The 72,089-nt window shown below is 42.7% G+C and overlaps 1 protein-coding gene across 1 annotated transcript; it reads right to left on the reverse strand.

Annotated features, from left to right (window-relative positions):
* Positions 1–14,239: 14,239 nt before the first annotated feature.
* Positions 14,240–59,181, reverse strand: LOC138178770 (netrin receptor UNC5C). Its single transcript, XM_069110990.1, has 12 exons — positions 58,682–59,181; positions 43,395–43,597; positions 27,904–28,317; positions 26,563–26,844; positions 25,923–26,090; positions 25,043–25,075; positions 24,392–24,556; positions 23,804–23,845; positions 18,878–19,015; positions 17,795–18,292; positions 16,372–17,329; positions 14,240–15,433 (listed from the first exon to the last, which is right to left on the reverse strand). The coding sequence occupies exons 2-12, from the start codon at positions 43,474–43,476 to the stop codon at positions 15,262–15,264; spliced, it is 2,952 nt and encodes a 983-aa protein (XP_068967091.1). The 5' UTR covers positions 43,477–43,597; positions 58,682–59,181; the 3' UTR covers positions 14,240–15,261.
* Positions 59,182–72,089: the final 12,908 nt, after the last annotated feature.

The raw sequence follows: 72,089 nt of genomic DNA on the forward strand, positions 1-72,089 counted from the left end.
TCCAACGAAAATCACTCGTCGTCAAGGACTAGGCTGCTGCTTTCGTTGGATCAATGGGTTTTTTAGGCGGAAAGGAGGAGGCAGGTCGATAAGAATGTTTATTTATGAAACATCTTTCGGAAACTTGGACATATAGATAGATATCGTGGTAAAAAGGAGAGTAAATTTAATTTCCTAACTAGTTTCATTAGGCATCCACGAAGTTATCAAGCAACTCTACTGAATTAGATCCCTCGAGGACGGAATCTGAATCTAATTTAAATTTTCACGAGTTCACTGAATTTCCACTTACCAACAGCGTCGAGGCTGTATCTCTGGAGGTATTTATCGATCTTTTAGGGCTTTAGGAACATTGAACGATAACACTTAGAGAATTCTCTGCAGATTAATTAATCCTCAATTGATATTATTGAAACATAGCTGATCTGTAACAGCTGAAGTGAAATTACTTAATTTTAAATACTTTTCTTCTCGTGCACAATGCTTTTTTATATTCTACAATTTTTTTTATCACATAAACTACAAAATCACACTAAAAGTTAAATGCTTTAAAATTAATCAACCTGTAATTCAACGATACCATTCAATCTAACCGAGTAAGCTATATTTAAATCAGAGAACATACAATCATCATTAACCTAATCAATTTCTCAGTTTTCGACCTAAACTTTTATCCGACCATCGTATTAATCAGAAAGCGAGCGTCAAATCGCGTACACTTTAGAACCGGTCGCCGGTTACACGTAATCCGAACGCGGCGTGGAAAGGAGGCTTTAATGTTAATCCGTGAAAATTCATAATTGCACGTTGCTCGATAACGCGGTCGTTTCGCAAGCGGCTGCGTGCTCCGCGATCGGGTCCAGCGATCTATCGATATCTCGCGATTAAACGATTACAGAGATTGATATCTCAATTGGCGGGTAACGATTTCTGTGTTATTACGACCGTTTCCGCGCGAGGAGATATCTGCACGGTTAGTGGCCAGCGGAAATTTCACTTGTCATCGGTGCCACGTAGGTTCGTGCTCGTTGCCAAGCGAACTGAAATTCTCTGACTTAATCGAAACAACATGGACGACAATTTTAATCGATGAGAAAGCGTCGTTGCTAATGATACACTTGCTAAATATACATTACAAATTATCAGGCATCGAAATCTTCAATTTTTCTTGATACGCAACTTTTTCATCTCACACTTTCTCTTGGTGTTATGGTTCTTTTTTAGGATAAGATTTTAAATGCCGTGTGTTGGGAGATGGGAGCGTGGTTGTCAGTTTAATGGGATTAGTCATGGATTAGATAGAATGTCTAGAATTGTTTGCGTTGTGTTCTTATATGGGATATAAAGTCGAGACTAGTATTTGAGTTAATGGAGTCGAGTATGAAGAAGATAATTTATGTGACATTAAGTCTGCTACGGTCTCCAAATTTTTATTTCCCAACCTCTCGTTTGGTTAATCAGAAAGACTTTTACTGTTTAAAGAAAAACTTCTGCGTCAAATCGAAATGGGTGGGATGAGAAGAGGGTTAAAACACACATTAACAACGATTCTTCTAGATTTTCCTGATACTTAAAAAACTACTCAGCTATATAGAAAAATATGAGACGGCTGAGCATTATCCAAAAAAACATATCCGAGATAAAAGTAGCTCCTCCTAATTCTATCTTATTTATTTCAACCCTTGTAGATAAAATCACTATTGGAAACATTCTCAATGATCTACTTCAGGAACCAATTTATTTTTCCAAAATCCTAGGATCGTTTTTAATTTCTCATAGAAAATCCTAAGAATTGCGAAATAACTCACGTGAAATAATTCTTCATTCTCAGCAGATCTAAAAAGACAGATGTTCTCCCAATAGCTTCACACGTTTCATTCCATTCTATTTATCGTATCAGCCTTCCCTTAACCAGTTTCCCTCTCCTAACGAAAAAATTCCAAGCGGATCAAGCTCAGAGACATCAAACGAACATCGAGGGGTTTAGAACTTTTAAGTTCTCGGTAATCTCGTTGGTGGACCATTGCAATTGGTTATTAGGCATGTGCGTCTCTCACGAAAATCCGCACCCTCGGCGGCGCGACCGGCTAACAGAAAATTATCGCGACCGCGTATCGTTCCCGGAGGGGCCCGGTCGAAACTCACCCCTGGCCGACTTCGCCGCATTATGTATACGAGAGGCCGGCAGTGGCGCACACGAGGGGATTCCTCGCGGTATTCGTTACTAATGGGCGTTCTATTTAGCGGCGCCCCCGGCTCTCCAGGGACGTGTCACGCGTCACTGGGCTCCCGTGCTACATTGCTTCTGACGCCGCCGGACGTCAAAGAGTCGCCAGAAGTCAGAGAACCTCGTTCGTTTCGAACGCCCTATGTATCTTTTGTATCAAAGGTCTTTTCTCTGTCTGTGGTCTGTACATAGAATCAAAATGTAAAAGTTCTGTCCACAGCTTTCCAAATTTGCTATGGATATAGGGGGATAACAAATAGTTTAAAAAAGATAGGGATAGACTTAAAATCTTCAAAATTGCGCTCCATTTTCGAAATGGATATGAACAGCAGGATATCAGTTTTTTTCTATTCTTTGGTTGAATTACGTAGAACACTCTGTACGTATTTCTTTTGAAACGTAGAACCTTTACATAGTATTATAATACTTGGGAAGCGGTAAAGTATAAGTTCATTTTCGTTTTGCGACTTTTATGTCAATTGACGGCTAAAAAGAGGTATTTTAATGTGGAATAGTCGAAGAATTGAATTTTAAAATTGCTCTTCCATAAAAGACAGGAGATGTGACTTATCATGCTCGTTACCTGTGGTCCTCGTACTATCTTAACTCAACTTAAAGGATCTTGTGGGATAATGAAATTTCGGAAGGATTTTTTACTGGAATTCGCAAATCATTGAAAATTCATGTAGGTGTCAGTGGTTCGCAGCACCGTGACAGAACATTTCCTGATCTGCTGTTTGGCCCGTCTCGACGTCCGTTAACGGGTGCACGCGAGCGTGTACGGTACGGATTCCATAGGACGACACTTTTCCGGATCCACGGGGAAGGGAGCCGGTATGTGCCCCTCGATCAACGTCAATCAGCCGTTAAACAATGACGCGCCGCGCAAAGAGGATTTTATTGTATTGCGGAGAGAGCAAAGTTCCAGGCACAATGCGGCCATCCCCTGTCCTCCGCGTGCTATGCCGTCAAGTCACCCTCGAATATATTCTCCACCCTGAAGGCCATCTCCCTCCTATTTTTTGTCTCTTCCTCTATTTCTGCAAAACTGGATGCGCTTTTTCCCAACACGTTCTTTTCTCTTCTTCTGCTTCTTTTGTCTCGTCGTCGCGTTGACAACTTAGCGTAAAAGCATTTAGAGACAGTGATACGCGTGTCAGTTGCAGATTCTCTTTTGAAATGATAAAAGACACGTGTGAAAATTATCAAGAGAATACACAAAGCAGATAGGAGGAATTTTTGAAAACATATAGATGAGTGCAACGACAAGGGCGAGTGAAATATCGAGGGGAGGAGCAACTAGAATGAGGGATGCGTACTTACACGCGAGCTGGGGTTAAGCGAGATGCTGGCGTTTAAAGGGGGCGAGCGCGTTTGTTAGAGCGAAATGGATCTTGATACGGCGACGTGTCGATGCTACCAACAAAGGAGGACCGTTGCGAGGGTATTAAAACGCGTTCGGGCACGACACCATGGCCAGTTGTCTTCCTCCCATTACCGAGGGTAAGTTACTGTAGCAATTGGCGCGAGCAGACGCGGGGATTAAACATCGAGATAAATGTATTATAATTTAAAAGAAAATCACCTGGTACCAGGTTTGTACATAAATTTCTCCATTGTAATGTAGGAGTAACAGAGTCGTTGAAAGCAATCGCTAAAGAACAATTGACTGCTATTATTTTAAACGAAACACCCATCTTTCTTTAAATATGTTGTAGAAATTTGTTGATTAATCAAAATTATTTTAATCGATTTTCCTAACGCTAAACCGATTCTATGGTAGAGCTTGTGCTATTTGAGAACTGTTGAAAAATATCAAGGAGAAAGATCTGAAACACATGGAATCTTGGCCACCATAATGATTAAACCCACATCACTAAACGCTTAAATTCCAAAAGCACTAAAATTTCGAGAAAACGTCGACCCACGTCTTTCACTGCGAGTCTAATTCGACGTTCGAATCCCCGTAGAATCTAGGGAAGAACGAAATTTTCGAAAGCACGTCGATCCTATTCCCCTGTACGTTCCCCCATTCGTTAGGTCGGACAGGTCGAAGTCCGTAGGTTCACGAGCGGATCGTTAAATTCCTTGGTAGCCAGAGGATAATCACGGCTCGACTTGGCGTAGCTCGTTTATTTCTTGCTCTCGATCATTGCCGCTCGATGCGAACGCGAGCTTGAAAGAAGCACGACAAACATTTTTATTAATCCGGCCGTGCCGGCATCCCATTACCTCCGCCGCTCATACATATGAATAACTCAACCGACTAAACAATGTATCGCGCGGAGAAAAACGACGAAGCCGCACCGCGAGGAAATCAAGAAAGAAGATGAAAAAGGAGAGCGTGCAATCGTCTATCAAGCGTTTTCAGGATCTTATCGGAACCGGCCTTAAGCATACGATATGATACCCGCCTATGCTGCTTCACGAACGCGACTTCCCCCTTCTTCGCCTTTCTCGTTGGGGTTACAGGAACGAGCATTCATTCGAGTGACACGAACGCGCGCGTAGGTATATACAGAGAGAACCGAAGACTCTAAAGTCTAAAGTGAGTCACCAAATTCGCGTGGGCAAAAGCAGCTGGCAAGTTTGAGAACGAGTATCCGTCTTGCTCTTTATCTACTGCCTTCAGGGCCGGTCTGACAATGCTTGGAACACCGGATACATATGTATGTCCGGGGGAGGAGTACGGAGGAGTTCTCCCGTGTTCTTCAACCAGGAACGAAGATGGATAAGAGGGACCGACGAGTTGGACGAAATCGTTCGATCACGAAACCCGGTGAAATTCGAGCGATACACTTTACAGACCACTCGGAGAAGAGTATAGGATCGTTAGGAGATCGGAGAGATCCGCCTTTCGTTTTGGGGGCCCTATATTCTTCAGGATCCTTGGAATGGTTGCTGGGGACTCGCGTAGGTGGTGGATGGTATAAAGTTTGGTTCCTTGGATCGTGTTTAAAGGGGACGGTGTTGGAATTAATGGCGTGTAAGTGGAGCAGATAGTGGATCTTGTATGTTATCCGGATCGAGATTTTCAAATGATTTAGATTCGTTCAGTGTTGCATTACGTTAACATATGATGATCGATGACGCGATACTAACGTCATATAAATGCTAACTATTAGTATAGAATATAAATATTTATCTATATATTTCTTTAATGATTTATTACATCGGATTTTAATCTTTACAAATGGAGAGACTGTTTTGCAGTGTGTACAAGCACGCTAGCGAATATTTTGGAAATTTATCGACGCTAAATTTACTTTCGTAACTAGCCGGTCGTAACGTTAACGTTAACGTGCCCATATAACAGGGAATCTGAAAAGATTTGTCAATGTACGCCGGGTCATATTCACGTAGATATCGAGCAGCGTTTCCCAAGATGGTCTCGTTAATCATGGACGATCACGCTTCCCCACGGGAGAATTCTGGCCGACGATTAGGAGATTCTTGCCGGGCAGCGGCCGTTTGTCAAGAAAATGAACGGAACTAGAAAGCTTGACGTTCTGTTTACCCGGCTGTACGCTCTGTTGCGGCTACCAGTGGCCTGTCTCCGTCGTAATATACGAACGAACGGGAGAAGAAAATTGAAGAAACGCCGCGGGCTCTTGCACGAGTACCGCGTACGAGCAACGGATTGAACAAGAACGAGACGACGACGGAGTGGGTCTACAGCCCGTCTTTTGTTGGACGGTAGCGAACAGTCGTCGTGAAATCGATTTCATATACAATGGCTGCTCCATTCGTGATGTAATAAGACGCCGCGTGTACCCTCGTTCGATATCGTGCTCTTTCGATCCTCGACGATTGTAAATAGCGTTGTAGTGTGCCGGTGGATTCGAGGAAGAGCACGCACATGTCGCTCGAAAGTATTACTCGGCAGCTCGTCAAGACGTTGGGTGTCTCTCCGGCTACTGGGAGTGGTAATCTCCTGTTCCTCGTATTTACACGTATCCTCCTGCCAGTCGGGGATTTACCGAATGCGACGCTTTCCGTGTACAGCTAAGCCGAAGATCGCGTCAAGCGTTTCTCATTCGGATGGAGAGTGGTCGAGGGACTCGTTCGAACCGGGACCAGTCCCTGTAATACCGTGAAACGGTTCATGAAGCCGAGATTATGTTTCGTGAATAAGGTGTATGCAGTTGATTGGATGTCTGTATTGTTGCTGTTGATAGCGAAGATTTATTAAATTTGTCGATGTGTATCTTTATTGCGTCATTCGAAGTACTTACGTGGTAGGATGAAGATGACGTGAGAGATCATTGTTAAGAACTTCGTACGATTCAAGCTGTTTAAATCCAATTTTAAGAAGTACACAATTTAACGTACTTCTATGGCTTTACATATGAACACCTTTTTTTATCATACGATCCATATTTGGAGTACTAACCAGATAAACATAATATACGATAATGCTACTTTATATTTGATACGTCCTTTTAATTTAACAACGAATGAAAAAGTAGCCGTTCAAGAATTTTCTGAAATATAGTTCAAGACTAGATCAGCAACGAAAGAACATTCCAAGAAGCAATATATGTATGTACTATAGCAGAATCGAAGTCGAAGAATAGTTACTCGATCGAGACTGGTTCGAGTAGTTCACCCATAGATATCAAGTAGCAATCCGGAAGACCGGCGCCGAATAGGTTACGGTGCAGGAACTTACGATGCCAACCTGTAGTAACACCATGCCATCCAGCAGAAACGATGCAACTTAGAAATTGTACCAAGTGTCTCGAGTTCTATAAGACAGTTCTCTATACATACGAAATATACCTCCGGAAGGTTGGCGCCGCGTCGCACGGGTTACGGTACATTCGCTCGTAATGCCAACTTGTCGCACTTGCCGACCATCCAGCAGTCTTAACGGAATTCGTACGTTAATATTTCACACGATCAATTTTTCTTTTTAATCGAGCAAAGCTGATTTCGATGATAAAGGAGTTCTGCTTTTTAATCCTCTTATATTCCTCAGAACGATTAATCCGTCTGAGATATTTGAGATCAGAAACGTGCTGTTTCTTGTTTTAAGCTGTTAATCAAAAACAGCTGCTGTCTACATTTTTGTTATTATTAACTCCCCCTCTCTACCATCTACTTGTGGCTTTTTATGCCACATTTCCTATATTTTCCGGTCAACTTTTATTATATAACTATAAAAATTTAAATTTTAAAATGTATGTATTTTTGGTAGGAATACTGAATCGTTTTTCTTTTTTTTTTTTTTTTTTACTGACATAGATACTTGAAAATTTAAAAAAGTTTTACTCTTTTTTTTATCAGGAAACTTTTTCCAATAGCAATAAAAATTTGAAAGCAAAGCTAGTCGACAACTCACTTTTAGTTTGGGGGATGGAAACAAATTTTCCGCGAATAAAAGAACGATTCAGAAAAAACATAGCAATCGAACATCTCGTTCGGCGTTTACGCGTTGAAATCGCATTTGCCTGGTCACCTGGCGTTCGATCCCGATTTTCATCGGTGAAACGGAACAAAATCGGTCGAGACGGCGACGCGTTGCGAATCGCTGGAAAATAACGCTGCACGCTCACGCTTCGTTTTAGCTCACGGGTTTTCCGTTCTCTCTCTTCCTCTTTCTCTCCATTTTCCTCTTTGTCGGAGGACGTTAACGGGCCACGAAGATTATAGGTTATCGGCATTGTTTGTCATGCGTTACGACAGCGGGCGGGCGGAATAGCCGCGGAGAACGACGCCGTTGGAATGTTGGCTCACTTTCATCGTCTCGGCGCGATTTTACACCTCCTTGAGCGGCTCGTGATCTCGTCGTGTCTTGCCGCAAGCTGTGTTCGCGCACGCGGCGCCTTGAGAACGCGTGTAAACGCCGTCGTCGAGGAAAGAAAGAGAAAAGAGACCAGCGCCTTGTTACCGCCGAGGGATCAATTAGAATGTGTTCAGCCGAACCCGATCCCTGCGCCCCACCAACAAATGCTTTCGCGGGTAATTCGACTCCCACGTTGTATTACTCAGAAGGATTCTTGCGTTTCTTGTTCTTGTTTCGAGATATACGTGACTCTCAAAAGCCGAAACGATCGAACCCTATTTTTTACAAGTTTCGTAATTTCACTAGTTAAGTGTATGATTAACGTTGAATTTTCGAAAATCGGGCGAATTGTTTCCAACGTAAGTTCCTTCATCGTAAAACGATGGTATGAACAATAGATAATAAATCGTAAGATAAATTTCAAAATAGGAGGAAACGGATATCGTTTTCTTTAAAGTTGCAATTGAAAATTCGTTAGGGTTGAACAAGCTTAAAATTCTGCAGTTATTTCCAAGTTGATCTATCGTTCAATCTCACCAGAATAGCAAATGCAAAAAGGCCACGCGTATGGAATACTAACATCCACGCTAATTGCATAACCAACGCAGAGTACTAATTATCCTCTCGATCGATAACTCTTCCGACCAATTATATCTATCGGCGCATATCGTCGGCTCCAACTTTGATATTTCCATTTGCCGGAACGATTTATCTGTCGATCGAGAGGAACGAAATAGGTCAAACGATAAAAGTCGAAGAGATACCTAAAGGAGTTTCGTAGAAAATTCCTGCGGTGTACCGAGAAAAACGTGGTTCGAGATTGGACAGACAGGATTGCAATCGTCCGTCATCCCGTATCGCCAGGGCTTTCTCGCGTTACCATGTCACGCGTGTCTACTCCAACGCCCAGAGACAAGAAAACCCGTGACAAGAACACGGAACGTGACCGCGCAACAAAAATTCACGACACCTTGTCGGCGAAAGAAATGAACTGGACCGGACGCGGCCCTTAATGACGATTCGACATGCCAATAAGCGGATGACGCGAAACAGCAAACGGAGACTCGCGAAAGCGTAACCTTCACGCCACGTTATTATAATTTACACCCGTGTCGTGTCCATGGGCAACGAGCGTTGCATCGGCAATTGCCAGCGAACGATGGAGAGATCGGGGCTTTAGATTGTTACGTGGAGACTGATTCGCGTGGTTCTTGGATCTAAGCGGAATAAAAGTAGTGGAATTAACACGTTACGTATGCTTTATTGGCTGTCTTATATTGTTAGGTAAGACTGAACGTGTAGTAACAAGACGAGGAATGCATTTAAAAGAGGATAAGAAGGATTTGATCTTAGAGGTAAATAAGATTTTATTTTAATTGGATCGTTTAATAGGATTTTAATTGGAATTAGCAAATATCGAGGTAAGAAAATGTGAATTTGGATAATATTTATTACTTTCGCTAGAAGTATAAAGAATGGAGGTAATAAATGAAATATAACGGGCTACCGTGTAATTTCCTAGTGCGCATACAAATACGTTGTGAAACCTTTTAACATAAGACAGTTATTTATTGTATAACACATATATATGTACATATAACACGGTAATTAAGATTTACGGCAATAAAGTTTAATCTTGTTGAAAAATAGAGTTTATTATATACTTCTCACCAGGAAGCTAGTAAAAATTTTACGAGCTCTGCTTGTTAATTAAAACTTGAAATTACTTTCTTTCCAAACCCGACCAGTTTCCATTTACTTCTTGCCATGGACAATAAAATCGAATCGAAAGGAACGAATCATTGGATCCGTGATAAAGATTGAAAGTGTGGCGGTCGATCCAGATATCGTGGCGAATTGTCGAGCCGTGTCTCAAGTAGTCACATAAAATTCGCTCTCAGAACGACTCTACTTTTCGTCGATTCGAAACCAGTCTGTGCAGTTCGTTGATCAACCATTCGGTGAACATTTCGTTTGAACCAGGTAAGCTCTCTTGACTGCCTCGGAGCGAAACGAACCTATTTTCGTACGATGATCGTTGGAAGATCCGCGTGATGCGGCTTGGCATGTAATGACGGGTATTTAGAAAATCTGACCGTCTAATGGCTGCACATTCTTGATCAGCGGTTGCCAATGTTAAAATGTGGTAGAAAAGAATCTGTACAAGGTGCAAGTTAGGAGATTTTCTAATTAGAATTTTGAGAAAAGTTCATTTCTTTGAAATTTATTATTAAAGTTTGATTCGAGCCTAATCTTTTCGCTGTTCTAAGCTTTCGAAAAATTTGACAATAAAATATTTCGATCAGCCTTACTACATTATACGATTGTTCGTTAAGACAAGTATTCAAACTTCTTCCAGTAGCGATGAAAATCGGAAGAAACGAAATTGAAGAGTGAAATCTCGCTTAAGTTCCCTATGGAACTTTGATATATTCTTAACAAATATTGTACTACTTAAATGCACATTGAAAGAAATCCTTGAAAGGATCTAAATGATCCTCTATTCCTAATTCAAACTCTTCCCTCTTCTATCAAACGTTCGTAACAAAGAGAAAAGCGAAGAAGAACCAAATCTGCCGTAGAATAAAAACTACAAGATCGACAGCAAAGAGCAAGATCTGTTATCTAACGAGGAAGCATTGGGAACCTCTGATGGAAGGGCGTAATCGAGACACGTCTACCGGCAGACGCATATCAATGAGTGTTCGACATACCGAAGTGTCCAGTACGTTGCGATCACGCGAATAGTAAAAGCGGCATTGGCGGCTCATCTCTCGGCGACGCGACGGTTCGCGAAAGAGTAGAGGGAGAAGTAACCGTTCCTCTGTCGAGCTATTTTTATGACACTTAGACTTTCCTCCGTGCGGCAACATGCTGGAGCACTTGAAGAACACTTGTGCGCATTCCGTTACGTTTACGCAACGTGTTCGGACAGCGCGCCGCAATGAGTAGAAGAGGATCGAGTCTTTACGTTCCGCGAACGGAGATCAAGTGGAGGGCTTTTTAATTTTCTAGTAGGCGCGGCTTTCCACTCCAGGGCCCGAGTCGGACCCCTTTTTTCGAAGGCCCGCCGTAATAGTTCTCCAGAGATCCTTCAGACGAGGCCGACCGCCACGCCGTGAGAAACTCGCTCACGTTTTCGTGCCTCTTCTTCTTTTTTATCCATCATTCCCACTTCCTTTTATTTCCTTTCTCCGTCGCTCTTTTTTCCATGTTTTCTGTATGAAGCTACCTATGAGGCATGACCGGTGAGTCACACAGATGGACGCTCTTTTCCTCGCAGGAATTTAAATTAAATATCGCGCCACTCACTCACAGATTCCTACGATGGTCCAAGCATTTCGACGCGCTTTATGACGATACGCGTTTCGTACTAGGAAATGAGAGACCACTCCCTTTGACGTTTTCATTTTTATCCAATGTAAAGTTTGTATGCCAATATAAAGTTTGTACACCAATATAAAGCTTCCATCCGTTTGACAGATGAATATATTTTCGTATGACTTTTTCTTTTTTTTTTTTTTTTTTGTTGAGTCGAGGATACTTCGCGGATCTTTCTGATACGTTCTGTGGGATGATACGAGCGGTTCGTCTAGCGGAACGTCGAGCTCCAATCGAGCTGTCATCGACAGATAGCTTTCACAGACGATTGTCTTATCTCTAGATGCTGGGTTATCGTACAGAGTTGTGTTTGGAGTTCGAAATCTACTGATTGGCTACAAATGACAGGTTCATCTTCTTGTCTGAGTAGAGTCGTTCATAAAAACGATACTTTGTGGCCTATCGAAATTTGTTTCATTCATAGGAAGTGCTTTATTCTCTTGCTAGATAGGTAAGGTTATCGGCGTTGACTCTGGTAATACAAGATTTCATAAACAACAGTCGTAAAACATTTCTGTTTATCAAGGAAAATAGTAAGCATTAGGAACATATTTTTTGCCCCTGTAATGCTACATTTATGCATAATGTCGTTAAAACTATATAATAGAATTTTAAGCTGTCAATATTTGCGATTATAACATTGACAAAAATGCAAAGGAAATTAATTATTACTTAGAAAGGAAGTCCTCTTTCTACAGAGTCATCGATGATTTTGACTCGCAATTGAATGGTTTCGATTTTTCCATATCAGAAAATTGCAATGCTCTTTGAAAAATAACGAAACCAAAATAAATGAAATATACAGTGACATAATACAATATCTCAAAATCAATAGAAAGGATCGATTGAAAATTGTATCAGAACGTTTGAAAAAAATTCCATGTGGCTAAACAACGACGTACCGATATTCATGAAGAAAAAAGTGCGTGTCCCATCGAGAAGACGAGGAAATGACAGATTATAGGATGGAAAGGTAGGAGACAGCGCTCGCAGCTAGGCTGGCAAAAGCCGTGGAAAAGCTGTACGCGTGACTGGTATCGACATTTCAAAATTGCTACGTTCGACGTCCATTGTCGCGGGTTCTCTTTCCACGGTGTACGTACCAACACAGACAGAGAAATGGTTGGGTGGTGTGAAAAGTCGAGGAATATTCTTTGGTAGTGATTCTCGGGCTCGTTCGACTAAGAACGTACAGCTCAAGGAGGACAAAACGTTTCGTCTTCGTCGAATCATAGGCTCGGGGACGAGGAAACACGGAATTGAAGTGAAGCGTCTGTGTCGTCGATGTTGGAAGCAGTGGCTGGTCGGAGAATGGAAGAAAGAGAGAAAAAGAGCGCGAGAAAAAAAAAGAGTGTTTCGCTGGAAATTATCGACGATACGTCGATAAAATGCATTTGCGGCAGCCATTGTGTCTTTCGTGAAAGACCGTGACAGACGGTGTTCCGTGTCCGATAGATCGCCTAGCTGAATCGCGTCTCGACGTCGTCTAGTTTGATTGAGCCGCGTTGCGTGCTCCTCTAACGGACATGAAACTGTATTTACTTAGATTTATGTGGCACGCGGCCGTGCAACAAATCGTGTTCTGTGAAGCTATTACCGAAAGAAATGCAATTTTCTTTCAGCGTGCTTCGTTGAAATATGGAGTTCGCGCCTACGAATATCCTTTAGAAACGTCGATTCTCGAACGTGTTCATTGAAAGACTCGGTTATACATCTATTCGAAAGTCTACATTTATAAATATATGTGTTCAGGGTAGATTGATATTCTTTCATGAAAAATTTCATAAAATTGAAATATTATTTCACGTCAGAATTTAACGAGATATTTATTTACTTTGGTTTCGATAAATTTCATTAAATCGTGCAAAGTGATTCGTGGGATTTATTTTAGATTCGTCGAATCAGTGGAATAGAAAATGGTAACTTTCAAGCGAATGGCAAAGTAGTGCACGAATGTTCCTTGGTTAGCCGGTTTGTTGCTCCATTTTCGAGGCGTTCTACGCGAGCACGTCCGTAATTCTGGGAACGGTGGCATCGAGGTAAAAGGTTTGAAACTAATTCGCGGTCGTATTAAGTGCACGCATGGCGCGCTGGAAACGGTTATTCGATATCACGGAATCGAAACTTGGTAATGGAGGAACGTGATGGTCGCCGTTGAAACTTTGCAACGATTACTCGTCAGAAATGTGGGAGTCCGCGCGATCGATGCTGACTCACTGGACCAGTGAAAGCAGCATTCTTTCAGCGTCTCTTTGGGTATTAGATGTGTTCGTATCGTGTTACTCGTTTCACCTCGACAGGGTTTCTTATTTAGGAAAGTTTTTCGCGTGAATATTAACCGAACCTTCCCCTCGTAATTATGATCCTATTACGCAGAAATTTAATACTAATTTGTTAGAGATACGTCAAGTCTATAGGGCTTCTATTTATGAGAGACGTTTATTAAATTAGGGACTTGAATATTTTACAAATCCTTCCACATGAGAATATTTCTATTTGTTCAGCTTTCAATTACTTACCTCAGGATGTAGTTATACCGAATTCATTTCTCGTGTTTGTAGACCTAATCCAGTTCAGCCTCTATTTATTCTAACATACGGCACACCTAATCCACACTTATGTTGAGTCGAAATTAAATTCGGCTCGTGTTAAATCCGACAGTTTCCTTTCTCCTTTAATCGTGGATTCGTGTTTCGACAATATCGAAAATTTCATTTATCTTAATTATTTCAACTTTCGTGAAAGTAGCGAAAGATTGGACATTTTGAAAAATTGGAAAATTGGAAATTTTTTCACGAAGGTAGGAGGAGCAAAAGAGGGATGAAAAATGAATGAACAACCACTCGAGGTATACAAGAATATTTTATTCGTCGAAAGTAACAAATATACAATTCTTCCAAATAAACTTGCATCGATTTAAAAATTATCCGATTTTTACCGCGAATAGAGGTCGTTTTCTACGCGATCGAACTTCCGCCCCGTTCAGGTGTGCGCGCGCGAGCGTGCATTATCCCTCGCCGTGTTGTTCGAGGGTTGAACGGGCCACGGGACAATGGTATTGTCGATGTGCACGAAAGAAACCACAGACGCATAGTTTTTAACAAACATCTGAATACAAACTTTAACGGAAACGGGTTCGTGGGTTTCGAAACCGAGAGTGAGAATTTTGGCACGATCATCCTTCCAGGAAACCGGTGGCCACTCGCGTGTGTGCTCGTGCATCCGTATATAACAAATCGATAAAAACATCTTCCATTTTTCCCTCCTTACCTTATGTTGTTCGTTTATTTTTTTTCGTTTTACTTCTTTCACCGCGTTGGAACGATTTTTCTTTTCTTCGTTTTCGTAGTTCGTTCCATGCTCGATGTTTCTCTATCTATCTAACTATATATATATTTTTATATATATTTATTTATATATATATATATATATAAACATCCGTCTAAATGGATATATCCATTTGCATTTGCTCGCCAGTCCTTAGCACGATATGTACACATATATAACCATCTAAACGTATAGTCTCTAGTTTACTTCGTTTCACGATTATTACAATACGATCCTCGTATAGATCCGACGATGTCACCTCGAACAACGTTCATCTTACAAAAGAAACAAAATAGAAAATAAGGGAAAAGAAAGAGACGAAAATTTCTATGTACAAAAGGGGTAAGCGGGAGAGAGACAGTTTTGACCCGCGCAAAATTAAGGCAGTGTTTCGATAAGTCCGTCCCGGAGAACCGGCTTCTCCACTCCAAAACAATGTTCGGTTCACCACTTTTCGTTTCTTTTTTTGTTCACTCGGCTCGTTCATGGACTTTCACTCACCACAGGGAACGTCACGTGGCGTCGAGGTTCCGTTCGTTCAGAGCCACGGACCCAGTTGGGCCTCCAGAATCGTGGCCGCGTCGGTTCTGCCCATCACTCGAAGATGGTTCAGGAGGTCGGTCACCGCGGTTGGCTCGTGGTGTTTCGCTTCCCACAGGTCCAAGATATGCTCCGTGGGACTGGACTTGGTGGCGAAGTAGTTGATGTACCTGCAAGTCAAGGAAATCCACGCGTCTTTCGTTAGAATAGAAGAAAAGCTATCGGTGATGGAAAAGTAGAAGCTGTTATTAGATGAATTGTACTGATCTTTCACGTGATCTTTGACTCATAGTCCTGTTTTCCTATGGTCAACAAATTTTTTTTTCAGAAACAGAATCAGTCTTTATGTTTGTCAAACAGAAATTGAAATATAGAAATTCGTAGAGTAATATGATTAAGATAAATGTTCCCCGATTTATAGATCAAGAAAATTCGATAAAAATCAGAAATTAAATAAAATTAATATAAAATTATTATAAAAAAATTATTATAAAATTAAATTGAAATTCTATCACAAACTTTTTAAATATAGTAGAATTATGTATGAACAAGTCGATCCTAAGTTTCAAGTATACGCATAAGCTATAAAGCTGATTTCTTATTATCCAAAGTACGATTGAGGAGAACTGCAATCACATAAACGTATCTTCTTATGATAAATTAAGTATAAAATTACTTGTTTACGTGAATAATAAATTACGTATGTCGCGGACAAGCTGAACATTCGACTTCGATTTTCTGAAGGTTAGCTCTTACTATCAAAACTGATAAGAACAAGTGAAGAGGTTAACAAATAAACCTCGATAATCGAAACTATCAGTCTCCCGATATATTCAGATTAGCATAATTCTACCGTAGTCTAAGACATTTGCAAATCCCTCGTATTGATTTCTGCATCGAAAATGGCCATACGATCCTTACAAATCACCGGCTGTCAAGAACAATCAACTCCTGTGGGACGCGGAGCCTTGAAAGAGATACCCAGTAACGGTAGCATATAAAGAAACTATCAGTGTCCCCGGAGGATATATCCCGTCAGTCGATCGAATTACCAAAGTAACAGAAAAGCATCTATCCAAGCAAATATGGAAATCTCAAGATTACCAACCTGTCGACTTGAAGCCTCTGCGCCAGCATCCTCCAGTCGTTGCCAAGAGCGTTCGGCGGGTCCAGGCATTGGCATAGCTGTTTCCTTAGGGACCTGGTAAACCGAAACGGTCTGAGGGTGGTGGAGTCGGTGGTCGCGTTATTAGCATGCCCGCTGCTGACCACAGTCACCTCTCTGAGCGGTCTAGTCACGCTTCCGGATGAGATCAATTGCTTCACGCCGTCGTACACGATCCTGAACACCTGCCTGGTGTCCGAGTTCCCTTGCGATACTTGGAGTTTGTAGCTTCTGCTGCTGGTAGGTCCGAACGCGGTGTCCAACCCGAAAGTTACGTGTTTCGTGTTCTCCTGGCAGTTCCACATGTCCCTGAACGAAATCTCCTGCCGTTCCGTGGGCGACTTGCTCTGCCACTCATTGCCAACTTCTTCGAGGCTGACGCAGAGCGATTCACCGTTGTCTTGGAACAGCAGGGTTCTTGGCTTATCCAGCAAGTAACCTCTAATTTGAGATTCTCTGTCGACGATCGCCTTCATGGCAGCCTTCGTGTCTTCCACGGTGTACACTCGGACGCAACATTGGCCTGCCTGGCTGGCAAACAACGCTAGCCGCAGTCTCTTCGTGGCAATCACGTTTTCGCAACTTTGGCCAGCTAGAACGTAGCCTCTCAGTTGTTCCGTCACGATGAAGGCTTCCGCGTGATCCAGCTGCGTGAACAGCGGCGTGTTGATCGTCTCGTTGCCTAACGTTAACACTCTTGTCCACGTGATCGATTGATGATCTTTGGAAGAGGCGATCGCTGTACCGTCCTCGACGCTTAGACCATCGCTAGCCCAGACGCTCAACTCCCACGTTGCTGGATGAAGCATCGCGCAGTGCTCGAACTGCAGGATTACTGGCTTGTTGAAAGTCGCCGACGAAGGGCCGGAGGTCACCACCGCGGATAGTTGCGTGATACCGTCTGGAGGAAACACAAAAATCTCTAGCAATTGCTTCCATGCGTGTCATAAGGGATAGAGGAGCAGAAAAGAACAGAATTATGAAAGTTTGAAAACGCGGAAACGTTTGAAAACAATTTTTTCTTTTGATCGCGATCAAATTTCTAGTCATACAATTGAACTTCTAGTCAGTCGTACGGAATATAGAATTGTCTGTTTGCGAATATCTGCAAGAAACTGAATCTAATCTCTTGAGAAGCGATCTCACGTCTTTCCACGAGGATACACATCTATTACACGCGCCACAATTTGCAATTAGACGGAGCAACATCAGGGCTGGAAGCGTTCTCGCCTCAAAGACTCCCAGACCATTCCATCGAGACCGTCCGCGTCAATTGAATCGTAATCGAGTCGGATCGATGAGGTGTTCGTTCCGGCGGAACCGTCACGGACAGCGCCTGGCAATTAATAATGCACGCACCACTTACCGGGTAATCGAGGCCTAAAGCGATCCTCGTTCAGCACCGCCAAGTAGAGTTCCTCCCTGAGTGGCTTCGGCACGGCTCCCTCGGGTACCGACATCGATATGCCCGCGTCCGGAATCACCAAAAGCGCGCCACGTGTGTTTACCGCCGCTCCAGCAACGTTTCCGGTCTCAAGCTTCGGTAAACGAACGCTCTCCGAGGCGACGTTGTACGTCGAGTCGGATGACGGGTACGAGCTAGTGATGCTGTTCTCGCAATCGGAATGGATCTGTTTGTCGCTGCACGATTCCTGCGTCGACGTGCTTGGCGTTGGTGACATTGGCGACGGTTGTGGAGCGATCGATAGGTGGGGCACGTCGTAATGGTGCTCGGAGAGGGATCTCGACATCGACAGCTTCGGGTCGAAAGGATACTCGTAACAGGCCGGAACGCTCGTCGCTGTTACGTCCGGCTGTAGACTCAGCTTCTTGTCCTGGTCCGGGAAGAACTCCGGCTGGAATTCTGAAACGCACACCGCCGAGCCACGGCTCGTGGGTATCTCTGCGCGCTGCGGACAGACGCCGCTGTGATACTATTCCGATTTCAAGGGCTAACCACGTCCGCCACTTTCATCAGGTTTTTAGAATATTTGATGTTTACATTGTGATGCGTTCTGGCTAGGCGAGTTGAGCGTGTACACAGGAATCTGAGAAGTTTTCTTCGTTTCACCGATAAATTTTTCTTACGATGCGTAACGTTTATTCTTCATCGCTGGATATCAAATGATCGAACGACGATGAAGCATTCCATCCAAGAACTACGATTCTTCTATATTTAACTCACATAGTCAGAGCTATCGTCTCAAATTTTCTTGATACGTGGATGAAAGTAGCGAACACGTGGCGTCGATCACATTTCGAAATAGTATCATTTCGATCGAGTGTAGCGTGACGAAGGAACGAGAACGAGTTCAACTTTCTTGAAAGACGACACAAACGCGAGATATAATTACATACAGCCGCGGAACGTCATGTTTCGCTCCTTCGTTCGCGAACAGCCAACGCGGCTGGCTTTCTTTCTTTTTTCTTCCATTTGTGAAATGCTTACCGTTACGGGCCATGGAGTAAAGAGAATGGTCCCGACCTTTGCGCCTCAGCATCTTCGTTATGAAAAATGCCAGACCGCCGACTACTGCACACACGATAGTCACGCCGCCGTACAGAGCCAAGTCCATCTGCCGGTTCGCTGTGAACATCAAACGACGCGTTTCTTTCTTATTCCTGTCTCACGAACCGGTCACAGACACGTACGACATGGTAGTACAGGAATTGTAGAATGTTAATTACTTTATCATCGAAACTGATTTTTATTGTATTTTCTTCGCAACCTCTTGAGGGATACTGGCGCATATGCGTACGTTTATATGTTGTATGTTCCTCTATAATTAAAGTCTAGTTTTAGAAGGTGACTAATTGACAATATTATTGCGAATAAATATTCCTGAGTGCAAGGAATATTTTTATGAATATTTAATCTTAGCCATCCAACCTACGAAACTCACAGGTATCAAATCGTTCGTCTTCGTAATTATTAAAAAAATGTAGACACTTTCGACGAAGTTATCATTTGCGCGTAGTGTGTTAATGAATTCGTCCCTCAAGAGATTAAACACTGAAAATTTCCCACACCGAAGATCCCATTATAGCATACTAGATTTTCTCTTTTTAAGCTAGTGAACATCCATCGGCACAACTAATTAGTGCCCAATTAAGTTCCACCACTTAACACTCGCGAATCGACTAGATCTCCAAGATACCGTATCTCTCGAGACTTTCTTTGAAACATGAGTCAACGCGAAATCATGCACGCGGCCGACCACTCACTGTCCAAACTCTGGCAGGTTTGTTTCCGGGGAACACGCTACAGAAGCGAGAAAGCATAGCCGCTAATTCGAGACTTTGTTACGGCATGGCGTTAAGCCGCGCGTCGAAAGATTATCGCCCGGTCGGAGATTACAGTAACCAGCGGGCGTTAATTCCTCGTTTTAAGGGGCCACTCCGCGATACGATCTCTCCGCCGCCGTTTAAGACGTAGCGTGCAAATGGCGCCGGTAATTCTCGCGTATCCGCGAAGTGTGCTCATCGTGGACGAGCAGAGCCGACCACCATTCATGAATAATTTACGCGGCAACTTTTATACGCTCTTCTTCTTTCTCCTCCTTCTTTCCCTCTTCCTTTTCCTTTTTTACGACGAAACGTGTTCGCGTGGACCAATGGTACGCACAGAGTTGACGACGAGAAGGAGACAGGCAGACAGAAGAAGACGAAGACGAGTTTTTAAACGTTTCCCGCGTACCGCTAAATATTACGAGCATCGTCTAAGGAAAGTTTCAAGCTCGGTTCCTCTCCATTTACGCCAAGGGAACACAACCTTCGCTCGTCTCCCTTCGTGTCTCCTGTTTTATCGTTTTACATCGTGGCACGTTTATTCCGCGCTTTCGACGATAAACATTCGGATCATTATTATCGTGGCCGTTAAACGGCCCGTAATAAAAACCACCACGGCAAGCGTGCAGAGAACTCGAACGGAATAATAATTTTAAGTGGTGTCGTGTCGCTCGACGGTCAGTGAACACAGGATGGTAACAAAGACGACGTGGGACGCGATTAAAACCGCGAAAAACGTAGTAGGAGGAGGTAAAGAGGACAAGAAAGAGAGATTACGTCATCGTACACCACGATATTCTTATCGTCCGTGTAAAATCGGGATTGAATTACGCTGTATGCAAAGTTTCACCGAGATTCGAATGGCATTTTATGAATTATGTAACGCAGGAATTCATCGGTGCTTCTTGTCCCGGTGAGCCGCGAATGGATCGCTTGTGAACGCTTCATTCGACAGGCGACGTGCCGTCGTAAATCGCGAAAGTTCGCGGATACCACTTTACGAAACGAGAGGAGAGTAAAGCAATTACTCGTACAACTTTTCTCCTAGCGAATGTTGCTCAAAAGTCTCCAGACGGTTGTAATATTTGATTAAAAAATACTTAAAATAATTAAAAATAAAGTACTGACATATTAATCGATTTACTACGACAAACGTGCAATTCGAAGTTCATGATATAGCATAAAGCATTGAAGTTTCATTTGACATAAAGAAAGTTGACGGAAAAGTTGAAACGATATTTTCCCTGTGAAATAAATTATTATTTGTACTATAGAGATTCCTCGTAAAAATGTCTAACATGAAACCAAGTTCAGCCTTTAAATTCACAGAGCTCTGTATTACCGTCGTTGAAAACAAGAGTAATCTTATTGCTTCATTACAAAAGTTCTTTATCAAAAATCTTGCAATATGAAACTTCGCTGAGAACTAGAACTAGCTTTAAGCAGTTGCCCCACAGTCTCCGAAAACTTTTAAATAAATTCTACAAACTATCACCTAATCGCCTATCAGCGAAGTTACTCGCTCTAAAACGTAAAAAAGAAAAAGGGGAAAATAATTCTTTCCACGGTGTCTAGCCTTCATCGTCTCATTGCCACGTTCAAGGTATCCGTGTCTGATTCAGGAGATTTTCGACAAATACCATCAGATCTCCGGCGCGGCGAGAAAGCGGCGGCTGACGTTCCTAAGCTTCTTCCAATTTTAGAATGTCAAAGCCATTCCCGGTTGTAACCCCGGTACGTGACTCTCGGAGGAGAGCCGGCTTCTCGTTCGCAGGATCATGTGCGTCTGCTTGGCGCACGCTGGTCCCGGGACACGTGCTTCGAACATCAATATACGCCGCGACGAAAACGCATACGAAGATCCAGAAAATAAGGGGGAGAAAGGAGAAAGAGGATCTATTCCCTGAAACGCAATAGTTCCACGTCGTTAGTCGGGTTACGCAGGCTCTCTCCTCCATTCGCCTGGATCGTTCGCGTGCTTCACCCTCCGCAAACTGAAAAGTGGAGCGAGTGCAGGGGGTCGCAGAGATTTATTTTCTTAACGGCAATTGATAACGCTTCATAACCTCGACCTAACGTATCTGAAGCCTATAATTCATTCGGAACCCCTTGAAAGAATTCTGGCTTCGATTGCCTTTTTCTTTTGTTATCTCACTTTCGTGAATCTTTCCTCGAAAGAGACGTAACTACTTTGAAACACCGTAGGCAATAAAACGCTGTAGGAATTTTTATAAAATACACATATATTTTTATGAAAAAGAATTGGAAAAGATTCGCGAAAGAGAAAGAGAGAAAGAAAATTCGTATGTAAACTCGAAGTACGTGTATTCCACTTTACTTTAACTCTGGTACAACTATTGGATATTCTATATTCCTTTCACTAACATTTTATTTTCGGCTCCTCTTTTCTCCAGCATTCTTTATCGTCGAAGTCTATGGAAAACTTTCAAATATCGTACCCGCAAACATACCTACACGCTCGTTGAATAATTTCAGAATCTTGGTTTTCTACCTAAGAGTTAACCATTTCAGCGAAAACTATCCTAAAACCTCTCACCAACCACTGGGGTGTAATTCGCAACAGTTTTCGCGTCTTATCGTGGCTTTCGACGAAAATCGAAGTTCCAAAGGGTGGTGGTTGCTACCCTCTCTCTTCCCTCTGTTCGACCATCCATATACTCACGTTCAGAGTTTCGCCACGGGATAATGGCACTTTATTTGCATGCACGATCAATTTCCCCTGTTGGAAGGGGCGCGGGAGGCGTAACGGCTACCGATTACATAATTTTCTTCGATATTAAAGCGAACCCACCCCCGTCGACGCGAGGCGGAATGGGGAGAGAATACAGCCTACGTCGAACGGTATCGCGTGCAACTTTGATGTGGTTCGGTCGATAGAATCGTCCAGCTAACGGGGGTTGTGTCTGGATCTATACGGACCAGTGGGCCACCCTTGACTAGCAGCAGCCGCCACCTCATTGTTGCGACTGTTTGGACCGCGAATCGGCCCTTCGACGATCGTCCTGCGGAGCGTCAATAATTAACCGGTCGCGTAATTAAAAGTAAATACGCGGAGGGGCTGTGGACCTTCGTCATTGGCGTGGAAAACTTGCTGGGTAAATAGCGGAGGGATGACGGGGGAATGAGGAGGCATTTTTCCTCGGGCTGGAAAACGATTATTAAACCGATGGCAAGCGACTGGAATTGTACAAGAGGTGGATGGTAAATTGGGTAAGAAGAAGAGAAGGTATTGGAGCGTGAGTTGCGAGAATCGAAGATCGCAATCCTCTTCTATAATAATTTATCGATTGTTATTCGTGAATTGACAGGTTGTAGATTACAGAATTGCATTGTACAAAATAGCTTTTAGAATTTTAAAATTTTAAACGAAGTAAAATTTGTTTTGTAAAATTTCACTGATAATTTTAGTTTATTCTTTGATTTAGTTTATTCGAGAATTAAATTCTTTGATCGTTTTTTTTTCCTCTTAGTATCAATCGTTTATTGGTTATTCTTCTTCATCGTTTCTGCATAAATATGGGTGTACTCATTCGCTATTGGAATTATTTTCCTCTGCATCAATTGTTCGACGACGCGCAACCGTTTAAAGGCTCGTGACGCCTTCGACATTCGCATTAATATACCTGAATCGATGAATATCGTTCTTAGAGCGGCGCTCAGCGCACGATCGCTCTGTTCTATTTTCCCAACATGGGACGAACGATTTGAATGGTATCTGATCGCGAACCGAGCTCTACGGCGGATATAAACGGCGCTCACAAACCGTGAAGAATCCATCTAAGAATGTCGCGCGACGAGTTAGGCGCGTTTTCTTCGCGGCTGGTCGTGCCTTACGCCTACTCGCCATATTTTATTTCGATTTTCGCACGTCGCCACCGCGGAACGGATCGGGGGTGGGTCTCGAACGTTTTGTGAATCGCTATTGTCCAATCGTGATGTCGAACTCTTTGTGCCACAAACATGGCACGTACAAACATAGAATTATAACATTTTCTCAAGATTATACCAGGTTTTATTAAGAGAATCAAGTATTAAGGAAAAAGTGAATTTTTAAGTTTGAACTTACCATGCTCGGTCAAGTGTGCGCCGCCCATTTTCGTGTTACCATCTGGAAAAGAAACAGGAGCCTGGTAGAATGGCACGATTATCAAAGCGTTTGCGGCGAATGGTGAGTAAAGATTAATTTATGATAAGTATATTCTCTATGCGAGGCAAGAAGCAGTAGTCATAAAGATAATTATAGTCTATAATTATTCAGGAATGATCGACTTCATAAAACAGAAAACATAAAACTACTTGAATATTCATTTTACTTGGTCGTTAATCAACTCTAATTACACACTGATCACCTTCAACTCACACTATAGAAAAATCCAGAACTCTGAATCCCCAAACAGACTTTCCAAACACCACAAAGTTTCACTTTACCGATAAAATGGAGTCCAGTTAAACTCGAATCATCGAACATATATTATTCCTTATCCGATCTACGAAAAAAGCTTCTACTATCTTCTAAGCCGTTCAGCCTACCCTCGATCCACCTTAAAGGTGATTAGCTTGTGTATTCTCGCGAACAAGGTATATTTTTCACGTGGATGAGCCGATGTGGCGCCGAAGAGAGTCGTGACAAGTGGGAAAGGATCTCGTGACTTACTGTTGCACATGCCGCCGGTGCAATTCGCCACGCTGATGTCCCTCCCTTGACAAGGTCGTCCACCGTGGCTGGGTGGTGGCTCGTCACAGGATCTTCTTCTTGTATGCGTACAGTCGGTGCCGCACACCGACCATGCCGACCATCTGGACCATCCTCCGTCCACCACTGTGTGTCCCCGGGAAAAGAAAAAAGAGGCGAACGGTTCGAAGGATCGTCTTTCTTTCGTGAGGTCGTTAAGGGGAACTCGGATCGCCGTTAAAGCGATGGGTAAAAAGCTACGTGGAAACGGGACAGCGAGACTCGTAACTCGTCCGTATCCCCACGAGCCTTTTTCGAAAGCCATACTCGTCAATTCGGTCGTGAGGACTTCGCTTCCTTTCCGTTTAATTGACTCGTACCGGCCCCGTGGAAAAAAGCAGTCTCTGTTCCGTATGCGTTCGATCTTTGGCCATGATTCGAGTAGTTCCGACGCGATACTTACAAATGATTCTTTCCCTAGAGGGAAATCTTTTTCCCTTTTCTAGCGTTTGCTTTTGAATAGGAATATTATGTGGATATTATACGTGGATGTTTTCTGTCTTTCTTTCTATTTTTTTTTCTTTTTTAATTTAATGGTTGGCTTTTGAAGCGGATTTACGAGTATACACTTACCTAGAGCGTTGGTAAACTCCTCCAGAGTGCCGGCTATTCCGAAGCGAGCGTTAGACAGAAAGACGTATAGGTGCATTATCGAAAGCGGGACAGACAGTTAGTGAGAAACACGTGCGCACACATAAGCGACAGTCAATAGTATCAATAGACTTTCTAATTAACTCCCTGTCTCGCCATTCTCGTCTTTACCAAACAGAAAATACATATATGCATATCCATCTTCATTTTCCAATTACCTGCCATTTACATTCAAGAGCTCGACTCTTGGTCGAGGATAACACTCAAAACGAGTAACCATATCAAAATTCTGCCAGTGCAGCGTGTCAGCGCGAACCACGAGACAAGGGGTTAATATTTCACTCGTCGATCCTCCGCGACTCCCCGCCACGTTTCCCGTGGACGTTGCCCCCGACGATTTTCAATAGCACTCGGCGCATGGCCGATCGTGCGTGCAGGTTTCTCCTTCGGGATGTCGCGAAGCATTTTCGAAAGGTGAATACAATTTAAGAGAGCTGAGAACCGCCTCCTGTTGAGACATCGGCGACATTCGAAGAGGGAAAGAGGGAAGCTCGTAAATCAAACGAGAGAGCCTCTCCTCTCCCTTGGCATCGGTAATATCGGTTTGTCGTGGTAGAACCTGCTTGCCCGACCGTCGCGTCGTTCCCGCGCAACACGACTCACAATCGAACGAAGAGAAGACGATGATCTCTTGCTCGCTCGTTCGCCACCGGATAGAAATAGACGCGTGGTAGGGACAACGTCGGCAAGAAATCTCTGTTCAGTCGCGGAACCGAACGGCGTATCGACGTTAACGAACCGTGATGCTTCCTTGAAAATCTCATTCTGTCCCGGCTGGATAATGAATTCACGGGACACTTACCGGGACAGGCGATGTTGCAGTCCATCTTCTGTTGAGACGGACCCATGCAAGGCTGACCACCATTCATGGGGGCGGGATTCGTACATGTTCGAGTTCGTTTTTGGCCACCTTTCGCGCATCTCGAGTGACATTCGGACCATGCGGACCACGAGGACCATCCACCCTTCACTGTAACCAAATTTTTATGGATATTTTAATTTTGGTTTCGTTTAGCATCTTGGAAAGAGTAGAAAATGCAGATACAGTTGAATTATAGCATTCTTGATCCATTGAATTGAAACTCTGATTTTTGTATCTATTATATATTATAGTATTATAGTAAAAATAGCTATTTTGCTTTGTTACTTCAACAGACGAACAAGACCGTCGGCAATCTGTGTTTCATCGTCAAATTTCTTCGAAAAGAGTTTTCATTTTTACAAAGAAATAATTATAAAAATAAATATTCAACAATTTAAAAAAATCAAGAATACTAAAATGTTTTATCCACCGAAAATTAAAAAATACATTTCGCCTATGGAGAGTTAATAGAAGTTCAAAGTCATTTACGTCTAATTACATCACGTATTCCTTTGAAATGGAATATGGAAACAAATCACGAGAAGTAACGTGCAATTATATGCCATCAAAGCAAACTTACCATAAACTGTCAGGCTGACAGGCTCGCTAAGCCTCTTGGCCGCGATATTCTCCGCGACACAAGTGTAATTCGCCTGATGGCTTAGCTTCGCTTGGCCAACCAGAAGGTGTCCCTCGCTAGACACTAAAAGCGTGTCCGACTCCGTGTCGACGGGGACGTTATTTCTTAGCCAGTACACCCTCGGTGGTGGCACTCCCACAGGAGGAAGACACCTGAGTTCGGTGCTCTGGCCTGCTTCCACCGATACCGAGTACGGTGGAGATTCAAATTGCTTCTTCAGGTCTGAGAAAATGGGATTTATGGCTGTTAGAAACATGATACAAACGGAGGTTCTTTGAGAAAAAGTAATAGTAGATATTGGTGGATTCGACACATGGAAATAGAAAGAAAAATTATTACATTAAAGACAGTACATAACGATAAAGAGATCTTGGAAATTAAAGAAAATATATATACAATTTGTTGAGGAAAAAACTATGAAATTCGATGCTATGAAATTTGACAGTGACTAGAAGTGGAAAGAAAAGTTATTATAAAGATTATAATGATAAAAAAAACGTTGTAAGTCAAAGGAAACTTTTGTGCAATTCGTCGAATGTACCGACGAATTCGAAAGATAAAAATAGCAAAGAAGACCGTTAAATTAACGATAAAGAAATATTGCGAATTTATAGAAAATTTCCGTGCAACGTTTTACCTACAAAACACGAGTATTGATAAATGTGTGCAATTGTCCTTAATCACGTTGATAACAAGACTAGTGGGTCGAAGAGGAGCTCTAGTGATTTATCTACGGCATTTTCGCGGAGCAAAAGTTTTTGTCCGAACGACAGTTACGTAAGCGCAAAGTACCGAACAAACGGTCCTTTCCTAAATTGATTCTCTTAGAAACTTCATGGTTGCCGGTCATTGTGTTGCCTCGCATTAAGGGTCGGAATTAAATAATGACCTCGCTTAGGAGAATCAAGATAATTAGGAGGGGCCAGAAGTAAGACGAAAGTCGTGGCTGTCCCGACAGCGGAGCAAACAACTGTCCACAGCCGAATATTTATCGGCGAAGTTCTTGGAAGAATTGAGATGTCTCGCGTTACATTAAACCTTCTGTGCAACTCAAACTAACTAGTCTACGCCTGACTAATTTTATAATTCATCGGTATATTCAATAACCAGAATGCCAGAAATTGTTTTAAATTGCAGAGAAAGCTGTCTTTCAATTCGTAACTTACAAAAACACAGAAAGTCAATCTTTCGAGACATTTCAAAAATTAATATTATTCCAATTAATATTAAACTAATATTCATTTTGACAATACGATGTGACAATATTATTTTCGCACTTACAAGCAACATCGACAGTCGCAGGCTGACTTTTAATCTGTCCGGAACCAGACCATGCGATACATTCGCATTTGAACTTGTCTCTGCCAAAATATTCCTCGATGTGGTCTCTGGTTACGTTCAATTCGCAGTCGACTATTCTAGTGCCGGTGTGAGGGTCTACGAAATCCTGTTGCTGCGAATCTTCTGCCCTCGCGTCGTTGCACCGGAAGTAGATCTGCAACGCGTGTGCGGCCTTGCAATGTAACGTGGCCGGTTTGTTCTTCACCACAAACGAATCGACTGGTTCGGTGAGAAAGACGGGCAGATGGCCTCCTGCCTCGGAGATTAGTTCCGTGTCGGTGGCTATTGTCGCTGAAGGTACGTCGTCCTCTTCCAGGAGATAGGAATCTTCGTCTTCCGCGGCGTCCTCGCCTTCTGGAACAAAATCAAACTTGTATTAAATAATCTTAGCATTTTTTCTTTGGCAAATATTGCATTGGACAAAGTTTTAGGACATATGTATGTGCCAAAAATGATTTTCGACTATTGCTTACAATTTTGTGTGTATTTAATGTTTCTGTATTGTACTTTATAATGCGGTTTCATCGACACCACCTTTCTTTCGAAAGAAGAAATTGTCGAACAATCGATGAACGTTAACATCCTTGTCGGCATATGACTCTGAAAATCAAACTTCCTCATCGTAATACCGCTCTTGCTCGTATTATTGAAGCAATAAGCGCCTATCGCAATGCGATAATAAATATAATATGCACATATATAGTGCAATCTTCACATGATTTCACATCAAATTAAAACCAGCCGGACGATAATCTCGAATCTGGTGGACAAATCAAAACGAACGTCGCTGGTTATTATCAGTTCCTGATAAATTCGTAGAATTGGATTATCGTCATTAACATGTGGCAGAAATCGGAGCGCGGATGGGGGTACCGGCAATCAGGCAGGATCAGGCTGGGAGCGCAGTCAGTCATTTGAATTCTAAATACACGAACCCATCCCTTCTCTACCCTCCGTAATCGTAATTTACGATCGAGTTATTAATTCGCGCGGACGTTATTCACCGCCCCCGGGGATTGTTCCATCGGAATCGTGAAAATTCTATATTTGCTTGTCAACAATAGCCAACGCTGGTTACCATCCCCTTGTAAATCCTGACGCCGGCCCATTACTGCCAGGCGTCTCGCTCGCCGGAACGTCCTGCTCGCGAACAATCGGCCCGTTTTGCACGCTCGCTCGCTCGCGAGAGGCTGCAGTAATGAATTTTCGGATTTACGCGGCGCACCGGTGCACAAGTCCGATGCATTTCCCGCCAACCAGCGGTTAGACCTTTATCCCCGTGCGACATTTGGCCGAGGGCCACAATTTTCATCGCGATAATCGTTCTCGTTCTCGTACATCGACTTCTCCGTCTCGCACCGCTTCCCAAAAGAAGGGGAAACGGAAAAATGAAATTGCCACTCGTGCAGCGGGATTGTGATGGAAACCGATATTGCAAAAACTTGTGTGCCTTTCTTCGGAGAAGAGCTTTATATCTGGCGTATTTTGTTTTATTAAGGAAATGTTCTGAAAGTGTAAAACTGCATCGAATACGTTTAGGACACACAGTTAATAAAATATTCAAGAGTGGCGGTACTACTTGTTACGATTTTTATTAGGTGAAAGGAATTTCCATGTTCCATTTCTTGAGTTGATAAAAATATAAATTTGCATAAACGTGCACTATTTAAAAAAGTAGATCTTGAAATGTCCAAGAAGTTCTCACGAGTCATAAAAATGTTGTTATTCACATATATAATGTTATTCTCTTTGGGCTATATATTTTATAGGAATAAAGTATTTTCATATCTCTAAAAATGACGGTGGTAATCAAAGTGGTCAGAGTTATCAACTCACTGTCTTTTATCTTATTTACGCTGTCTATAACGATTCGTATTATCTTCCCGAGGATTCTACAAGTATATCAGCGTCAATCATGCGAAACTTGAATATCAGCGACAAGATCCGCGTGCACATCGGATGGACATCGTGATCGACAGACTTTACAATCGGACGTCGCAGCCTTTTATCGTTGTCCTTGCTCGTTATTTTTCACGCGTTTTACGGAAAGCAGCCGGTCATCCGAATGAATTGGGAAAATACGAGGAAACAAAAATTCGCCTCTCACGCCGAAAAAAATTGTCAGAATTTATATTCGATGGCGGGCAGATACCTTCGATATCCGGCCCGCGGAGATGGGAATCGCACAACGAGCAAATGAGAAGCGTCGGCGGACGAATGAACGAACGAACTAAAAGAGGAAAAAAGACATGCTGACACGCATATGTATATATCGGTGAGAGAACGAGAAATGGTGGAGGAGGGGCAAGCAAAAATTTTCGGCGACGTGACGTACCGTGGCGAATTGAAGCGCAACTAAAAGAGAATTTTCATCGGTTTTCGATAATGGATCTCGATCGATTGGCCGATAGGGTAGAATCGTAGTACGGCCAGTTTTTCCCCGAATCAGTTCGTATAAGAGTCGTCGTTAGCCACTTTGGACGACCGCGACCGTGCCATATCGACACCACGCTGGCAACGTCGATTTTCTGTGGGTTTAGGTCGATTAAAACGAATATCCTGCACCATGGGATTCGTCCATCCACGATGTTTTCTTTTCACGTCTGTGCTTCCTTCTCTATTGTCCCCTTTTTCGCCTTTTACGAATACACCAGGTTGTGTCGATAAAAGTACGGATCGAGAATTTCCTAATCACAAAGTATCACGGATCATCATGAGAAAATTGAACATCTACGATTTTTTTATATCATTTCATAAGATTTTCATTGTGGCTGTTCGTAATATAATAGGGAATCACGTCCAGATAAGTAGATTTAATCGGCATTTAATCAGACACTAATTAAGGCTTCGTTCGAATAAGTGGACTTCGTTTAAACAGAATTTTTTATTCTAATTATGAAAGACGTAAAAGTTTACTTCGTCTACCTGAATTGTTATAAGCCATGTGCTTTCGTATAATGCTATTTCCTATAACGCTAGACGTATTATACGAGCATCCATTGTATTGCATTCACTAAAAAATGTGCTTCACTTCGTTCTCTTCCTTTCATTATTACAGTACTCTGATGAAGCGGCGATTTCCACGGAGTCGATTAAAACAAACGACCATCTACACGACTATCCATCAATCCACGGTGTTTTCTTTTCGCACCTTCGGCTTCCTCTCTCTTTTCAGTTAGCTCAGTCAAAGCCCCGTTCTCTTTGTGTGCACACGTTCGCAAACACGCGATCCGTGGAATCGAGTGTAGTACCAACGAGAAAAAGAGAAAGAAAGAGAAACATGGAAGGAAAAGAAGACCCAGAGGACTCAATCGAGCGAGGCCAAGAGGAGACACGAACAGTCGGCGAAAGAGGATTTCTATCGATTTCCGATAATTCCGCTGATCGGTTGGCCGATAAAGTTCCGCGGAATCGTTTCCCCGTCTAATTCCTCGGGACGAGTTCGTATAAATTCCGACTGGCCATTTTCGCGCACAACCAGATCTCTTTTCCCTCTTCAATGTGTCTTTGATTGCTCGTACACGCTCACCCAGTACCACGCTAATTCACGCGCGCCACCCCTCCCCTCTTTTCGCTGCAACCCCCGCGGCTGATTTTTTTTTCTCCTCGACATCGCGAGAGGCTACGAGAGAGGAAAAAATAGAGTAACCGGATGAGCGCTTAATCGAGCGATATAACGCGCGCACGAGCTCGAGAAAAAGAGAAACTCGGCTCGATCGCGAGGGACCGAACGGGGTGAAACAGAGCTGTTTTGCGCGTTTTGCGTCCTTTGTGTGGATTATTCCTACGGTTCCCCTTGGTTATTTAGCCGCGGATAGTAATTCTTTGATAGATGAGGTTTTAAGCTTCCGACGTGGATTCAAAGGAGAGTCGGGATAAACTTCTGCAGTTTAAATTGCCGATCTAGACGTGAAACTCTTTTCGCGTGTACGATTCAGAGGCTGTTCCTGCTAGAAAGTTAATGAAGCCTCGTGTTTCGGAGACTGTAATGAATTTTCCGAATGTGGGACGATATCTCTTCTATAATTGTCCACATTAAGTTGCTATATGTGCGTGTTATCTAATTTCATCGCTAGGGCACTGAGATTACTGGAAGACGTTTAGAAGATTCTTGTAATTATTCACAGCAGATAACATTCAACGCGCGTTTGATTTTCTTTTATCAATTCCCTAAATCTTTCTTCGTCGACGAACATTTCTTAAAGATGAGAATTCTCTGTTCCATAAATGACTTTGATTCTTTAACCTATTCTTTTTAAGGACCTAAGGTTTCATATATTGCAACCTAATATCTCGATCGTCTCTACGATATGCATAAACGTTAACGTAACCCGACACACACCAACCTAAAAACGTTATCCCATAGGATCTACAGCAAGGAGAACAAGGTTTCGAACACCTACCCCGAAACCTCCAACATCGACCCTGCCTCCACCACCTAGGCTGGAACCTGGGTTAATCTCCGATCTATCACCGAATCAGCCGCACCTCCCGAACAAGCCGACCTCCGTCGAAATCTCTTTCCATCGCGCCACGGTAATTGCTTGTGGCAAATACCCCCTAAACAACCCACCCCCGCATCTACGAGGGAACAACAGGGACGAAAAAGGAGCAAGAGTTCCGGGGTTGCGAACTTAATTGAGCAACGTCACGCGACACGCGAGCCGTACGTTCTACGGAAAAACCGAGCTCATCGGTTTCCGATAATTCGGAACGGAACGGTGTAATCCGGTCCCGCCATCGAATAGCCACCACGAGATCTGCACGAGGCCCCTCGTTAGCCAGTGTAGCTGGATAGTTAGTCGTGTCCCTCGCCTGGATACAAGAGCTCCTTCTATGCTTACAGGGTGATTCTAAAATTGCGATACACACAGCTGAAAACGACGTGGTTCGTCACGTAGAAATACAGAATAAATATGATTTATTAATATAACGATATATATAATGTTACACATAAAATTTAATCAAAATTTAACTATATTAAACGATATAAAGATTTAATAAGAATTTAACGACAGGAAATAATATAAACATTTAATAATGACATAATAAAATATCGTATAATTTGCTTAATCTGTATAACGTTTTTAATATTGGCTGCATTTCAACATTCACGATATATTGACGCATTTCAACAAAAGTTTGTTCATGCAATGACTCATTTTCGAAAAAGTAGAATTTGAACATATTTAGTTTATCCGTGTACTTGAGAAATCTTTAAACATCAAAATGAGACGAACATGACACTTGCAAACGAATTTCTACTAACATCATACACGACACATTTCAAAACCCAATTTTTCTGCAAACGAAGCGTCGTACGAATACATTTTATCCGATATCTTTTTCAATCTATTGGGTTAGCAACTAAGTGATTGCGGATTTTGTCATTAGGTGGTATTGACAAAATCCGCAATCACTTAGTTGTCAACCCAATACTTTTACGTAAAGAATTTAGATTTTCACGTACCACGATTTCAAAATCACCCTGTATATGTGTTTCTGTGTGTATGCATCTACACATGCATATATATAGGGGAAGTCTCGCGTGGTCACTATGTGGGTTGACCACGTATTACGCTGGGCAGATACACGAACGCTAGCGTGTACAGTTTCAACGTGTACCTACGGCTGAGGGGCCACACATGACGCCTCTTAATTAACAAAGGTACCTGCAGCACGGTTGGCTCTTGCCGGCTATGCGAGTCAATGAAACATACGCGCTATTGGGGGAGAGGCGGACGATGTAGATTAGAGAACGTGCTTCGCCAGAGATGGGGAAGATTCGAAGGAAGTGGAGACCGATGGGGAGAGAGATTCTGGATGGGACGCGATACGGCGCGGGAGATTTCGAGATGTGTATTTTTGTTTCAACTACGGATATGGAGAATAGATTTGTGGTTAGGTGAGGCGAGAGGTGTATGCAGGGTGTTAGGACTAGGTTATTTATGGCGGTGAAAGTGGCGAACAATGAGAACTTGAACGACGACGACTCTATTTCGAGGCGGCGGCTGGTCAATGTCTTCCGTCCTTGGAAACGAGTTCCATTCATATGGCGCTTGGTACTTTGGAAAAGAATATTTTCTAGGCTTTCAGGCAGTTCATTAATTGTTAATATATCCTCTTATGCTCGAGTTAAAGCCGTTGAAAAATGGAGAGATACAACAGAGAAACGGGGCTGAGAAACTTCTTAAAAGAGTGGGCTGGTGTAAGGATATTGATTTATGAGTATGGATTATATGACTCTCATAACGGTTACTAAACAGCGACATTAAATTTTACAATGACGGCTATAAAAGCGATCGGTGACCAATGATACCAGGATTAAAGAATTTCAATTACATAAACAAATAATACCGGTCACACTACCAGTATCAATGTACTAAATGCACTAAAATGTACTAAATGCACTAAATGTACAAAACGTACCTGAACAACGTAATTTTTTATACGTTGTACGTTATACAGGGTGGTTGGTAACTGTTGGTACAAGCGGAAAGGGGGTGATTCTACGCGAAAAAAGAAGTCGAAAATATAGAATAAAAATTTTTCGTTTGAGGCTTTGTTTTCGAGAAAATCGACTTTGAATTTTCGCTCGGTACGCGTGCACTTTATCACGTCTCGTTATAACGGATCTCACTGTAGATCGTTGTCTCGATGGAAAAATTAAAAAAAAAAATTTTTTAAAATTTTTATTCTATATTTTCGACTTCTTTTTTCGCGTAAAATCACCCCCTTTCTGCTTGTACCACCAGTTACCAACCACCCTGTATATACTTTACTAATGCATCAGTACTTCAACACACTGAATTTAGTAAACTTCTAAAATCAGAGTTTTATTTGCTTATGAGATAAGACCATGATTCATAATTTTCTGTAACCCGAAGACATATCATATAGGCATATGACTTCCAATTTACATGACATTAAGAAGACTCAACAAGAACGTGAACATCTTGAGAAGATTCGGTAAAATCTTCCTTAATCTCCTACGCGATACCAAAATACACAAATCGAATGGGAAGATGAAATAGGTGAGAGGGGAAAGCTTGGAAGAGAAGCAAAATGGAAAGAATGAGGGCCAGTCGAAGCGAGAAGAGAAGAAAGACGGACGAAGGAAGAGACAAGAGCTTCCTTGTTTTCTCGCGTCACGTGCCTTGTTATTTTAGCAGGCCGAACGTCGGCCAAAGAGTAACGCTTCGTGCTCCGGGCTTCATTGACCCCGCCGCTTGACTCTTCCGCCTCTTCCGTAGCTACGCGTATATACAGCATATCTCCCGTGAGCCGCGCATCTAACGATGCCTCGAAATCAAGGTGCTCGCCCTGGCGACCCTCGTTGACACCTTGACACCGCGTCACCGCTGAAGGGTGCTAATTTGCGGGAAAGAAGGCCGAGGGAGAGAATTGAATTTCCAGGAAGTCCGATTCCGTAGAAGTACCCGATCCTCGCGTGATCGGCGTTATTACACGTTGAATGTAACAGGCTAGACTTTTTGTTATCTTGTTTTTCTTTTCTGAACAGTGAGAGAAAGGGGAAATTGTCGCGATGAATTTTGTAATGTGGACGATAATCGTAACGCTGTTGATTTTACGTGATTGTTGTTTTACGTTGTAGGGGGTTGTTGAATACGTTATGATTTTAGATTTTACTTATTTAAGTCTGGAATTATTAATCTGTCTGCTATATAATTTTGTTTAAAATAATATAATGAATAGGCATGAATGGTAGCGGGCGTGTAAATAGGGAAATGCTCATTCATAAATTCAATTTAGTGTATTCCTTCACGTATAATATAGGATTCAAAATTACATAATATTCCATCAGAAACACGATACAACATGGATACAGTTACGACAATAAATGCAATATTAATGTATCAAAATATGAAAAAATCATGCAATGAGTGAATCGCGTAGATGTGCTGTGCCCTGGCAATATAAAAAGGTGTTACAAAACAACAGGTCATACTATTCAACTCCATGTAAGTGAATGTTATTGTACTTCGATATCCCGATACATCAGAAGAATTTCAGACAGTATCTCGACGTCTCACGTTATAAAAATTAATCGATTAATACGAACTTTCATATTCTCGAAAAAAACATTCAGATAAATAAAACGCTGCTCTTTCAATAAGTGAATGTTTTCATAAGTCGCTCTAGGGTGGACGATTGAAAAGGGAAACTTTTTCAAGAGCGACTTCTATTCCCGGATTATCCGAAACGACACTTATTCCAGTCTAGAGAAGTCAACGCCAGGTGCGAGTCAAATATTTTGAGCGACTTTCGGCGAAAGGTGGCGAAAGGTAGTCGTTGAAGAATTAACGTTTCCCATGAATCGGTCCCTTGGATAAAAAAGGACTACTTCCGGACTGGAGGGTGTACTGAAATATACAATAAGACGGCGCCTGACCGCCTCGAGTTGCCATTGTGTTCCAGGCCATTCACGGTTCACGACCTTCGGGCCCAAATAATGCCAGTCAAGTCTCTACGAGTCGGGTTCCCTGCTCCCAGGGAACTTTATTCTATCGTCATTCCGGTTAACGAGAGATATACATACGTCAACCACGAGTGGTCCTCTCGTCTGTTTCGTATCTCGATCGATCTTTATCGTAACAGACAAGCTGGTACGTAGATCGATACCAGGCCAAATGGAAGACAGAGAAACAAACGAAGGAGGAACCGATGGAGAGGAGGAGGATCTTTCTCTTTGATCGTTGGAGAACGATCGACACCGAGATGAAATCAGGTTGAACCTTCCTCGATTCGTTCCATTTGGACAGCCGCGCATTATCTTTGAACGGTGCGCGACAACAGCCCCGCATTGTATTCGGAATCAGAAGTCAGAGGTCAGAGTTAAAGGGCGGTCAGTGTACCCGGAGGATAGAGACTTCTCAGGTGGCTGGACGATCCAGAGCGACGACAGTGTCTTTCCGACTGTTGCGAAAGACGTTTTACATGAAAACGGAGATTAGGAAATCTTAACTAACACGTATTTTATAATACCTGAAATTTATTAATTATAAGCTTTACAAACTGCGATTTAGGAATTACATTCCACAGACACGTGATACGTCAAATTTCATCTCCTATTATCGTACAATTTACATCTTGATTCTGCACATAATCCTAGTTATAAAATTTTAACTATGATTTACAAACTAAATCCCACACCAACGTAATATATAAAATTTTGTTTCTTATTACAATTTATATCTTATAGTATATATAATTATATCTCGTTATATAATAATTATATAGCATGGTTCAGTAAACAAAATTAACTATCTCTAAAATATAGGCTAAGGTTTACAAGTGTAATATACAAAATTTAATTCCCCGTTACGATTTATCCCCCTGCTCTAGTGAACATTACCCACAGTTCGATCCCACGCTGTAACAAACCTACATCCTGCGAATCAACCTATTAACGATGCGCGTGATCGCTTAACTCAATCCGTTATCGAGTTTCATCCATCACGCGTATACCGATTGTTTTAAGCGGCACGAAACTTGTCGTCGCGGATCGGCCTGCTCGCGAACGACAGAAAATTAAACGAATGGAACGGATGGAAAAACGCGCGAACGCTGACGAAAGGGTGAATATTAAACGGAGGCCTCTGGAAGAGGCGGCGAATCGTAAAAAGCGTAGGGCGATGATGCGCATTACACGAGTCGATTGCAGCCACGGCAGCAAGGCCCACGTTAAGGCGTGTAATTAACCGAGTAACAGAATCAGATACGACTGCTTGGTTGCGTGAACGCCTCCCGCGGTGCCTTCTTTCCTCCTGCTATCGATAACCACCGCCCCCAAAACGACATCACGTCGATTCTCGCCCGTTGCCCATTGTACTTCATCCGTGATACCCGTCGAACTGGAACAAAATTTCACGTCCCGCGCTTTTTGCGGATTCATCGTTCCATTTGCCAGACACAATGGAGCTCGTGTACCGATTTGCATTGAAATTGCGAGCCACGAAGATTCGAATCTCTGACGAGGCGGGACCGAACGCAGGAAAACTAGCGCGCGCTGTGCCTCCCTTCGATATCGTTCGATTCTGGTTGGCGACTCTTCGTACCTTGTTTCAAAAATTCGTTGCGTTTGATTTATCTTTTTTCTTTTTTCGCTGGATGGTAATCGCAACGAGTTACTTTAGATTAAAATGATTAAAATGAGATTGGAAGTATGGGAGAATTTTTAAGTTAATAAATAGGAATGATTGGCATATTCAAGAACCTAATACGAAGACTCATTATTGGATTGTATAGAATTGTATTTTGAGACGAAGATGTACGAAAAAACAAGTATGGCAAATTGATATGATTAAAGTTATCGGGAATTTGGTGGACGAAGATAATGACGACTTTGGCAACTTTGGTATGAAAATTGATTACATAATTTGACCTTATGGTATATACATATAATTTGCTCTTCGCGAATCTATTATTGGAATTATATAATGCAATCAAAGATACAATTAAGAAGAGTTAAATGAAAATACATATGGAATTTTCGAACTGAAGCAACTAGAAACATAAGCAAACAATAATATGAACTTTTTAAAGACTTATTAAGAAAGCGGATTTACAATTCGAATCTCCAGAAGTATATTTCACACACACACACACACAAAAAAAAAAGAAAAAGAAAAACGCTCATAGGCCAGTGTCGAAAGATGCAATTAAGAAACAACGAACATATCCGGTTTTCGAACCGATGTGTCCGAGAGCATCGAGAAATTTCGCAACGCGACTGCCGGACCAACACTTGACTAACCACCTTCGAAGATATTGAGAGTTCACGGGACGAGGGAACGCGCGAAAATATCGTCGTGTTGTAATTCGATCGGTCGATATTTCACGATCTGCCGGTCCGTGGTTTGCGTTTTACCCAGGCCACTCTTTTACCCGGCGGTTCTCCGCGATTTCAACAATAATCGCGGCGCTCGCGCTTGCACAACTGCCGGGGCCTCCTCTCGGCGCACCACTCTCTCGTTTGATTTACGATAATTAAAGCTGACCCGACCTTTCGTCGCTGCGAGTAAAAGAATGACAGAAACAGAGAAAGGCATACACCACGAGCGCAAGAAAGACCGCGGTATATACTCGGTCGGGCAGTGTGCCGATGAGAGACCACGAGAGATTAAAGAGTTTTTCTCCCTTCTCTCTCGCCTAACTAACTTCACCGTGTATTTTTTTATTCTCTTTCGCATTCGACTCTACCACTCTTCCCCTTCCCCTTCATCTTCCTCCTCCGCGGCTGCGAGGCCGAGAACGGGCCCCATTCCGACGTGGAACCAACCGGGTAATTGCTCGGTCGAGCCAACCCGCCAACCAGCATTCGCGTTGGCTTTTGCATTTTTGCTCCGGGCGATTTCGCGAGATCCACACGACCTCCCACTATCTTCAAACAGTTTACAGTTTCCTCTCTTTATCTTTCCTCCTCTCGTTCTCCATCTATCCATCTCTGTTTTTGTGGTCAGCTACGTGATCGAAGGTCGTATCGCGGGACCTGATCGCGATTTACTTATGATACTTATCGCTCGGAAACGGGCCCACGCCAGCACGAGGATGAGTAATAGGTTCTCACGAAGGGCGAAATCCCGCGGATGGTACTGTTACCTAGAGGTGAACCCGTGCTAGATAGAATGGGGTCGAAGAATCCGAAATCAGCAGCGTGACGTGACCTTTACGAGAGCACAGAAGGAGCATCGGCGTATGGAGAATTTATTAGTCGTAAATCTGAAGATTCGTCGACGCGATTCGCTCTCGCCTTCCGCTTTCTCGCGCGCCGGAATAAACATTTTTCCAAGGCAGGGAAGCTTCGTATTTTCTCCGCTCGTAATTCTTCTCTCGCTACCGGATACGAGCGAAACCTGGCTGGCTTCGCGAGCTCGAAAACCAGACACGTTCGATAGCTTTTACCGGGGTCTCGGTGAATATCTATCTTCTGGAAAACGGTACTCGTTATTTTGATGCATGTTATCTGCAGGCTGGACGACAAGCTTGGTGAACTTGTTACGGGGATAATGCAGTGGAAACGATCGATTTTTTTTATTTATTCCCTTCGTACCAACTGATTATTATTACAAACGTCAATCTATAGGAAATAATTATTTTTCCAAATGTTTTGTAGTAAAAATTAATCAATTAGCTCTTCTTCTTTTTTATTGAATTTTGTAACTCATTTTGTTGATACGAACAAGTAATTGCGATATCATTCATTATAAGAGGTTTTAAATGTTTCCTAAGTATTCACTTATTAGTATTCACTTCGTATTACTAGTATACGCTAGTATCATCGTCGTCTTCTTTTCTTCTCCTTTGATTCTTCTATTGCTTTTTCCCAGGTTTCTTCTAATATTTATACCGCTAATTTCCATCACAGTACAACTCTTTCATGTTATGCTAACGAAGCTCATTTCCACGCCGTTAAGTAGAATTTTAACCTACTAATTACCAGCTTACTTCCCCTGAACCTTTTTCATTTCTCTAAGCAAACTTCTAGTCTTTATCGTGCCAATTCATATTGCAAAAAATACAAAATATCTACACTGTATCGACAAATTCAATCCTACTGACTGACTTACTTCCTGTGTTTTGTTATTCCTTCAAGCAAATTCCCAACATTCATCACACCAATTTGTACCACAGACGGTATAAATTTTCTACGATTTATGAAAGCCCATTTACTCAATTCCACTGTGTTAGACTAATCATATGACTCATCTGAAACCAAGAAACTTCCCGCCTTATTCTCGACTATTCGAACAATTTAAAATTCTCAAAGTTCGCAGAAGGCTGAAAAATTGAAGACGCCACGGAATAGACGCGACACCAAGTTACAAACAAAGTGATTTGCGGTCTTAAACGTGAGAACGACGCGCGGCGTCGACCTGCCCGCGGCCCGTTAATTATTAACGCAGCTAATATTTTCCTCGGCGCGCCGGAACGTCGGCCAGCCGAGTCGTTGGAATTATGACACGATATCACATCGCGATAAATCGTCGGAGCTATTATTCACACGCGGGTTTCTACGCACGTAAGAACCTCTCTCTTTCTCCCTCTTTCTTTATCGACTGAACAGTCAACAGTTCACCTGGCAACGTAAGAACAGAGAACGATTTTCTTAGGCGCCGTTTCCTCTCCACGGTGTCGCCGACGATGCGCTGGCTTCGCGGGAAAGTCGCACGCGTGCACACACAATCGAAGTCGTTAAATGTCGACGCGTGCAATTTGCATGGCGGTGCCTCTCCCGCGGCTTGGGGAAAAAATGAACGACCGTGCCAGCTGTCGGAAAGCGTAATTACTCCGAGCGTTAGAAAAGTCTGGCTGGCGTTGTTTGCGTCGGTGAAGCGTGGCTGTGGCTTTGCCTATTGATGAGTTTGTGTTGTTGGAAGAGTTTGCCGGTATCCGCGAATGAGTCACTGCGAGCGAGGTGGAAACGGTGAAATTCACTCGTTAAACGATTTTGTAGGTTCCACTGGTATGTTCGTTAACGCATTAATAATTGAGTCGCGTGAACTTGATCAAAGTATTGTTTTTAAAAGCGTTAAATGTCAGTCACACTCCGTAATGTTGAAATCGGAAAATTAGTGGCAGCTAGAATTGATTAGTTTAACGTATCGAAAAGTTAAAACGATGGGTTTCACAGAGACACAATTGCACATATCTGTACATTTTTATCTTCTCACTCTAATTCCAATTATCCATATATTGTAGTTAAACGAGTCTCTATTTTCTCACACACGATAACCGCTATCTCTTTTCAACCAATTCTATAACACAATATCGTTAAGCAGATACGATGACCTTTCTCATAAACCGCATGTTATTCATAACCCCTTTTACAATTCTTTTTATCAGAAATTGTTGAGGCATAACGCGTACTATTGCCAATGTGTTAATTTGAAATACGACCAACATAGCGAACACCGGCGCAACTTCCTCGAAAGAAGGTTTAAAGAACGCAATAATTCTTCTACTGCATACATTTTCGAATGGTTCTCGTTTCGAGATACGCGCAGTTAAGGCGTATAAATCCGTGAACTTTCTATCGTTATGTGTAACGATTCTTTCATTTTTTCTTTTTTTCTTTTTTTGCTCGCCGTGTGCCATTCATCATCCCTATGTGCCGCGATGACGAGGCCGCTGGATGTCGGGGACGCTAATTAGTCGGCCACGTGGTCTCGCGAGTGCGCGAAGAAACCGAGAAAGACCAAAAGCCCCCCTCTTCGCGTAAAGTCGCTTTAAAACTAGCTCCAGGGGATCGTAATCCATCATCGAAAACGGCTGGTGTAACGTAACCGGCCGGTTATGCCCACCACTAATCAACGACGCTGACTTGCCGTATAATTAGATCTGCCTGGGCCCCTCTCCGTTCACCCTTTCCCTTTCCCAAGCCAAAGACCGTGCTCGTGACTAGCCCCGTGCACATAGAACACGACCAGGTTCTTTCTCGGCTAGGGAATCGCAAAAAGCATGTCCGTGTTCGGCTTCCTCCCTCGTGAGCGTCGAACGTTGATTACTGACGTACCCTTGGATCAGGATCGGGGAACAATAAAGCTTCGCTGTGGGGATTGGAAATCGAATCTTGAGCGATCGTAGGAAAATGATGGATAAATGGAAGTTTTTTTTAGAGGCTTGTTCAAGGAATTTAGGGGATTAACGCACATTAGTTGTTGGACACGGTGGCTTGATTCGATTATTATGCTCCTGCATGTTAGCTTTTTTTGTGTTAAAGTTATTTTAAAATAGAGTAATTTATCATCAGAGAAAGAAACGAATCAGTGGACGATACGTTGGAACAAATATTATAAACCTAAAATAATGATATTACGTTGTAACATTTTTATCAAATTAAATTTTGGTACGAAAGAATAAAAGGAAGCGGCTAAAGGTAAAAGAAATGGCATGACGTACATTGCCGACTACAGTTCGACTACGAAGGGTTAAGATCAAGAATGGAAATAAACAATCTCAGGACCTAAACAAACAATATCAATAATACAAATAAACAAATCAGAATCTCTGAAGTAAATTTCTGGAAAATTGAAATATCAAGTGCATAGTGTATGATTTTAAAGGTCCGAGGAGTTTATGCAGAATTTTACGATAAACATTAGAAACTCTTTATCTTCGAACTAATTGCCCCCGTGAAATGAGCAGAAAATAACAAAATGGCGGCTGTTTCTCAGAACAAGTCCGCCCGTTTCCCAACTTATCGAACGATCTACGAGGCCGTGAGCATTCGTTTCCCGTTTCCGTGGTGAAAGAACTCGTACGAAGTGCACTCGATCACTTCAGTCATCGACTGTCGCAGTCGGGTTCTTGAATCGATAGAAAGCGAGATTCTAACTGGAGAGTCTCTGTTCCTTCTCTGACGACTGCATTTTGTCGTCATGAGAGATCTGGGATGGAAGTTTGCTCACCTTCGCCGGATGTGAAGGGGCGCACCAGTCCCGGCAGCAGCACGCAGAACAACAGGAACAGGGAACACGATTTCGGCCTCATCGCGTACGTGTCACCGTCGTTCGTCGGTCATTCGTTCATCTTACGTCGAAGAAAATTGAATTAAAGAAAATGGTGGCGATGCACTTTCACCGTGAAACCTCTTGGTGGTTGTGGACTGCACCTGAAATAGAAAAATGAGTAATCCGATTAAAATTAAAAGCTGTAGGATTTTCAAACGTGGGGGATGATAATGTAGTTGAACTTCGTTTACTCGAACTCATTGATGGGCAAATTGTTCATGGATATAACCAGGATTCATTGATTCTTTCCACGAGTTACGATTCTCTGTTCTTATGAAAGAAAACTTTGAATCAGAAGTAATAAATGTATAGGATGTCAAATTATAGGTCGCAGCGTAAAGATTTCTCTTTCCATAATTTTACAATCATGTTGAATTATAGGAAGATATCCATTAAAATTTTATTCCAAGAAATGCAATTCAAATATAAATGACTCTACTATAGTTCTATCTCCATCATAGATTGAAACTGGTAAGTGAACGTATACGTTGTAATATGGCGTGTCTAAGGTTGAAAATGTACGAAGAGTATTCTTTGTAGCTAACAGAGAAACAGCATCGTGATATATCTACTTGACGAGGCTAATGCAATTGTTTCCAAGTGAATGAATAAAGCAGCGTGCAGCTATTATCCGTTTCTACGGAATGTTTTAGAAGCGTGCACCGGCGTATACGAGGGAATAGATTAACGTTGCATGAACTAGCCTGGGTATACATCGTAGTTCGTCAGTCATGATTAATTAAGATAAATGAAGCAGTAAGTTTTTCAGAGATACATATGTATATACGAAGAATGTATGGAAAGCGACTTCTGGGGTCACGTGCACGCTCTTCAACTTACATTTACACAAATTCACCGTAAAATCGACTAAAGACTTGTTATTTTGAGTAGTCAGTGGGAACTTGTGTGTTGCTAGATTATCAGATATACTTTGAATACGACTTCTTTATATACCGTCAATCGGTACTATACATATAAATATAATTTTCCTTTTCGTATTATTCTCCAATAATATCTGAAAAATCCAGATTAAATTCCACATTCAATGATATTTCATTTCTAGAGGTAAAAGTGGACTCTTGATCCCTCTCGACTCGAAATCCACTGACATAACGTTTCGCCAACCACGTCCTCGTATATTCAATCTCATCTTAAAATACATATCCACTCTTAAAACGCGAAAACAAAAAATAGAAAGAAAATAGAAAAAGGTCTCAGAAAAAAATTAACAGTTTCTATGGGAACCCCGTTCGAGCTATGGTTGCCGCTTGGAAGGGTGCGTTTTCATCGAAAATATAAGAGAGCAGCGGCTTTTTCTCAAAAAAAGAAAAAATGGAAACTTCTTGGTGGCACGCGATGGAGGGCGGAAGCGACATCGACGCTGGGACGCGGATTGAACGTTTCTCCTGGGTTCGCTTGCTCGTTCCGTTGTTTCCACCGGAAAACGTAAAAGACGGTTAGGAGTGGTGAGAGTGCCACTTAGGTGCCGGCTGGCAACCCTTGCCATTTAAATATTCCACCGGTACCGCGCACTTTCCCGCACGCGAAATTTCCTCGTGGTGCCTTCGTTCGAACCTAGAGAGGCAGAGAGAGAGAGAGGTAGATTGGTAATTCCACCCCCTTTCTCGCTCCCTTCGTTTCGTTTCCCTCGAATCAACCTCGCGCCGGTTCTTCGTGGCCAATCCAGTCCGATAACCGGGGATCGTTAATTATTAACGGCGATCCGTCTAGTGGAAATGGATCGCCAGACGCGAAAAATTCGTTTCGTCCTGAGGATAATTGGAAGCTCGAAGGGGGTAGCTCGATCCTCTGGATTAATAAGATTCTTCGATTACTTAATAAGTATAAAAAAACAGTTATAGAGAAAATTAATCAGCTATGTAAATATAAGCGAAGGAATTTTATTTTTCAGGTAATCAAGCTTTTCTTCTGTTACATGATAGAAGAATGAAAAAAGAAAGGAATTCCTAGAGGAAGGCAGAGAATCAAGATTCGATTGCTCCGGTTATACAGGCTCATTCTATGCAAAATATCGGCGTCTGACTAGTATCGAGAGAGGTTCCCGGGTTTAATTAAAGTCCAGATGAAACTTTACGAGCGGCGATAAAGCGCTACACACACGGCGAACGTATTTGCTTGGAACAGTTCGGTGTGTACTCGCGGGGAACTAGTTTCGCGAGCTCGTGTTTCGTTGGACAAGACTCGAAGGAAATTCATGGGAACAAACGCGCGCTAGAGAAAGAGAGAGAAAAAGAGAAAGAAAGAGTGAGAGGGAGAAACAGAAAACGCTGGTAGACTTGTAAGAGCTCCTATCGGCGGATTGAAACGCGACAGGAGGATCGTTTGTCAATGTCGTCCTTCGTGGGTCCTTTGTTAGCCTCGCGAACTCGCGCTTGTAGGCGGCGCAAACTATTTCGTTCGAGATCGAAAGTGGTTTCGTGTGCACGTGCTCTGTCAGCGCTCGAAGTAATTATCTTTGATGAATTTCACCATCCTTTAAGAAATTCCTTCCAGCCTCCGACAGGGTAAAATTAGATCAAAGATCGGTTGAATCGCGGTTTAAGGGAGTAAAATGATAATTCCTCGACGACACCACAGAACCAGTCCCTGACGCATCAAAATTCCGTGTTGACGCGTGGTACGATATCTCTCTAATTGAAACGCAAACGGAGTTAACAGGGACGAGCGTGGATCACGATGATGAAATCACGTCGAATCAATAGTCAGGCCGTTATCCAGTGGAAAGTCGATGAAACCACGCGAGGAACACAGGAGCTACAGGGACGAGACCGCGTGTTAGGGAAGGTAGACACGGGGCGAGGATGGTCTCGAAGATTCATGACGCGGAATAATCCACAGGACGAGTAGAGAGGCCGTGGAACGCGCATTATGCGAGCGTATCGGACGTCCCTACACAGATTTCCCATCGACGAGAATAGAAAGAGAGAGAGAGAGAGAGATGTCGAGGTCTAATCCTCCAGGACGAGGACTCAATTTATAAACGTGCCCGGTATTACCACTCAAAGGCTTAAAACACTCGACACCGAGCAGACGTCGTGGTGCCGCTCGCGGATGAACACATGGCATTTCACACTGCAATTGCCACGAATGCCTGGCTCTCTCACCCTGGCGCGCGCTAGTCGGGGATAAACGCGAGAAACTCGAGTGCTATTCACCCGCTTCGCTGCTCTACGAAAGGTCTTTTCTTTTCATGAGACCTGTTTTCCAGGGGTCTTCCTCGCCACTTTACAAGCGGCACAATCTGTCCGTCTGTTTCGAAACCGACGCATCGTGCGCGCTTCGTGTTGTCCATTTCCTCTTCATCTTCCTCTTCTTTTGCTTTCTCGCTTTCTCTTTCCCCATTTCTTCTTCTTCTTCTTCTTGGTTCCTCTCGCTCTGGATCAGTGAGGTTCAGAGAGATGTTATATGTTGAGAGATGAGAGACCGCGACTGAAAAGCGGCTTAAAGCTTCGAAGGGCAACCTGAGTATCGCGTGACAACAGGTAGGGGGGAATCAACGGGGCTGGATTCCCCGGAGTATTCAGCGGCTACCGGTTTGCGAAGCCGCTTCCCTTCGATGTTTCTATTCCACCTCGGTTACGGAACAGAAGCGGGCCCCCGAGGAACGAGAAACGATCCACGCGTGCTTACGAGCTCACCAATATACCGGGGAATCCTTTATGCACGAGGAACGAAGAAATAGTTGGATGTTTTTTCGCGAGAGACTTCCAATCGAGAATTCGTTATTGATTGTTCGTGTCTCGCGAGAGCGCGCGAAATTTCGCTGATCCTCTGGGGAGGACGAATTCTATTAGGGTTGCTAGCTCGATGGCAACGAAAGTAGTCGGGAAATGTAGTTTTCTTGTACCGTTGGGGAGAAAAGTGATATGTGGGTTGGATATATGTGATACTGAAAATATGTGAAGTTATCGATGTTGTTAGATTTATATAACAGGCTATTTTCATTTTGGTGAAAGAATAATTCATTCTTTCCGAGTAAATTGACACGGTCAGAGCAAAATTCTACTATCCTCGTGTTTGAAAAACAATGTTTATCTTTGGTATAGGCAATTCGGAAGTTTTCCAATTTTCTTAAAAGCTTACAATAGCCAAAAACTGGCTCGGATATGGAATACCCTACCTATAGAATTAATTATTTTCTGGCATAAAATCACTGACGTTGGAACAAGTCATACTTATAAATAAAATGTTTAATACAATGATAGAATATGATAGTGCTTATAGCTTTCATGCAGCAAACGTGAAATCAATATCTACACATATTTGTTCCGGCAAACTTTCCCATTCTTCTACAAAGAAGGATCTTCTACAAATCAATGCCGATGCTTTCTGATATTTCGACGATACTTTCATTGTATTCCGTTATTCGTCAGCATCGCAGCTGTATGTTTGCGTGTCAGGGTCGACACGGATCGATAGACGCTCTCGAAAGAAGCTACAACCCCTGGAAGATCGCAGGGGTTTCGTGAAACAGCAGGCAATTACGACATTGTCTCTCCTCCTGCTCTCTCTTTCTTTCGACTTACCGTGAAAACCGTGCATCGTGTTATTTAGAAACTTGCCGGCCGATCTCGTCTTCTCTCCGCCGTGTAATCTCGAAGCGTTCTATAGCTCGCCGTAACATTTCTAATACCCAGGGATATTACGCATTTTATCTTACAGCGTTGTAAATTGCGACGCACGCATGCGCCTCTGGTTGTAATAAATTTGCATGCATTTACGTAACGTGTCACGAATTTTGCGTTTCGCAGCTACGAACTTGATCGTGTTCTCCAGGCTTTCCCCCGCAAGGGATTGAGTATACACTGGGTGGTTGGAGAAATTGGCCTGCAATATATCTATATTGTACGGAGTATTCCGTGAATGAAGATGGAGAAACACAAAAGGTTGAGTCGAATGGCTTAATCAAAGGTGGCTTCTTGTAATCTGTGTTCCTTTCTGGCAAAGAACACCGTTACATTGATCATGAAATGATATCAATTTTTTCTTTATGTAGTTCAAGAGGCTAGATACAGAGGTAACAACAATTTTTTTGAAAGATCCGCCTAAACTAATTAGCTACGTTTATTTTTCTGAAGAGTTCCATCCATTAAATAGCATTTTGATTTAGATATATATATATATATATTGTGAGATACGATATACAGATAGTTGTACCTTTTCCAAAACATGTGTTTGTCGAACAAAATGATTTACGAGGAATTTAAAAAAATGACAAGAATAAAGTAGTATAAAAAATGATAATTTATGAAGGATTCTTTTTGAAGAATAAAGAAGAATATGTATTAAGATGATAAAGTTCCTGCTACAGACTAAATGTACACAAAGATCGATCTACCGTACTTTTCATCCTGGTATCTTCCCGGCGAATCTCAAAGCGCCATAAAAAAGACATTTCTCACTAAATCATCCCTTGACCAATTTTCTTGCCCGCGTGTATCCATCTCTAGATCATTCTGCGCTCACAACACGCGATCGTGGGGAGTCGTAAATTTCACATGGAACAGCTTCTTTCCTGTGGAAACATGCAAGCGCATTTCCACTATTATCTCTCATTGTGGTGTTTGGAACTAATCCGTAATAGTCGTTGAAGAAAAGGAAATTATTCGGTACACGACTCGGATGTGTTACAAATCTGAGTTTATTCTCATTCTATCTACATACAATTGATTACTTAATTATTTAATTCCCACAGACAAATGACAGGGTCATTCAGAAGCTACCAAAACGAAATTTGTTTTTATTCAATCTTTATTTTTATTTCAGAGAAGTTTTGGAAGCCTGTAACAGTGATAAAATGAACTATTATATAATAATAAATAGAAGTAATTTATTCACGAAGGTGGAAATCCAATAAAAATTAATTGTGCAACAAATAAATTCTTCATTTTTCTCAAAATATTCTGCAACTTATTACATTTGATTCTGTCTTCGATAAAATAATTTGCTGCTATTGAATCGATAAAATTGTGACATCTTCCCGATTCAACTATAGCTTCAGTGAATCTTGTTCTACGCAGAGGTAGCACAGTGTGCGTAACACAAACGTACCACGAGTCGACTGCAGTCATTGCGTTTAAGGGCCCGTTTTGTGTACAGGATTTCAAGAGGCCTCTTCTCGAGAGGCACACGTGTGACGCCAGGTATGCGCATCGTGTCTCCGCCCCTGGCCATCCTTTCTTTCTCGGTTCCCTTTCTTTTTATTCTCCACCCTCTCTTCGACAAACGTCTCTCTTTCCCTCCCCTCTTCACCCTGTTCCGTGGCCAAAACGTAATCCGAGAAGATTACGGAGCGAAATAAACATGTCAACCCCCCTGCAGAGGAAGGGATGTGGGTTTGCGGAGCATCTTTATACAGCGCGGCTAGAATATTTCCTCTCTATGCTCCTCGATCTCGTTCACTTCTGCTTATCTTCCACGTAGGTAGTCTTCGAATGAAGATCCTTGGAGATATAGTTCTTCTGACTAGCTGTGGGTCCGTTAGTTAAAGACTCGTTTAGACTTACAGACAGTTGTTCATATATACTTGTCCGGGGACAGTTACAGACACTATTTCTTCTTTTTCATTTCAGTGAAGCACCGATGATTATTCAATAGTCGGACAAGTACCTATAAGTGTATTATTTTCTGAAAATATTATTCTCCAAAAGTAGGTAATATTTGTAATTTATATTCAAAGGACTTTATTATAAATGTCCTAAGCTTTGTAAATTCGTACAAATTTTTCTACTAAAGTTTAATTGTATTAAAGTTTCTCAAACTAAGTTTCATGCTTAGAAAAAGTTTAATACATCACACAGATTTCTTTATCCACAAAAATTTTATCTACCTCAAGATTTTTTCATTTATACCGATTTTCCTTTTCTTTATACAAACTACTTTGGATTTCTACTTTATGCCACTTTCTGCGAATTATCTACGTGTATACGAACAATTGTCTGTAAATGTAGACGATCCTCAAGCCAGATGCGTGCCTACAAGCAGTAAATTTGCACGCGTAACCACAATACGACCGCGTGCCCTATCTTTCTAAGATTTGAACCGATCTCAAAGATACAAGCTTTCATACGACCAAGGTTATGTCCTCTTTTGTCGTTTCTCCTTCGTATCTTTGAAAGATACACGAACTTTTTGTGGTATACAGGGTGGCTAACGGAGGATGACGACGAAACCTCGACGCAATATGTACAAATTTGCGGCTACCTACGAGAACGAGGATTCAATTCGTTGAGACGTGACCTGCGCGGACGATTTATGGGTATCCAGTGCATCGTGGCCACCGCTGCGAGCTTGTAAGATCGTCCATTACGATCCTTGATCCATCGATTTTCCGTAGCGTCGAAAGGAAGCCTGGAACCCTCGTGCGAGTGTTTGTTCCTTTGCCACGGTGACACGGCGGTGAAAAGAACGGGGTTGAAACAGCCACGTCAAAGTGGCACGAAGAGGGTTTAACCCGTGACTTTGAGCCTTTTAAAATTGTCAAGGGGAAACGACGAAATTTCACGGGAGCTCGAGAAGACCCGGCTTCAACCGTGACTTCTCTGGTGAAATTGTAATACGAAAGATGACTTGTAGGATTTCCGTGAAAAATCAAGAGAATCTTTTCGTTCACGGAAAATCTGTACTTTCCTATGATTTTGTATACAATAGTGCTCGGTTAAATTCCAACAAATTGGTGGTTTATGTTGTAATTCTCGTGAAACAGGTAGCGATTTTATTGATGAAATCCAATTCTACCGACAAGGAGAAGGATTTGATGAGATTTGACGAGAATAAACGATAATACTCTCATGGCATCTGTTCATTGCCTTTTGCAATTGGTATTATGGGCTCAGAACACTAAGTAGCGAAGGATCAAATTTGAATCATCTGAATTTAAGTATTACTGAAATCCAAAAAGATTGATATCGTCGGTAATACAAGCTATTAAGTAGACCATTCTAGTTTCTCTATTTTCAAAGTCTAAATTCGATGCACACCTTCGTAACTTCTTTGATCGCTTCGTTAAAGCGGCGCCGCTGCGTTGCGCGAATAAGAGCGACTGGATGCCGCGTGTCGCTGAAAATACATCGAGTGAGCCACGTGTGCGTTAGTCAACGACGCCATCGAGTTGGGCGTCCAGAGGATCAAACGTTCGTCTTCTATGCCATGATTCGAGTCGCGGAATTATTTGACGTTTTTCCATGAATACACGAAATACAATATACAGTGCCAGACTAGGGAAAATTCAGGATGCAGACTGGCTTTTTTCCTTCGAGCACGTTTTTCCCGACTAGTCGTATCTGTCGCGCGATCTTGACGTGGTGGACCTAGCGCCAGAAGAAACTCGTTTCCACGATACGCTTTCCCTCTAATCTCGCGTGTCGATCGTTCGCCGCCATGCATACCAAACGTACACACAACACGTATACACACATGTACCAGTACTTTTGGGACGTTTCGTGATGAATGTCTCGCAGCGGTTGTCTCTTTTTCTATCTCTTGTTCGCCTCGTTCTACTATCCTGCCTGACACCCGCTCAATTTGCTTTCCTTTATCTTGTTTCGCTAGATTTCGACATCGATAGACTCGTTTGTTTGTTTGTTTGTTCGTTTGTTTAAGTATCGTTTAAATTGAATATTTTGAAGCTTCGTAATATACGAACAACGTTACATTAACAGTAAAAAAAAAAGTTTCTATCTCAAAGTTTATTTCTATATGAAATTACTATCTTACAGTAACCGACATCAAAGAGTTGATGCACACAAACCAAGACATAGAATGTCTCATAAACGATGCATCTGTAATTACGAATCAAAAATTTACACCGCATCTATAAAAATTAAACCATAAAAATAAAATCATAATCGAAAAAAAAAAACCCAAGAGAATACGATTTAACAAATCTACCTTCCATTCTCACCGTCCTCCCCTTCACCAAACCATCCCTCCCCATAATCGTGTCTTCCCATATCTCTTTATCGACGCGTTAACTTTTCCGGGCGTCGGATTTCCGCATTATTAGCCACAAATTCTACCCTCGCGGCCTCCCTTATCTAACCTTGTATCTCCTTATCCTGCGAATCTCTGTTCGATTCGATTTGTATCCATTATGTTCGACGTCCCTCAGACCTCAGGAAGTCTCTATAACCTAACAAGAAAATTCTCGGGGTCCTTCATCTTCATCGGTCGTTCGTAACCCACCAACCCAGAATCACTGTAGAAATTCGTCGAAGCGTGAACATGGTGTTTGCCGCGCACGCTCGCGTGCACGCCGAGGTTTCGAACAGGAGGCAGGTAGAAAAGAAGGACGAAGCCCGTGAGAACGCAGATGGAGGGGCAACGCGTGCCAGGTGGGCCCTGGTTCAGCCTCCTGCAAGGCGCAACGTTGTTTCCTGCGAGCCGATCGAGACCGTGATACCGAAAATCGATCCGTCGACCGAGATAACAGGCCGCATCGGCGAGTTTTTAATGGCCTCGCGACGGAAAACGGGCTAGGGGAACGAAACGCGCCTTCGACCGGCTTTACGCACTCCCATCACGTGCCTCTCGTTTCCTGCCTCCTGTCCATAGTAACCACTGATGTTTTTCTTCGACGTTTCTTGCCTTGGGAGGATTCTTTCGGTTTCAGTTTGTTAAAGTACCAGAGGAATAATGATTATTAATGATGGGTATCGCGTTATATCGCGAGAAAGCTGCGAGTTTATCGATGGATCTAGAGGATTCTTATACGTCTACGAAAAACGTAGAAGCATAGAGTTATCGAGAATATGCATGATAATGTAGAAGTATAAAATGTTTAAAATAAGGCGGTCATTATAATATGCGATAGATGAAACAAGTCTCTGTTTAGATTCCATATGTTTAATTGGACTATAAAAGTATGATTGTGCAGAAATATCTGTAATATGCTCATCAGCGTGAGACGTCTGATTCGATTGCATATCGTATTCGCATAGAGAGATATTCTATCAGTGTGCAAAACGCTTGTAGATATAATGATACATCGAAGAAGCGTATTTTTAAATGATGCTCAACTGACGCATTCGCATCAGGTTCAGCTGTCTGACACTTGTAGGAAATAGCTCCTTTAAGAAGGGAATGGAGATTAAGGCGAAGATTCAATCGCCATTTAGAGATACAAAAGACATTGTTAAGAGATTTACACGCTATCAATACTATTGTTAATGTGGACAAGTACAGAAAATTTAGATACACATTATCATCAATGTTATCGATCATGTGCGCGCCCCGTTGCGGTACAAGTTTCCCGCGAGTCGAATACGGTATATGCATATAATTTACAGCGGAGTCGCGTCGACTTACCTCGACGGTTCTCGATTACCCGCGGGTAATCATGGAAATCTCTACCGATATCCATGCAAAAACGGCACCGTTCGATAATTACGGGATACTCACGAAGCTCGTGCGCAGATCGAACACGCGAGCTCATAACATGGATGCAAAAAACGTTCGTTGAAGATTAACGATCCTTACGACGAAAAAGCGGCGCGAGAATCGGGACTATCGACTCTAGATTATTTGCCGACAATCTACGATCTTTCACTTGCGTCTAGGCTCTGTGGCTTATCGCGTTACAGCTTACTCAACCCTTTTCTTATCGAGCCGACGTCAAACGGAATTTTCAATATCAAAGAAACTTTCCGTATGAAAACGTCAATTGGCGATTGGATAACGCGGAACGTTCGAGCGCCACATGAACTCATTCCGCCAGATAATAAACGTCCTGCGAGAGGGGAGAGAAAAATTGAAAAAGCCTCGATTACCCGGAGCATGAGATTACACAGGGCATGAGATTACGCTGACTAAACGCCACGAATCGGGAGGAATGGGACCTGTTATTTGACTTTGACAGACATTATTAACGACCAACCATTCTGCGCGAAGCTCCTGCCCGCGTAATGATCTCCGGCGAAGCATGGCTGGATAAAGAAAGACGCTGCTGAAACTCTCTCTTCCTTCTCTTTTTCAGCCTGTCCGACCGGAAAATAAAGAAAGTCGAGCGGGGACCCGCGAGCGGTGCCAATGGATCCTCTTATTTCTGCTGCGTCGTCTCGTTCCCGTGAACGCGACACGCGCCCCTTTGAATGTTCCCGTCAACGCTTTTCAGTTTTCTCGTGCTGTTCGCTTTCGTCTCGCCGCTTCCGCCGACTTCTTTCATCGTCGACGAGTCGCGTCGATGGAATTCGCGAGTCGAGCGCGCGATATCGCCGCGATTTCGAGCTGTTTTGCTCGTTGCGAGAGCAGTTTCACGCCGCAGGAGAATTTTAGAGAGTTAAAGAGCGGCGAGAAGTGAAGTTACTCGCGTGGGCGGCGGCCATTTTCGAGCATTAGGCTCAGACACGAGGGGGGACCCGCTTGTGAGAGCCGTTACTTGATGGTTCAATTTGGAAAAAAGTAAAACGTAATCTTTTTTTATTTGACACGTTTTTATATTTGGCTTACAGTTTAGGAAGTGTTTGAAGGGTTGAAGGTGGAGGTGTTTGTACGGTCGATACGACGCGAGATAAGAATTGAGGAAAGTGTGGAAAAAGATCGATTTCTCGTTTGTTTATTGATAAGTAGAATCTAGGAGTCTAGGAATCGGAGATTTCAAGGGAACGCAGAAAAGAGTTTTCCTGCAGGTATTATTGATAACCAAGGACTGTAAAAAAATGTAGAAGTTTTTAGAAATTTAACTCTGCTGTTCTCCTCGCTTCCTCTTCGTATTTGTATCTCATTAGATACCTTTCTTTTTTGGAAGACGTTGTTCATAAAAGATGTGAAATGTTCAAAACCTTGTAACTAAAATCAAGTATTCTAAACCTATATTTTAATATGATAGTCCCAAAGAAAGCTGCAGTTGATCGTAACATTCTTACAAAATTCCATTGACGAAGACGGCAACCACTCGATCCACTGACACAGAACACGCGAACGTTCCATTACCAACGAACATTCATTCAACGCAGAATCTTGTTAAAGAAATGCCTCACAGAAAGCGAACTTTTTCCGTGCAAAACAAGTCAGGGACTCGGGGGAATCGTTTCCGCGGACATCGTTCTCGTGAAAAGAGACAAAGGCGTAATTATTGCAGCGGTATCGCGGCGACGATTAATGCCTGCTATCAATGGCGGCCCGACGAGAGAGATACGCGGCTTATTAATTAATTGCATTCACAGTGCACGCATGAGCGAACGATGGGAGAGAGGGAGACAGAGTGTGCAAAATCGAAGGCCGATTATTGTAGTCGCGTCTCTCGCGATAGATCCTCGTTAGCGGCGTCTATGATCGGGCGTCAGTTCGATCGGAAGGTTAACAGGCCGTCGCAAACAACGCCGTCGAACGTTCCGCAATTTCAAGCGTTTATCGATCCGGCGTCGTGGAAATCGCAGCAATTCCCTCGTCCCTCTACTCCCAACGAGGAACTAGACTAGACAAAATACGAAAGGGATCGCACGAGGTTGACAGTCGTGCCACTATTCACGAATAGATAGAACAGGTCGATATGCCTGTGACCGTGAATTATCGATCATTCTTCGTCTACGACCGCGAAATGGGGAATATCAGCAGATTCTTGGGCTTTCATGATATTCTGTTGGAGATTCTCGCTGTTTATGGGTGTTGCGCACGGAGGATAGTTTATGGAGGTGGTGGGAAGCAGTTGGGTGGAAAAGATAAACATGTTAGGGATGATGGAATGCATTTGGTCACTAGACAACTTTGCGTGTTTAATCTTTTAGGGTAGGCGAGAGCCGGAATTTTTATCTTGCTATTACAATTTTGTGATGTTTAAAATGGTACGTTATATTCTAGAATTTGTATAACATATCATTTAACAGATAAGATCATTCTGTAATTAAAGAGTACGTCTATGGTACTAGCAAAATTACAAACGTGTATAGTTAGAGATTAATCGTTCAAGGATAAAATTCCTACTAAAAGTACTATTAACATTTCTATGAAAAACTCTACTAAAAAGATTTCTACAATTTTCTACTAAAAGTTGCATTTTTGTTAAAAAAAATGTCTACTGGTAGTCAGAAGGTTTAATCCAAAAATTGAAATCGTTTAATCTAAATGATCAAATAAACGAACCAAAATTTTTATCAATTAAAAAAATGTATTTCACAGAGGATTACAGAAATAACCTTGTTTCGAGCTGCACTTTTATTCATCCGCATTCATTATTTTCTTTTCTGCATGTGAATGAATGGCTCCAATATTATATGTTTTATTTACGAAGATAATTCCATGAATTAACCTCTGTCTCTCAACGGTGATCAATGAACTCGAACACCCTCGCCTTTTAACCAAACACATTCTCAACCTCACCCTATCTACAAGTCGAAAAGCCTGAACACGACCGTTTCAAGGAGGAAAGCTAAGAAACTGCTGAGCCCCTCTGCATATTTCGTGTATTTACGAGGAAACTCGTTTCCCTCTTTGCACGCGTTTCGCGTAAATCCGTGAAAACATACTGCTCCCGGTTTCTATAGCGAACGACGTCGATTCGGGCCACGTAATTCTGGTAAGTGGAACCGAATGTTTGTGAATCTTCGTTCGATGCCGCATATGGACGGCCACTTTACGATTATGCTATCCGCCGGAGGTCGAGAGTCGTTCGTTCGCGACCACCGGCGAGTACCCGCTTCCTTTCGGGTATTTTTCCAAACCGGAGCATCCTCCGTGCACGCTTGTTCCCCGGGGAGCTGGCAGCTTTATTCGACATGCGTATTTCGTAAACTTAGCGGTTCCCCATTTCATAGAATTTATGGAGTCCGCCGGTCGAACGTTAAGATTCAGACGTTATGTGTCTGGGATCGCGTGCTGCGACGACACAAACTGCTTACGCACGGCGTTTTTAGCGAAACTTTAAAGGTTGTTGGTTCATTTTGGATCGTTCGGTAGATTTACGATTGAGTAATTATATGGTGGTGAAAATGTGAATTTTGGAGATTGTTTTTAGAGTTTGACGTTTATAGCAGCCGTAAGCGACAAAGAACGATTTATTGAAATTCAATTGTCTTGAAACGTATGAAATCTTAAATCGAATGATAACTTGTTAATTATTTGATCAATAGTTGGATGAAAAATTTGCCATGCGATAGAAATAGAGTAATATTCCGTTTATCGGACTATGATGTAGCACAAAATAATAGTTTCAAACCTCGAATACATCTAATTAAGCAAAATAATCGTATTAGATAAATCTTTACAATACAGTGATTTAATAAATAAAGTACCAACTAATCGAAGAAAGAATAAATATGAAAAACACGAGTGTTTGTAATTAAAAAATGAATTTTTGTCGATTGATGAATCCGCTTATCTGACTTGAAATTCCCATTATATGAACGAAAAAATCATAGTCAGTGGAAAGAATCAATCAGGAAATCAATGAATCTTACTACATAAACTATTCGCCCATTCAATAGCTATAAAAATGATTTTTATTCTAACAAATACTCAGAACCACTGCAACAAGTCTCCATTTATTTCCAACGCGATTTTGAATCTACACTTGTCAAGCTATACGCCGCCTTCGATTCGAGCAATTTTTCCAATTCCGAGTTCGCGGACGATAAAACTCGCTGCAAGCAACAAGTAAATCGTTCGTGTGGCCCGAGCACTTTCGCGGAATTTTTCCAATTCCGAATACCGAGAACGCTCGACTCGGATAAGCAGACACACGGGAATCGCTTTATTCGCGGGCCACGGTGGCTTAATTTGAATAGCAATAACCGGAGACTGCTGCGAGGCAAGCGAAGCGTAAGAGCAGGGAAAACACAGTTTCACTGGATGCCGCGGCTTTTTAAATAGTTTTTCCAGGGGACCTTTAAGCCGTGGCCCAGCGGGAGTTCGCCTTGCCAGATAAGCGACCGCCTCCTAATTTCGTAGGAGCTTTTCGAGACGCTCGCTCGACCGTGACTACATTTCAATATATTAAAAGAAATACTAGTTCAGAAAAAGAAAAAAAGAAAAAAGGAACCAGAAATGTATAAAAGTTCTCGTCGATCAAATAGAAAATATCGAAAGAAGCGGAAGGGTACTCGAACCGGCAAGTCGCTCGTTAAAATTCTTCGACGACCTCCTCGAGGATACTCGTCCAATTTCCACGTACCTCGTTCAATTTTAATTAAACCCCGCCTAGATACGTTCTACGTAATCTACAAGAAACTCACTTGTAACTGTTGGAATCCCAGAATTAACAGCTTTCTCTAAGGAAATCCACCTTGCACCCCAACGAGCAACACACGGTTCAATGTTTCCGAAAACCACTTTTTCTTGTTTATCCACACTCTAGAAGCCCACTGCACTGACACTGGTTCAGGTTCACCTAAAGCTGACCCGGCGTTTACGTAAAACTCGGTCCTTCACCCTTCTCACGATTCAATCTCTTTTACACTATTTCGAATTTTTTCTTTTTTTTTACCCTTGAGATTCGATTCTTTTTACGATTCAAGAAACTATCTGCCGCCGTCACTTTCGACGAACGTGTTTTCAAACGTGTTATTCGATTGGAATGGGTCGCGAGTAGCGTAGTTTTGCTGATCCGCGGACATCTCACGGGACAGTGGTGCACGCCACCGGTCGCGTTGCCACCCTTAACGAGCGAACAAACACCGAGAGCCCCAACGCGCGCGGCTCATGTCGGCCAACTGACTCCGAGCGTAGAAACCTCGGGGCCCTTCGGCTCTTGAGCGCCGCTGCTGCTCGTTCGCCGTGTGGTGGTGGAGACGCCGTCGACCCTGGTGGTGGTGGAGACGTGTCTGGTGGTGGTGGCAGTAGCGGCGGAGACGAGCTGAACCCGCTGTGTTCGAGCTGCCACGCTGGTGGGAGCACGGATGCTGGAGCTCTCGATGGTAAGCTCGTGAACACCGCTTCAGAGTGCCGCGCGAGCTGCCGAGAGAAACACATCGACGCCGCTGCTACGAGTAACTTCGTTGTCTCGTATGAGTTTTATGGAAACATTAGAAGGAATGAGGAGGTTTTTAGAAGGTTTTTGGGAAGGGTATTTGAGAAGAGAAGAACTTGCCGAGGAAGTCTGTGGTTTACGATTTTTGGGCGGAGTCGTTATGGTGGGGTTGATGTGTTGAATAGGTCGATGTTTCGATATATCGGATGATCGTTGTACCGTGGCTTCGAAAGATATTCGTATACGTAATCGTATTTGTTGCAACATTTGTATATATATACTAATGAAACCAGTATTAAAATATGCTGATTCGATAGAATCGTTTTATGGCTACAAAATTGCTAGTACGTATCTTGATCAATTTTAAGATTGTTTAAATCTTATAACATATGGATATCATAATATTTTTAATACACACGAAGTTAGAAAAATAAAATACTTATGTAATGAAATGAAGAAATGAATAAAAAGTGAAATCGATTAGTTTGGCTTCGGAGAGTCTCGTATAACGGCAGGACAAAAACACGGTTAGATTCTTCTATTAAAAAGAACATACATACGAAGCCATTGATTTTTATGATACAATTCTGATTCTTCTCATTAGTATACGCAAAGCTACCAAAACATTTGCGCCAAATTGCATTACATTTACATAAGCCCAATCCCACGTTACGCGAACCTTTATGCAACCAAACCGATAAAGAAAGAAAGAAAGCAAAACTAACGGAAAAAATGCCCAACAAACAGCCTGCAGAGTTTCATCGGATCCCATTAAAAGGCAACCCTTAAAAGGTGAACACTCGGCGTTCGTTTCCTGTTGGACGTCGTGGGGTCACCGGTTCACAGCCGATGTGGAGCCTTAATAAAAAAGGGTTCAGGAAATCAGAGACGTTCTTCCTGCTTCTTAGCATCGCCGCGTTTTTTCAACCGGTGCATAAATTTGTTTTTTCCCCCGAATAAATATGCCGGCCATTTATTTACGATCTTGCTGTTTCACGTGACCCGCAAACTCCGACCACCCCCGCCCTCTCCGCTGCCGCAGGTCGTGGCCTATCCTCTTCGATCTCCGGTCTTTTCTCGTTCCCTCTGTTGAACACCGAACTGGCCAGGACTTGTCGCAACGCTAACATTCGCCCGGATAAATAAATATTGACCGTCGGGGCAGGCACCGCAAACAAATCCATTAATAACAGGAATTTAACCCCGTTGCGGAGGTGAACTGGCGCTCGCGTATTTAGTCGTGGCTCGTGGTTGCCGAATCGCGTGTCCTGTTGCCGGCGAAATCGGCATTGTCAGTGTCAATTTATATCTGCGGGTAGATCTACTGTTACGCTAGAATAATTTAATAACGTTCCGGCAGGGGTGAGTTCTCTGTCTTTATCAGCTAACCCGGGCGCATCATTTCTACGCACGACAGAGAGGATCCTTCGTCCCTGTCGCGCTTGCTCTTTGTCCAGCTTTGTCACGTTTGAACCTAAAACCAACTGGAGGGAGCATAGTGGGCGATTGATCGTCCGATAGGGGTGAGAAAGAGAGAAGACGAGGGAGAAGAGAACAATGAACGGCGACGCGCAATTAGCAAGACTGTAATCAAATATAGCTTGATTGTTAATATCGACGGACATGGTTCCGAGACAGAACTTCCTGTCTCGTTAGTACCGTGGCAAACACACGCTGTAACCTTTCCTTCCCTCTCGCGAGCGACGATGGGAATCGGGGAGGGGGTTGATTGATTGGGTGATGGAGGCGCGAGAGGTTAACTTTACGTATAGCTTTTTTTGGCCTCGTTTTAACCCTTTCATAGGGTGTTTGCATAGGGAACGATTTATAAAATATGCACCTTTTTATTATGCAAATTTGATTTGTTATAAATCAGCAATTTTATATCATACGAAGAGCAGTATATCAAATCTATGGATTTAAGCTACACGTCTAGCTAAATGAAAATATATAGTTCCATTTAAGAAAGCGAAGATCGACAACTTTACTCTCAAAGCATGCACCTCCATTACAAAATCTCTTTTTTGAAACAGAAAAAGCTTTATTTCCATTTCATTTTTTTCACATATTTCTCCATACAGAAGATACTCCAGGCAAATTCCATAGAAACCTCGTACAGTAAATTGAAAAGTAAATACCACATATAAAATACATCATTTACATTGGAAAATAATTAATGATCATAGTATGAAGTTCAAAGAACGCATCATACTTAATATCTCGTCAAAGAACCTCTCACAATATAAAGGACTTCAACGTCGCACGTCTTCCCCGCCAAACAAACAACAAAAAGACCAAGAAAGAACTCCAAATAATCTATCGTATTCCTAAAAAGGTAAACCGGATATATTACCGAACCGCGTGTCTAGCCTCTAGACGTATTCAACAATGGCGTATCGCACGCGACAGCGCACAAATTGATCAGCGTATAAATACAAACGTAGCAGCGATCTCGTACCCAAGACGACGGCACGTCTCCCTATCACATATCTATTAGCCGCGACTGCTCGACGTGGCGCAGACAATGGAGAAGAGGAACCGGCTCGACGAAAATTCTACCCTTCCTACCTCTCGTCGACCTCGCCCCCTTCCATCCTGGAAACTCGTCCCGTGGAAGATGATCGTCTCGTAATCCTATATAAACACGGTTATTTTTATCCCATTATAGGGCGGTTCCGTAACGGCCTGTAGAACACGGGGCCTGCATAATGCCACGCTGTGCGTGTACACGGCCGCTTCTAAGGGCCGCCGACGAGTAGGGATGACCGCAGGATCCCGAGGGGTGCACCGGTGCCACACCCCCTTCTCTGCTCGCAACAGAGCACCCAGCAGGGGGGCACCCGGTGCATGATACAGCCCTTCGAGGTCGTGTCCTGGGGCCTGCATTCCTCGGGGGACCGCATTTTCCTTCGTCCACTGGTGAAAGGAACGAGTTAGGACGACGTGGACCAGCGAGCAGGTCGAATTTTGATCGACTTTATTTTAGGGATTTTATGTATATTATATACAAGGTGTCTGAGAGAGTTGATGTTAAATTTCAGAAGCATGTAGTAAGCATTAAAGCAAACAAAAAAGACATAATAAACGCGTGTCCAACCATCAGATTGAGATATAAGATATACCTGTGAAAAGGATATAAGATGTACTCTCCAAAAGGTTGGTACCAATCTTCTGAAACACCTTATATACATGTATGTATGTAGAGGTCTTTTCGTATTGAAATTGCGTGAGAGTATAACTAGTAGTGATGGGAAATATATTTTCTTGTGAAAGGTTATTTATGTATGGAGAAAATGTAGTGTAAAGAAAATATGATATGGTGTATCGTTCCAGGGATATTTATTGGTTAAGGGTTGTTTCCGCTTGGATGAGAATTTTCTTTATTCAATGATACTTTGGATAAGGAGTTAGCTCTGAATTTATCAACGTTGTTGAGGTTGGGGAGTGACATGGTTCTTTATTAACAATTTCACTTCGTGATATTGCTATACAACTTTATACAATACAAGATATTCTTGAAATATTTTCAAGGAACAATGGATTCTTTGCTGTCAAGTACTAGTACCAATATTTTAGTGCATTTAACAATTCGCTCTAGTTCGCATGGAGAATGCCGAACACAGCCGGTGCTCTATTTTTGTTTACCCGTAGCATGGTGATTCCGCATCGGTTTATTTTCGTGTAGTCCGCTAAATTTCCTAGTTGTTTCCTCGTGCATCAATGAGGGTTTCTTTGATGTTCTCCAAGCCAACCTTTTCAAGTGTCTGTGGATCTTGAAACGATGCGGGTCCAGCAGTGAACAGCGAGCTTCGGTCAGCTCGTCGAACACGTGTCGCACAGTCGTCCACGAAATTCTATGGAGCACGTGACGCCATCGCTTTGGAACAGAAGCTCGTTTTCGAGTCTCCGTGATGCTAACGACATGCCTCGTCACGTTGTACTACGAGGAGACAAAGATTTCGTGAAATCTGCCCGAAAAAGAAGAAATCTGCGCGCCAGACATCGTTTGATATTGCAGGAAACGGGAACTGCTTTGTTCGTGTCTAATATTTGAAGGTTTGGATCAAGTGCACCTCTGTGAAATTGTTCGAGGCACGTTTTTCCACGGGAAGATTCCCAAAGTGCTCGTTTTTATAGGTTGCTTTCCTTAAGAGGAAAATCTTGTAAGGCTGTTCCGTTTCGCCAGGACACCGATGGAACTCGAGTACGCAACCCTCCTGGTTGTCCCACGTCCTTGAGAAACGAACTTCTGCGGTCGAATTCCAACTGGGGTGATTTTTTTATAAGAAGGAAGACAATGGGAAACCGGGAGTCGACAAATTAAATTAAAGCTGTTGGAGATGAAAGTAGAATGTTTAAAAGATGATTTCAAATTGCAAGCAATAAACGTAACTTAGTTGAATCGTTTTCTTGACGCTTGGTGAAAGGACAAATAGATTTCCTATTTTCTACGAAATCAGAAATTATTAATTTAACTTAGAAATTTTGAAAAGCGGTGAAAGAAGAGAATTTTGTGAATTAGAAAAGGGAAGAAAAGACGATTGTCTTCTTTATTGTCGATTGTGATCTTTAAGAATAAATATTTGCGGAATAGGTAACTAAAATATCTTCTCGGTGCTTGGAAACTGTCGATGAATTTCTTTTTTCTTTTCTACGAAGATCGTGTGGTACCACAATTAGGAAGATCCGTATTAAGAAAATGACAAATAGCTCTAAAAACATAAAAGGAGGGACTCTGCCAACTATGAAAAAAGGGAAAAGATGAATCATCGGGATCTAGAAAAACGAATGTTTGTCGAACAGGTAGCTCGAATATCCCCGCGTCGTTCGAAGAAACCTAAAACGCAAACACTCGACCAGATAGTCTTTTCCAATTTTCTTCTAAAGGACAGACTTATCCCAGATCGATTACTCTTCGAACCATCCATCCTTTTTTCCACGTTCTTCCCTCGAATGCACCAGAATCTGGCATCACTCTACTTGGAGATCAAAGTGTCCGATTTTCTGCGGAGAGATAGTCCTAATTGACCGACCGCGTTAGCGATAACCTTCGTAGCCTGCTTCGAAATTCCATTGCCGAAAAATCGAGAGAAACTCCACGACTGACCATCTTTTAAAGATTCGAAGTCCACGGACCGGTCGACGAAAACGTGGTTTCGCGTAACAGGAGACAAACGATCGATCACGCGGCGTTTGGAACAGAAGAAACGAAGCGCCGAGCCACGAAGTGGAGTTCGACGGTGGGAAGGAAAAAGCGTGATGCGAGTCACCGACGAAATTGCGAGGTCGCATCGAGGAAATCGATGTATACGACGAGCGGTCGTATTTTTTTACGCGGCTTGTCAGCGGCACCATTAATTTTCCCGAGGAAAATAGACGCTGCCTGTCTAGAGTTACGACGCGAGTCTCCTCGAGAGTCCACCGGTGAAATCTGAGCCTGTCCCATTTCTCGTAAGAAAAAGGAGGAGAGGCAACGCGCGGGCGGATTAAAAGGGGAAGAAAAGAAAGAAAGGAAGAAAAGTGGAGGGGAAAAATGGAAAAAAAGGACTCTGAAGGTGGAGGAGCTCGGGTGAGGAGGCTGTCTCGAGGGCTTCCTCGAGATATCAAACGGAAAGGGAAAAATGAATACTACTTGGAAATTGTTGAAAAGAAAGAAAATGTTACGCGTTTTATTTTTCAAAGTGTATTAGACCTCGGTTATGAAACGTGAATTTTGTCTAATTTGTGTTTGGCTAATTTGTGATATTTGTGACTAAGGCTGTGGTTAAAATGAATGTGTTCCACAGACCAAAAGCAAGTTCTAACAAGCAATTCAGAATAATGAAATATATAAGTCACAAGCCAAACTGATCGACTCCACTTAATGTCTGTATCTTCGCTTGTTATTTCTATCTCTACCTGTTATCTAAATGTAATAAAAAAGAATAAGAAAAAATAGAATTTGGTATAATAATTAAAGCGACTAACTGGTCAAATTATAAAGTTAAACATTGCATCATCGAGAAGATATTCAACGAAAACGTATTCTGTGCATATTTCGTCTCTGACGAACGTCCATTATCTTCCAAACGATAAGTCGAATGAAATCGACTGTGCCGTATAAGATGAAAGAGCAGAGTCATCTTTCATGGAAAACAAATTCGAAATATTCGAAGATAGATCCTGAAGGCCTTCGAATCGACTCCTTTATCTCAACGCCCGAATCTCCGTCGTCCTCGTCGTTCCTAAAACAAATGAATCCACTCGAGGCGAACCGGACGAACAGGTAAGCGATGTCGAGAGCCTGTCGACCGCTCGAGGTCTGCCTCTCGATGCCAAGTTGCTTCGGCTTGCTAATAGTGCTTAATGGAATCGATAAGTTGTAGGACAAATCTGTGGCATAAAAGTCGCTCTGGTCGTAAATTCGAAAGGAGACGCAGGTTCGTCTCGAATCTCGTCCTTTAGAATCCTTGCGTTATGTAAGGGCGGAAGAGATAGCGCCCTCCGCCTAGAGTAGACTCCCTTCTTGTTTTCTTCGTCGTTTTCTCATTTTCTTTTTTTCTTTTTTTCTATTTTTACGGCTACCGTCTCGTTCTTTACGATCGCTTCAAACGTTGTTTTTATGGGTAATAAGATTATTTTCGTTCGAACGGGACCGTTTTTCGACACTAAAAGCACGAAAACGCGTTACGACATTGCCTCGTTTCGATTTGTGGTCGTTAAGCGTCGCTGTGATTTCTACTTATCCCGCTCGAGTAATCGAATGAAATATTCCTGTTTAGTTTCACTTTCGAGGAATATCTTGAGTAACTAATTTTTTATAGTCCTACATCTTCATATTACCTGCCAATTCGAAACTTTTAGAAACTTTCTTCCTTCTCTGAACTTTTCCGAGAAACGAACAATTTCCTCGAAACTACTCAAAATCAAACCGATTCTCTAAAATTGAAAAATTAAACGTAGAACCTTCGAAATAAACGCTTGGTTGGCAATTAAGGATGTGTGACAGTTTTTGCTGTAGTCATTGTATGTAATTCGAGACAATCGTTCGAGTTGACACACGCGGAACAAAAATCCCATGAATCTCGCGAGATATGTTGGTTTCTTCTAAAATTCGTATAGGTCGGTCGTGATTCCATTAGGGGTAGGTATCTTTGGTTGATCCGCCGGTTTCCTGTCGGTCCTGGTGATTCCCTCCCGCACAAGATTCGCCAAACTCGGGAGCACTCTTTTAAGCGCCTCGTATTTCCCGTGGGAACACGACAGGCTGCGACAAAGGCATGAAAAACGTTTAATAAATAAATTGATCGGGTTTCTCTTTTCTGTCTTTCTTTTATTCGTGTTCTTTCTCTGCTCCGTCCCCTTTGCTTTCGTAACCGCGTTCCCCGAGCTTCCGTCCGAAAGGTAGTCGTCCCCTCCCGTCTTCCGGAAACGCGACACCAGAGGCTAGGCTTCAACTCACGTTTCATTAGCTCGCTAATACCCTGGCGACGTTTCTGCCTCCGGGAAATTATTTTTATTATATTGTTGTCGCATTGAACACAATGGAAAGCTACCGTTGGTGGCTCGGTTTACCCATATGGCTCGTTTCGAATGCCTGCAGCACGTTGAATTTTCGAGTACCGCCGTTTCAACTCCCCGTTACTCGCTGCTGATTGTACTCCGGTTTTCGGGCACAGGATCTGGGTCGAGTCCCGGTCGAGTTTCGCCGTTTCGACCAGCGTGGCGATCGAAATCCGCATTGCGCGTACAGAATTTTCTAAGCTGACCTGAAAACGAACAATTGCGTATTCGTGTGGAATAAGAGATCTACTGAGGAAGATTGCAGTTGAAGTCGAATGGACGAAATGTTCGGTTGTATGGTGGGAGAAAATCCATTTAAACGTTAGTTGTAAAGACAGTACATTTCTACGGTAAAATGTATCAGAATTTAGAAATGCATAGCACTCGTTGTCATTGGATATTCCTCAAAATCAACCAAAACCAAATCGGTCCGTTTATACAATCGAATATGTTCCTTAGAAACTGTACGAAAATTCATTTTATTCGATTCCACATTATACCATTCTGGATAAAGACAAACGCATCGATAGTCAGCGGGTAGGACTCGTTATTCCTGTTCGGTGGAATCGCGTTGAATAGCCGCGCGGGCAAAGCCTTCGGCCTATTGAAATGCGGAGGAACGTGTTCGCGGGGTTGCGGCGCATTCACGATTGCATAAGTGGCGCAACGGGCGCATAAAGCCTGTTGCACGGCCGCGTATCCCGCAGCGGGAGAGAGCGGAGATCGCAGAGTGCCTACTCGAGTTACTCGCCACTCGTTCACAATTGTGTCACCCCGCTGCCAGCTCTGTGTCGCGAGCAACGATTCGCAAACGGCCGTGTAATGAACGCGGCGACCGGCTATTTTTCTCTCTTTTTCTTTCTCAATTTTTTTTCTTTTCTTCGAAATCGACCGGCTGTACGGTACACCCTAATTTTCCCCGGCAGTTATTGTGCTCGATACGATTCGACTCTGTCGATCGCCGCGGGGAAACCGTGTGTACCCGGCGATGGTTTAGAATTTTTCAGCGCGTCGAGTGGAGCGAGCATATGGCGTGTCGCTGTTCGAGAGGAGAATCGAATCGGTTAGTTTGCGAACTGGTCGCTGTGGTTTGTGAAACGCGACAGTCTGGAAGGTGCTTTAGTACATACGGAGAGGTATCGTGGAGAGGAAAAGGCTGCTGAGAGCGTCTGTTCCATTCTTTTAATCCTCTCGATATGGAACCATTGAAAAGATCTTTGATATGTCGATTCAAATTGATTTTGTTGACATGGAAAACATATGCGGAACAATATTTATATATTTCGTGCAATTAATTTATGACGTGATTCGTATGAATGCAAATGGAAATAATTCTGTTATAGAGAAAATATATACTATGCATGTAGAAACATACTACTAGAAAATGACTACTCGAAGTCTGACATCTATTGTACCGTGTATGTATATGAGTAGAAATCGTAGAAGGTTCCTTGAATAAATTATTGTCCATCGTAGTAATCTTCAGTAATTTTAAACGACTTTTAGTCATAGATCGTTTAAAAATAAGGACAGATAAAAGAATCATACTATTCCACTTAAGAAAAAACGTTCATCTTCGTGTCTCTTCTGTACCTCTACTTCTAAGAAAACCATTAATACTAGATCTTAAAATCCCACGAAACCAGAGAAGCCAAAGAAGAGATATGATCAATTCAGTGATAAAAATTCATAGAAATATGATTCGAACGAAGTAGGATTTATTTGGCTATCTACCTAGGAGTTGCATTTAAAACCACTAGACGATTAGTAATAATATTTGACTCGTTGTTTGAATGTCTCTCGTGTTTAATATAAAACCTCATTCTCTATTTATAACAATCCTAAGATATTCATCCCTTTGCGCTTCGACATCCACCGATATATTTTTTTTCACTCTACTATGTATCCTTGGAAACACGAGATCCTAAGTGAGGATGAAAAAAGAGACGGTTCAGAGCCTAGAAAGAGACTAGTCGATTCTTCTGCTCCGAGGAGACAGCGGTTCGCCATTAGCGCAATCTAATCGGCAGGGTCCCTTAATAACAGGTTGCTTCTCGACGTTCTGACCGGGGGAAGAAAGAAAATGAGGAACGCGGTCGTGAAAGAGAGAGCTCGGTTCGGGGGTGAAAGAAAGAAGGGAATAGGCGGAGACACACCGCGGGCAGAAATTCATTCGGTTTCTCGGATATATACCATCTCTGTAGACGAAGGATTCTTTCTCTGTAATCTCACGGGCCGGGCTCAATTAATGCCTAACGACAAAACCGCGGATAGGAGAAGATGGGAAAGACCTTGAGGGGTTGCCGCGTGGGACCCAGGTCCGTAGCAAGAATGCGCTGCGCGCCATTCGGTAGATACCGCTAATTGTGAAGGCGTCCTCCAGCCGCAAAATTGCCGGGCACGCGCTCCGAGAATGCGCGTCGAATCGCCGCCACGACGTTTCCTTCCTTCCTTTCTTTTCTTCGTTCTGACTTGCGGCTGCTTGCCGCCAACTGTTCACTTTCCTGGCAGAGCCAGTCTTTCTTCTGGGAAGTCGAAAGCAACTCTTTTCCCTTCTCTTGACTCTTTCGACAGGAAAGAAAGGATTTCTTTTTTATTGCGGGGGGGGGGGGGAGATGGATTGGAGTTTTCAGTAGTCAGGGGACTCTGGTGTTCCTTTTCCTCGTTCAGGCGGAGTGTCTTCATCATCCTGGCTGTGATATCTGGATAGAGAAGAGGCTAGATATATGAGTTGTTCAGCAACTACATTGATCAACTATGTGGATTGAAAGGCAGAAAGAAGCGATGATGTTGCAAACATTATTTGTGAAATTTGATGTTATTCTTCTTTTTGTAATAAAAATAAATGTGACAAAATTGGAGTTTACGAATGAAATTGACAAAAAACCGGAGTTGATCGGTTTGTCATCGTGATAGATATAAAATCGCACGTGTTTCACCCTTCGACCGATCGTCGCAATAAACGTGATCTGTTTCCCGTTCTCGGAAACCCACGAAACTCTGTCATTATTCCGATAGTCAGAAGGACCTCCCTACCAAACGAAGACACCAATATCCACGGTGGAAATCGAGGAAGAGAGAAACGTCTGGTTTCGGAATTACAAGCGCCGCAAAAGTGGCAGTGGGAAAAGGTGGAGTTCTAACTGTTCGTTCCTTCGAATACCGTATACAGATTATGAGAAGATAGAAAGAGAAAGAACGAGAAGGATAATTCGCCTTCTAGGCGGGATGCAATCTGGCAGATTGTGGGGCACCAAAATTGCCGGGTTAGAGCACTGCCTAGGTGGACTCGTCGCCTGCTTTCAGAAAACCAACGTGCCATTAGAGGTCGAAGAAGAGCGGCATGTTCTCCCTTCGCATCAATACTCGTCTCGACTGGATATAATATCGAGTCACCGGCGAATAATGCAACGGCACACATCGCCAGGGTGTGCCCTCGTGAGACAAAGGGAAGGATACTGCCTCCTTTTGTTTCTACGGCCACTATGGAACGCGAGCGCCATCATACTTCCTTGATCTTTGCCCGTACCCTCCTTTTCTCCTCTTCGTGTGTCACACAGGGACAACCTGTGTACGCTTTGAGGGATTAAAAGCGCGCCGAACGACGACGTCGCTTTGAGAGATTTAGTTGACCGATCTTGAGAACAGCTGGAGGATACTAATATTCTGAAAATAACCATTGATTATAATAGAAACACGTATAATGCATTATGTTCGCGTTGATTAGAACTGTTTACGAAAAATTCGCAAGTTACCTTCGTACCGACTGCGAATGAATGTACCATCGTATCTATCCTGAATGTTACGAATAACTTGCGAGTAGGAAAATAAGCAGGCTCACTGTGAATCTTTGACTTCATTCTAATTTTTTGCTTTGATCTTCATTTGATCTTCATTCTAATGTGTGAAACCTTGAGGCTTGGCTTTGTGGCATCGTCTGTGGCTTGAAATATTACCAACATAGATATATATGATAAAATTATGTGATCTCGATCGATCTATGTAATGAATAATGGAAATACAAGCGAATTGTTAACATTATGTGAAAGAAACGTTATTCCACCAGATCAAATCTGAATCGATCATTGCTTCAGCTAACTTTCTTCACCACTGCTTCATAAGCGAATAGTATTCGCCATTCGTTACCAATTTCATTGCTCATTACTCGGAAAAGTATCCGCACGATCTAAGAATACCTCGTGAGCAGTTAGTGATTTGCTTAAAAACGCCAATGTGAACGCAGCCTTACGATCTTCGATGAAATTCGCGATTTCTTCATTTCCTCAATAAAATACTTAACATTCTCTCGCGAGCCTGCGTTAACTGCCGCGCGTGTTGCGAAGACACGCATAAACACCTTTCGAGACAGCTACGTATGTTCTTACCGTGGCTGTTATAACCTGAACTCATCCCAAGAAATTTCCGAGCATAAAATGTGTCGAGGCGGCGATTGAATCGGTTTGGGGGCGCAAAATAAGAGGACACCCAGGTATGCGTCGTGTAGCACGCGTGTTCCACGTCCTGGCGACGCGTTATCTGCTCGAGAAGGGGCTGCAGTCGTAACTAACGAAACTCATTTAGCACGTTCCGCTCGTCGAACGGTCTCATCGACCTGGTAATTAACATAATTAATATTCCGGCGACGAGTGGCTCCCATGGTCGAAAACAAGTCGCGTAACCTTTCGGCGGCGCAGCGTGTGGCTCTACCTGAAAAATACCTGCACGAACTGTACCGTGGAAAGGACGACGTTGAACGTGTCGTGGATACCCTCCCACTGCGAACAGTCGTGATCGATAACGGCCACAAAAGATCTGATTAATAGACAGATGGGGTTGCTCTCTCCATTTCGTTCTCGGCAAGATGCTTCCACGAGAGCGAGGAGAGGAAGAAAGGATAGAAAAGCTGACGATGACCATTCAACTTTCTTGGCTTGCAAGCTTTCCGACATGACGCCCGTTGTTCCAACTTGGTAGGGTTTGGGAGAGATAGCAAGACCCGAAAGCGTAGAAAGATTGAACGATTCTCTTGATCTTAATGTGTTCCAAGTACCGAATGGCTCGAATCTTTTCTTGGATAGCATGGTTTTAATTGTAATCTCGAGGATGAAAGAAAAGAAGGAAGAATTTTTATA

This window comes from Bombus flavifrons, chromosome 4 (assembly GCF_040668555.2).
Source record: "Bombus flavifrons isolate JBK064 chromosome 4, iyBomFlav1_principal, whole genome shotgun sequence".
NCBI classification, from domain to species: domain Eukaryota; kingdom Metazoa; phylum Arthropoda; class Insecta; order Hymenoptera; family Apidae; genus Bombus; species Bombus flavifrons.

Coding starts and splice junctions, on each gene's coding strand:
- LOC138178770 (XM_069110990.1), bottom strand. CDS start 43,476: ATGAGGCCGAAATCGTGTTCCCTGTTCCTGTTGTTCTGCGTGCTGCTG. Junction 28,318..43,394: donor CCCCTTCACATCCGGCGAAG/GTGAGCAAACTT, acceptor ATTTTGTTCCAG/AAGGCGAGGACGCCGCGGAA. Junction 19,016..23,803: donor CGCACACTTGACCGAGCATG/GTAAGTTCAAAC, acceptor TGATGTTCACAG/CGAACCGGCAGATGGACTTG.